Consider the following 52,389-nt stretch of genomic DNA (forward strand, 5'->3'; position numbering starts at 1 on the left):
CAAACTCTCTACATATACGGCTCTGGTCATAACAAAAGGAATTAAAGCTTCCTTTCAGACGACATTGATATGATCTATACTGTTATTATGCCTTTGGGCAAGAATTAAAGCAAAACAAAAATTGTTAAAAATCATTTTTTCGCCGTGTTTTGGATTTGGCGGTTTTTAGCGGTTTTGGGGATTCCAACTGCGGGTTTTCAATTTTTGAGTTGGCAACACTGACAATAACGCTGATTTGCAGGGTTGCCACTGGTGGCTACTTTTCGCCAAATTGGCTACTTTGGGGAGCGCCTGGCTAACGAAAATTAGACATGGCGATTTGGCGAATTTTTGGCTACTTCCTGTGGCCTGTTGCGGCTCTCAGTAGTATCGCACAGATATATGTTTCCGGGCCAAAGCGGGCTCGTTCTGCAAGCTTTGTTCATGTATCTGTAATGAGCACGCTGACTGAAAGAATATAAAGAAACACTGAGAGCGTTTACCTGGACCCTGCAGAAGCTGTCCTTGTGCAGGGATTAACTTTGCATTGGAGAAATATGCTTCAGTTTTTGTAGAAAAACTGCAAACGCGCATTCCTAACGCAACAGCTATAGATAATAAGCTACATGTCGTCAAACCACATTTGGAGATATGGGAGAGTTTGCGCCATAGAAACCGTCACCATGAAGTTTTAATGTGTCGTTTGAGAATTGGACTTTCACGTGTCACCCATCGACATCTTCTTTGTGGTGAGTCTGTGAGCATTGCGGTGAATATGCTAACTATACTGCATATATTCTATGGCACTGCAAATTCTTTGATCAAGAACGTCGAACAAGTTTCCCTTCACTTTCCTAATTTCTTCAATTTCATCCAGCCTTCTAGCTGGGAGATGAACCTTTAGTTCCTTTTGGTCAAACTTTAGATTTTCGTAAAAAAACTGGCTACCTGCACCAATTATAGATCTTCTGCATAGTGATTCTTTATTTTACTATACTCCGCGACAATTTTTCTTGGCAATGCAGTGGAAGGTACAGGCCCGCGTTCCCTCTCCCATTTTGAGTGTACGCAGGCTCTCCTCCTTTCCCCATTTCCGGGGAGAGGAGGAGAGCCCGCGCACACTCAAAATGGGAGAGGAGACGCGGGCCTCCTTCCACTGCATTGCCAAGAAAAGTTGTCGCGGAGTATATAGACTCTTTTATTTCTTTGGCGCAGCATGGCCTATGTTGCTTTTTGCGCCATTAAACACCTAATAATCAATCAATCAGCACTCCGCAGGCTTCAAGCAATCAGCCCGGAGGTTGTACTGGGGCCCAATGCTTGCCGGGAAATTTTTGAGTTTGTCTCCTCACTTTTTCAGCACCTCTAGGAATGAGCTGGAAGCGGAGATCCGACTACTGTGGTCTATTTTTACCACGAACGAGACGAGCTCTGCGTTAAGCTTTTTGTACTAGGCAATGGTTTTCAGGGATGCTGCCGCTACACGCCCTTTTTCAGAGTAATCGCGGGCGCCGTCAAGTTTCTGACGCTTCCAGCCTCAAATGCCGAAGCAGACAGAGTATTCTCCCCCGTCACTGACCAAAACGGAACTTCTCAATAAATGAAGCTTGACCGTCTGGAGTCCACCCCAAGAATAAAGTTTGACCTCCGACTGCAGCAGAAAACATCATCTCGATACATGGTCCCAAATGAAGTGCTCCAGAAAATGACAGCCAACTATTATTGGGCCAGACGCATCTAAACTCCGCGACAACTTTTCTTGGCAATGCAGTGGAAGGTACAGGCCCGCGTCCCCTCTCCCATTTTGAGTGTACGCAGGCTCTCCTCCTCTCGCCCGCGCACACTGAGAGGGGACGCGGGCCTGTACCTTCCACTGCATTGCCAAGAAAAGTTGTCGCGGAGTATAGTAGAACTTCGCCGCACTATTTGATATTAGTTTGAAGTGTTTGAACCGCTTCACCCTCACTCTTGTGAACTGCAGAGTACGGCCCGCACCTGTGTGTAGTAAACTCAAGACTGCACCCATCAGTCGACGAAGCCGACAATGAGCAGCCAATCATCGCAGACTACCGCCGCGACCTCCCTCGTCGTTTACCGGCCCGTCGTCTCTCCGACGACCTTCCAGGTCGAGATTTACGAAAAAAAGTCGGCGACTGATTGCCGCAAGTGTTCGCTATTTCTGTCGCGAACTTTTGTCGAACCAGACTTTTTGGTCGAACTTTCGGGGTTCGACTGGGTCGAACCGGGTCGACGAATTTTCGAAGTTTTCACCAGATTCGACCGGTTCGACTTTGTGTTCACTGATCTTGTGTTTGTGGACAGTGTGGCCAGACCTTAATACAAGCATGTCTAGGTTTGGAAAAATATTTTTTTGCAAGGGTTATTTTATATTGTGAACAGCTCCTTATCATCTCTTAGCCATTATCATCCAGTCCGAAGCCAACTGGCCAGCCTGTCGCGCATGCGCACACAAGTCGAACCTCAATAGAAGGTTCGTCGACCTTTCCACTAAAAGTTCGAAAAAGTCGAACCTGGTCGAACTCGAACCGCGGCCGGTTCGCGACACCCCTATTTTTTTTCTTGTTTTTAATACCTTGATATTGCATATTTGGTGTAGCGACTTGTTGGCGAAATCTCGAATAAAATGGCTACTGTTGGCTACTTTCTGCGCGTGATTTGGCCACTTTGACTCTAAACCCAGTGGCAACCCTGCTGATTTGTTTTTCTCCGTCAGCTGCGTAGAGAGATCGGAGCCGACCTTGTTTGGGACGTCGTAGACGAAAACATCCGCGGCCGTGGCAGCCTGGGCCAGGCCACCAGAGGTGTGACAACCTAGGCTTCGAAGACACCGAAACAAACTCGTGATTCCGGTTGAAGTCCGCCAGCGGATCGAGGTCGAGAGATGCGGCTGGCGCTGTCAAAGGGAGCGCAGTGGTTGCAGCATGGCGGCCATCGGGTCCGCGACTCGGCGTTCCCTTCCTACCTGACCACCGTGCTGGCGCGGAGCAGGGTCCTGTGGCGAGGCCTGTGGGCCCGCGCCAGCCCCAGGTCCCTGGTGTCGCGCCCGAGACCCTGGCTGTTCTCGAGTCCAGGGCGCGCTGGACCGCCGGCATGGAGCGCGTCGAGTGCTGCAGTTCTGGGCAGGCGCGCCGCTCGGAGGCTCTGGGGCGGCCCTACCCTGCCCCTGATGGGACTGACGGGGATCTGCCTGATCCGCAAGCCGGCCCTGGTGACGAGCGAGGAGGAGCTGGAGAGCGTCTGCGTCGCCATAAGGGTGGGTGGCGTGCGAGCGAGTGGAGGACTCCAGTCCCTGCCCTGACGGACGGGCATGTGTGGCAGGAATTGGTCAGCGAATTCCCCAAGGAGGACTCGTTCCGCGTGCCGGACAAGGGGACGCTGACCCTGGATGACTTGGAGCTGGGCGAACACCTCGACACGGGCAGCAATGCCGTCGTCTACAGCGCCCGCTGGAAGGAGCAGCCCCGCAAACGAGGTAGAGTACTACAGCACTTTTTTCATCGCTCGAACCTAGGGCAAGATATGCTGCTGCTTCGAGTGACACGACGTTAGATATGGAGGGAGAGGGACCTCATTCGAACTTTTTGGGTTGACAGCTGAAATTCTGCAAGGTGAGCTTTCTAGGATGAGCTCTTGGACAGCGGTGAATAATAACTCTCGCAATGTGGGCACGAGATACTTCAAGCAGATGTCCCGTGGAAGAAGGATCCAAAATACTTAGTCGCACTACGTGTCTTTTTCACTTTGTGCTGAAGCGTCATTTCTAGTGAGTTGCAATGTTTAGTTTTCACTGTTGGCCCTGCTCGCATCATCTGCGTCTCAGTTTATGAGGATTCAAGTCGTCGGTCAAGTGTATACAACCTTGTGCTAGTATGCTTCATACGCACACTCACTAACTGGCGTCAGCTGCTAGCCAACTTGAGGAAAGGTTCAGCATCGATTCTTTCATTCGTCCATCTGTGTCCGTACACTGGGTTTGCTTTAAAGGGATACTGCAACAAAATTCAAGTGCCTATTTTATTGTCTAAATGTCAACCTCATTCTGGCCACACCACGGAGACACCGATTGTTTGCTTGAGGAATAATCTGTATGTCATTACGTCACTTTAAACTTAAAAGCAGTGCCGCTTCACGGAAGTATGGCAACAAGCTGCGTCTGCGCGAGCCCTCTCGGACTGTATTTCCCTTCTCTCTCGGCCTATTAAACTCCTTTAATGAGCGGGTAGGGGAAACTAAAAACGACCAGGGTGTAGTGCGTTGAAGATGCCAGGTGGCGAAGCTCATAACCATGCCAGCCCCCAAGCAGCTTTGCCCGTGCTGGACCAATTGACGTCATGTCTATGACATCAATTGGTTCAGCTCTTGTGATGCATCGAGCTTTTCGATGGCTCATCTTTGAGCGCTCGCTGGAATCGGTATTTTGGAATGAAAAATGTAGCCATTTGTTCAAAATACAAGTGTGAGATTGTCATTAGCAGATTAAGTTTACCATGTTTAACTTATTTCGGGACGTGAGAGGTATTTTTAAAGTTTTGCTTCATTATCTCTTTGAAGGGGTACTCCGGCGTTTTCTTCGTAGTCCCCGATTTGCCTGAAAATTTCCTAAACACACCAAGAAGCATACTTAAAACAGCAACCCAAATATTGGGAAAAAATGAATTTTTTTCGTAAAGTTATTGAGTCCATAATTTCGGTCCTCACCGTGTTTTAGAGCGCAGCTCTTAGGGGCCCGTTTCCGGCTTGAGCGGTGTCGCCGTCGCCATCGGCATAACTGCAAGGTCACGTCCCCCCCCCTTCCAAGGCCAAGTGACCCCCCCCCCCCCCCCCCCCCCCCCCCCCGAGGTCACATGACACCCGTGACGTCACACGACCCCCCCCTGAGGTCACGTGACCTCAAGGAGTCACTTATCCCTCAGCACGCTTCCATCCTCCTCCTCAAGAGCTGCGCTCTATCTAATCCAACTTTAAAGGGAATGGTAAACGGCTTTTCTTTTTTCAGAGTTAAAGTTTCTACTAGCAACAATAAATAAGTGACGTCAGCAGAAGGCAGGGGTTCACTTTTTTCACTGTAGACTTTGTTCCCAACTGATTACAAGCAGTTTCATTGTGTCAAATAAATGCTTTAAAAACTCGCTCCAGCATGCGCAGCAGCACGAAAGAAATGCTCACAAATGCTCGTCCATTTTTAGGCTAACCTCTTGACCTGCAAGCCTGCCTTCCTCTGACATCACGGCACAGAAAGGCGGGGGTATATTTGTATGTTGGTTTGGGCAATATTTTCACTTGCTGATTTTACAATAAATATTCTAAATTTGATGATACTAAATAGCATACCAGAAAGGGTAAAGGCTGGTGATTCCAAAAATAAAGTTAGCGTAAAATACCAGGCAAGTGCCCACTCAAAACTTTGGAGACAATCGCAAAAAAAATGGGGATGGCTTGTCCGGTCATCAATTTTGTATATAGATCTACTGTGTGTATTTTCTGAGATCTTACAAATTTGGGAATGGGCACTTTGTGTGGAACAGGCAGATGTGCTGTATTTTACGGTAGTTGGGGTAGCTAAAAAAGTCGCCGGAGTATCCCTTTAATACTGGTCGGTTGCCAGTCTGACCGAGCAACAATGTGTACTAGGAACTTGGGTGTCAAGACCTGCTGCAATACCTGTAGTTCCACGACGACAGGAATTCGGGGAGCCCTCGGTACAGATCACATGCTTTCTTCTCATTGTGTCTCCACAACTGCACATGAGCCGTGACAGCTACCGCCATCATTGTGTCCGAGGCGAGCTCTGACGCAAAGTTTGATGCAAAAACTGGCATTATGACTGATAAAAACCGGCATTCCTCGGACACGGACTGTCCACTGTGGTTGTAGCTTGATGGAAGGGCATTGAAGATGAACACCTGCAGAAGATACAAGAATAAGTTTGTTGGTTACTGCGTCGTTGCCGTGCCACCTTGCCCACGGTTTCTGCTCATGTTTAGAAGAAGAAGAAAATAGATGGTGCTATGGAGAATTTGGCAGCCTTGAAATGGCGCCGGCTACTCATGTTTAAACTGAGATTTCATAAAATACATCCCACATGTCGCGAAGCACACGTCATAGTGCCATCTGTTGGTGCTTTTTAATGTGAGATCACTCGATAGTCCCGAAATTTCCAGAATTGAGTTGAGTTGCCCTCATATTTATTCCTTTGCTGTTCCGGAAGACACTCCTATCTGTGGATTGTGCATGCACAATGCATAGTATGCATTGTGCCGATGTTGAACTACTTTCACAGTATGGGTCCTTCCATGTTCAATGTTTTCCGTACCTTCCCCAGAGGAGCCTGAGCCTGCCTTTGACCTGGCCGTGAAGGTGATGTTCAACTACTCGGCTGAGTCGACCGCAGCGTCCGTCTGGCAGTCCCTCCACAAGGAGTGCCTCCCGGCCTGGCTTCACCCTGGTGGCCCCAGGTACCCTGAGGGATGTACGGTCAGGGCGTGGGGGACACAGGGGATGCTGGAGAAAAGCAGTGTTAGGAATATTCTCGGAACTTCTATTCATTCATGGAAACTTTGATTTGTTCACGAAAACTTTTATTGGAATGTGACGAGTACTCTACCATTTCCGATAACAAGTCGTCCCACCTCTCTAATGACTCGGAAAGTTTGTCTTAAATTGTCAGTTTGCACAAAAATTAAAGGGAGCATGCACTTCACCTTCAGATGCTGTTTGTTGTTCTCCGCCTTCAATTTTTCAAACAATACCAGACAGTGAGAAACTACTGAATGGACAGATGACATGTTTAGCGATTACTAGTTAAAGCAGCGAACATCTTTAGGCCGAGTTAATGTTTCCTTTAATTTCTGTGCAAGTTGGAGGTACTTTGTCTTTTATAAAGAAAAAATTGAATTATGCAGAATTTTAGTAGATGTCACCCTGTCTTTGTAACTGTTTTAAGGTAACTTGGTGCTGTTACAGTTACATCTCTAAGTTATGCTAAGGAATACCCAAATTCACATTGTTTTAGTCTCATCATCGCGTTATGTGTTGTCGCTGCCTCAATCTGTACTCTGAGGAAAAGGCTTGTTCAGAAAGAGACTATGCCAGCATGTCCCTTACACTGAAAACTGAACTGGTAGGTCAGCATATTTCGACATACCTGAATGCCGTGAGATAATATGGGAGGTACCATATTTTTTGACTATAGTCTGCACACCGTGCATGGTTTGCACTTAGTGCCCAGTCCAAACGTAAAAATGATCATACAGAGGATGCCTTGACAAGTGCCTGCTGTATCATAGCTCACAAAAAAGCTTGTATCATACATAAATCAATATTACTATACTCCGTCATTCATAAAATCCTTCACGTCTTGTCACAGTGAACGGTTTAGAAAAAAACTGTGGCTCCAATCCTCGCTGTGAAGGTGGCTGGACAGCGAAGCTGTAAACGACACCCACAGCGATTACCCATTGTGACGCCACTTGAAAATTCAGACACGTGGCTCTACAAAGAGTGAAACCAGATACAAGTGAAATGTACTTAACCACACCCTTTATTTCTTCACAGCGACATTCACGACTACTTTATGATCAGTGTTATAGACACAGAGATTTTCACTTCTCCCTGTAGAGATATTCTTTGCTAAGCCGGTCTCCCTTTTATATATGAAAACGTGGTGACGTCACTACGTGATTTCTCTGCTGTTGGGTACTTTTCCACTCTGAGTAGTTTACGCAACCGTAATCTTTACCGGGAAACACACGCGGAGAGAAGTAACGTGCTTCGCATTGTTCGCAGGCGTCGTTATCATCCATCATGCGGTTTGCACTTCATTCGAGTGCTTCGAATGACGTCAACCCGTTTCGAAGCAGCTGCAAACCTAATATTTACCGGAACGCAAGGGAGGGTGTTCCTATTGTTTACATGCGCATTATCATCCATTATGTGGTTTTGATGCTTGTTTTGTGGTTTGCTTTATTGAAACGGATACTGAGCTGTATGCTGCACGCCTGATTTCAAAGGAGATATGCTGTTTTGCCTTCAATTGTTCGCCAGGAGTTTTTTTTGCTTAGAACGCCAACGACGTGAAAAAATCCTTGGATGGTGGAGGAATACAGCTTTGCCGTAAAAAAAAACAAATCCTTGTATAGTCTGCACCGGGTAAAATTTCAACTTATATATATGTATACCGTATTTACTCGAGTAATAGCTGCACTGTCTATGAAAAAAACCTGAGGGTTTGCTTCTCCGCGGAGCACGCGGATTGCCAATCACTGCGATTGACACCATGATTTCAGCGGTTTACAGGACAGAGCTAACGTCTTCGCACGAAGATACCATCTGTGAAGACTGCATTTTTGTGGAGACTCGTGTTCTCAATCTAGTTATTTGCTATGTTATTTATGCGCAACGCGATGATTGGCTGTATATGTGCTTTGCAGGAAAGTAGACGCAAGGGCCTTGTTCATACAAAAACGTTCAGCCTTTCCACTCTCGTGAAGAAGGAAGACCAGCGGAGCTGTACTCAATACACTGTGTGCTTCTTCTTCGTCGTCGGCTGTTTTTCGCGCTGTTTCTTACTATGAATTCCCACCAACGCGCCCAACTATCTATTCTTCCATTATAGCTGGAAAGGTTGATGCCATCTACGAGCGACGGCAGAAATCATACTGGTTGTGTGCTTGCCGCCGTCGCTTATAGATGGCGGTAGCTGTCCAGGTAGGTTTGTGTCGACATACCGGACATGATCCTGGGGAACCTAGCCCTTAACAGCTCTGCTGTAAAACTGCGGCTATTACTCGAGTAAATACGGTAGTCTGCGGGCTATAGTCTGCACGATACGGTAATCGGAGGATCATTTAGTTGCTTTTTGAGTCGACTGTAAATGTATTCGAATGTATCGATTAAAGTGTAACTGTAGTTTTACTTTGTTTTGTAACTGCATTTTCACACGAGCTTCATTAATTGTCAGTTAATTACATCTTAAGAGTAACTTTTGCAGCTTCACATCTTTTTAGTGTTGTGTTATGGTACACAGAGTCCGTCCTTGTTTACAGTAACCTTTGGAACAAAAGCAGCGGGGCATGTTTTTCGAACGCCCGGTTTCCAGCTCGTGCTCCACGCCTTTCGCCCTGCTTTGGCCGCGCGCGTGCCCTAGATACGTCGAAACGTCGTCAAAGGTAGGAAGCTCGCGCAGGAGGTGGGGCGAGCGAAGCTACTCCCTGCTGTTCTCAAGTTGTCACCGACTGTGCAGAGCGCAAGTTCGTCTGCTTCTTGTGCAGGGATTGCACTGATGTCAGAATGCCAAGCTTCGATCAGCTCTAATGGAGGCATAGTGGGTAGACCTCAATGCTCGCTGCCTTGAGGTCTACTCACTATCCTTCCAATCAAAGCCAATCGGTGCTCGGCGTTCTGACATCACTGCAACCTTGCTCAGGGAGCAGACGAACTTGCACTCCGCATAGTCCTGACTTCTAATCACATTTTGGCGACACCATTTTCGACGTCGGAACTTAGTGCGAAGCCATCTTGTTCCCAAACCACGTCTTCTTCCCACCTACTGGTTGCTGCTTTGAACGGTTTCTGTATGTCTCCACTTCCAAGCTGCCACGTTCCGTGCGAGCCGTGCGCTTCTTACGTGCAGTTGCCTTGGCGACGGAGTGAAGCTGCCCCCTCACCCCAACGTGGTGCAGATGCCCGTGGCCTTCGTAGACAAGATGCGTGCTTTGCCCCGGGCGACCGACCTCTGTCCCAGTGCCCTCCCGCCAAGCTTGCACCCGTACGGTTGCGGCCGCAACGCCACCCTCTACCTGGTGATGCGCAGGTAGGGCAGGTGTTGCCGCAACCTTTGTCGATGCACAAAAGGCAGGACGCGGCGAAAAGGTACAAAGATATTTGCACCTTCTATTTTACCCACCTCAAAAAGCCACCCCCGAGGCTGTGAGTCAAAGGCTTGGCTTGAGTTTTTGAGTCCCGACTGAGGTGCCTGCAATTTGATGGGGGTACTTTAACATTTTCTTTACGGTACCTGATTTGCCTCAAAATTGACCAAACACACCAACGAACATTGTTAAACTAAAACCCAAATATTAGGCCAAAATAAATTTTAGAGCGCAGCTCTTAGGGGCCCGTTCCCGGCTTGAGCGGCGTCGGCGTCGGCGTAACCGCAGCTCTCGTAACCCTCGTGAGGGTTACGAGGGTTAATCTCATGAGGGTTACCCTCATGAGGGCCACGAGGGTTACTTACCCTCGTAACCCTCACGAGGGTTACGAGGGTTAGTTACCCTCAAAAGGGTTACCTTCACGAGGGTTACCCTTTACGAGGGTTACTTACCCTCGTAACCCTCGAGGGTTACGAGGGTAACTAACCCTCAAAAGGTAACCCTTTTGAGGGTTAGTTACCCTCAAAAGGGTTACCTTCACGAGGGTTACCCTCACGAGGGTCACGAGGGTTATGAGAGTTACCCTCACGAGGGTCACGAGAGTTACCCTCACGAGGGTCACGAGAGTTACCCTCACCAGGGTCACGAGAGTTACCCTCACGAGGGTCACGAGAGTTGCCCTCACAAGGGTTACTAGGGTTACCCTCACGAGGGTCACGATGGTTACCCTTACGAGGGTCACGATGGTTACCCAGGTCACGTGACCCCTGGGAGGGTCACGTGACCTGGGGATACCCCCCGAGGTCACGTGACCCCCCGTTGACGTCATAGCCACTGATGACGTCATCAGTGACGTCACTGATGACGTCACCGGCATCCGCATCGTCATCGTAATCATCACTGATGACGTCACCGGCATCCGCATCGTCATGGTAATCATCACTGATGACGTCATCAGTGATGTCACTGATGACGTCACCGGCATTTGCATCGTCATCATCACTGATGGCGTCATCAGTGACGTCACTGATAACGTCATCGGCATCGTCACGTGGCCCCAGGGCACGTGACCCCCCCCGACGTCACGTGACGCCCCAAGGTCACGTGACTTCCACAAGGTCACGTGACCCCCAAGGTCACGTGACTTCCCGCCCCCCGAGGTCACTTGACCCACCCCCCCGCCAGTACCCTTCCCTCCTCCTCAAGAGCTGCGCTCTAATTCGGCATTACAGGGAGTTGTAAACGGCTTTCACTTTTTTTCCTCCAAAGTTTTTTACTATTTTATTCCTCAACAATTGTTTTTTTCTTCAGACAAAAATTTTGTTTTGGCAACAATGAGAAGGTGACGCCAGCTTAGTGATGGAAGTGCTGTGCCATTTGCATGAAATTGTGCCATGAATGAAAGTCTCTTAAAAGGCCACTGAAAATAAATAGATTTTTTTTTTAAACAGTCTGGTTGAAGCGCTCTTTTCAAAAAACAAATTTTACGCAAAAAAACACCTTTTTTGTGTAAAGCATTGTAGTGACTAAAGTTATCACTCGTGGAGCAGGTACAAGTCTGGGGCTAGATAAGAGATGGAACAATCGCGTGGGGGCCTTACCGCAACTGCTAGCCTTGTGCCTGCTCCCTGAGTGGTAACTTTAGTGCACTACTACGCTTCTCACGTACTCAATGTTTTTCTGAAAATTACTGATTTAGTGGTTCTCGATGACACTGCAAGTTTCTAATTGGAACCATATGTCTATTTTCATTAATTAAAAAGTCGCCTGATGAATTTTAATTACTTAGTCTACTGATCGTTATGATTAGCCCCTTGTACTATGTCCCTCTGGCCGTAAAACTCACCTGCACAAACTGCATAAGTGTAAGTTTGACGGCTTTTTTTTAAACAAACTTGTTAAGTTTAAAAAAGGAAAACGGTATTTGAGTAAATATGCTAGCCAAAGTAGTTCACGTGGAGTGATCAATCGAAAGGGCAGCAAACTTTTGCTCAACCCTGGTTCGAACGCCACTAAAATGCAGTGTCACTTTTGAAGCACAAATGCAAGTTTGAATAATATGTGCTGGTGGTTGTTTTTGCAGCTTATGAAATTAGAACCCTGGGGGGGCGTACATATCTTTATTGAGACGTTTTAGCAGTATGCTGATATTTGCTGGCATTTTACAGGAATTATATATTTACCGACTAAAGTAACTACCTAGTGTAAAAGAGGGAGGGAGAGGCTTTATTTCAACTGAAGTGTCATGCTATGCTTTATTTTTCAACCATATATTTTAGATAGCCGTTGTAAATTAAACTTGCTCTCTGACCTAAGCTTTACTTTTAGAAAGGCTGTGTGTGTGTGTGTTTTTTTTGTCCTATTTATTCTTACCACAAAAGATAAGTATTATGCCTCGGTATCAAACAAAGACCCCCAATCATTATCAAATAGGAACTCATTTAGCGATGCAGTCACATCTTTATTTTGAAGTAACATGCTAACAGATGTTGACGTCCTCTCCAAAAGCCTCTGTGGTTGTTCCAAATCAATATTTTGCCTGCTACAAAAGGTCCAATGCTGCTTTCATCACTGCCGGCAGTGGGCATGGGTTTACTCTTTAGATACTAGAAGTTCTTCTCAACTGATTACAAGAAGTTTGATGGCGTCAAGTGAACGCTTTGGAAGCTTGCTCCAGTATCCCCATAGCAGCATGAACCAAATGCACGGCATATTCCGTTTTATAGAATGGCCGCTTGACTTGCAAACTAGCCTGCCAGTGACGTCACGGCTCTGAAAAGCGCGTGTATATTCGACAGTTAAGTTTTGGCGTCGCATTCATGTTCCGATTTTGCATTATCGGTTCCGGATTCCGCAATACTAAATAGCCTGCTGGAAAGAGTAAAGGCCAGGGACTCAGAAAACCTCATTAGTAGGGGTAGCTAAAAAAATCACCGGCGCTGACTTTTTGTGCGGGGAAACACTGCGACAGAAGTTAGCCAAAGCATGCTGTGCTTTGGTATTCGATGTTGAAGCGTTGTCAAAGAAAGGAAGCTCGCGCTGGAGGCGGGGCAATTGAAGCTCCTCTCTCGCGTTCTCCCCTTGTCCTTGACTATGGGCACACGTACAAGGCTCGTCAGAGTTCCCCTCTTACGGGGCCTTCCTTCCTGCCGTCCCTGACGACTGTTGCCCCGTGTATGCGTCCAGGTATGAGTGCAGCCTGGAGCAGTACCTGCGCCGGGAGGAGCCCCTGAGCAGCCACGTGCGCCTGAGCCTGCTGTGCCAGCTTCTGGAGGGCGTGGCGCACCTGTCCCAGCACGGGGTGGCCCACCGGGACCTCAAGGCCAACAACCTGCTTCTGGACCTGTCCGAGGGTCCCGAGAGCCCCCGGCTGGCCATTGCGGACTTTGGCTGCTGCCTGGCACAGGGGCCCCCGTACCACCTGTGTCTGCCCTTCCCCACCGCCGAGGTGTGCAGGGGTGGCAACGCCTTGCTCATGGCACCCGAGGTGAGAGGGCGTCTCTTTGACCTCTCCCTCCTCCGGTTTTTGAGGATCTTTGAATGACAGCCAAGGAAGCCATTTCTTCCTATATTCCATTTTGTGCCTAGCGTACGACGCCGCAAAAGCTTCTGGTGCGAGTGCGCGGCTTCGCCTAGTTTCTCGTTTGCATGAGGGCACTTGCAAATCATGTTATATGAAGACAGGCTCGTGCCATCAGCTTTGACGGCATTGAAGACTGAGTATGGAAACACATACTAGTCGAGCCCGCTTACAACGAACCCTTCTACAACACGAAACGCGTTCGCTAAAAGAGAAGTTCGTTATAAATGAACTTACCCTTAAAATTCAAGATAAATAAGTAAGCACGGCACGGATTGGAAAGCGCAACACCTGCGATCGATGTGCATGGCGTTTATTCAAGGAAGTCCGTAATCGCTGTTTGCTTCCCCAGTGCAGATCCAATTATAGCGCTCTCCAGGTTGCTCAGCTGATCGATGTGAACATCGCTCAGTCCCCGTGCGTACACCAGCTGCTTCAACGAAGCTATGTGCCCCAAAGCCGTCGCTGTCGAAACCGGAGGTGAGGGAGCAACCCCATCGCCGACGTCGTCTTCGTCGTCCTCGTCGTCCTCTTCGTCGTCGGACGCCGCGATGTCCTGCCGCACCTCCCGCACGATAGCTTCGTCGGAGGCGCTCTCCGAGACGATGACATCTTCGTCGGCGTCAACGAAGTCGTCCCACGTCTGCCCTTCCTCTGTCAGACTAGCAGCAACGGCTTGGGTTCACAGGGTCGAGTCGATGCTTTGCGCATCGTCTTGGCTTGCTTCCGCAGGAGATTGCTCCGCAGGAGAAAACGAAATCCCAGCTTTTCGAAAGCAGTTCTTGATGCTGCCAGACCTGACCTCCATCCAGGAGGCCTTCAGCATTTCCACCGCATTCATGAGAGAAATTGTCAGCTGAGGCCCTCGCGCACTTGGTCGGCCGATTGCGATGAGCAGCCTTTCGTTGACGCGGCGGCGGTAGCACACTTTGAAATTTCTGATGATCCCCATGTCGAGGGGTTGGAGCTTGGCAGTGGCGTTTGGAGGAAGGAACATCAAAGTCACAGCATTCAGCTCTGGGTTCACGTGATGAGCTGAGCAATTATCCAGGATCAACAGGATCTTCCGTTTTTGCTTGACCATGGCATTGTCAAGCTCCGTGAGCCATTCGGCAAAGAGTTGCCGAGTCATCCAAGCCTTGGCATTGTCTCGGTACCGTACGGGCAGGGGGTTGGTGAAACAGCGCGGTTTCTTCGCCGTTCCAATCACAAACGGCAAGCGCCTGTCGCTGCCGTCTACATTACAGCACAGGAGCACAGTTATCCGCACCTTGCTGTGCTTCCCACCGACGCATTTGTCGCCCTTTAACGCGTGCGTACGCACAGGCCTCATCTGGTAAAACAACGCAGTCTCGTCCGCGTTGTAGACATCTCGCTCACTGTAGCTGTAGATCTCGTCCAGGTTGTCTCTCTCTATGTCCACGGATGCCCCTTCCCCGACGATGGACTTGTAAACAATCCCGTGGCGCTCCTTGAAGCGATGGAGCCATCCGTTTCCAGGGCTGAACTCTGTGAAATTCAGGAGAAACGCGAAGTCCCTGGCTTTCCCAAGCAGCAGGGGTCCGCTGATGGGGACGTTCATAGTTCTTGCTTCGAGAAACCACTTGAAGAGAGCGTCTTCGACGTCTTTGTACGCGGCGTGCCGCAGCCGTTTTCGAGCACTGCAGTCACCATTCATGCTCATTGCTGCCATGATCTTCTCCTTTTCCTTGGCGATCGTCGAAATGGTGGACTTCAATAAGCCATATTTCTTGCACAGGTCGCCGTTTTTCGCCCCGGCGCTCAGCTCCTGAAGGATTGCAGATTTCGTGCCCATGTCGATCGCCTTGCGTTTCTTCGCAGTTGAAGCAATGTCCGACATAACGATCGATGACTCGGCGAGTGACCGTAGACTGAACGATTGCGCGGAGGTCGAGCCGAAATGCCGAAACTGCCGAAACCAAACGACAAGAGGCAACACGCTTCAGACGGAACGAAAGACAAAAGACCGCAAAATCCCAACACTCAAAATAAAAAAAAAGCGCAAAAAAAAAATAAAAAAAAAGGGCTTTGCACACGGCCCCAACGCTTCGAGCAGAACGCGTGCAAAACGTTGGGCTGGGAGGCCCGGGAGGCCTGATTGTCTTGCTTTCCCCTTTCGTTCCCTCTTCCCTCCCCATCCCCCTCCCCAAGAACCCGACGCTGTCCCGCTGTCGGGGTGTTGCGCTGCCGGTGCTCCTCTGCGTTTTGCGCCTCCTCTCCCCTGCCTTATCTCCGCCGGCAGCCAAGGTCGCGGCGCCGTTTCGTTCGTTCTGTCCGAGAATTGCGCTCAGAAAGGACCGTTAAAAGTGGGCCGTTTTGTGCAGGATTCTTGCGAAAATGTTTGGGGATGAGAAATTGTTCGTATTAACCGAACGTTCGTTTTAAGTGGGGCCGTTATAAGTGGGCTCGACTGTATACATTTTTTTTAACCTTAAGATCGACCACGGCGGACACTAAGTCATTCTAGTTTATTTGCAGCACCCCTTAGCCAAAGTGAAAATAAAACTGTTTCCGGTCCTTCTAACCGACAGTTGGTTGATACGTCAGCAACTTATTGTTTCATCTTGCTACTACATATAGTTAGTCTGCCATGTGACACTGAGCATAATACAAGCATCTGGGGTGTTCTGTGCTGTGTGCTCTGCGGGAAAGTAGATGCAGAAGCAGCTTTCGAGAGTTCGGTGACCATTCCCATCCCCTCAGCATTTCTGCGGGAGTACCGCATGAGCTTCGAGGGGCTCCGTCAATCGTCTGGTTTCAGAAGAGAATACCGCATGCATTTGTGATGTGGCAGAAAACAGGAGCGAAGATGACATATTGTCGTGGATGGAAAAGGGTCGACAAGGGTAATATTATGAATAGAGGTTTAATCGGTGAACTTCTGCCAGAAACCAAAGAAAGAAAGAGCGTCGATAAAACAGCAGCAAGCGGTGAGGTGTCGGCACAACTGCTGACTAGTGCGGGACTGTCTGAGTGTCTGACTCAGCAAGGCTACACTAGCCTCCTTTTTATTGCCTTTGGTATCTTGAACGTTTGACCTCGAATGTTTGAGGTTAACTCACCAAGGCCATGTTGGCCTCCTTTTTTGTTACACTCAGTACCTCGACCTAGAGTGTTCAAGTGTCTGACATTTCGGGCAAGAATAAAAATTATGGTAATCTTCTGGAAGTATGGAGAAGCTTTCTCTCCCTTAATGGGGCAATATTATCTCCTGCATGGTCTGTATCTTAACGCATTTATTCAGAGTGAGCAGGTTGAGTCTATCCAATAATGAGACCCGAGTTTTGCTCAGTTTAAGGGGTCGCTTTAGATAAACCAAGTTTCTTAAATCAGGGTTAAGCAAAGAAAGCCAATATTTATTGTCTTTTTTGTTGCGTGGTCGAGCCAAGACAGAGCAGTTCCACTTGAGAAAGTCGTCAGAAATGGCAGCAAGTATCGTTGCATCTTTCCAAATAAAGGGGAGTACAGTCGCGGACCGACTTTTCGGATGCCAATAATTTCGGACTTGTTTAATATTTCAAACCTAAAAGAGGAACCGTAATTTACCTGATAGAAATAGTGGATATTCATGACCTATGTTTCGGACAGCTTAAAGTCAGAAAGTTATATTTTTCAGACAAAAGCGTTGCAAGCAATCAGCGGGAAGCACCACTGAGAAGCCGCCATTTTAGATTCAATGTTGGCTGCTTGTGTATTGGCTTGGTTTGGCAGAGCTTACTGCTAAGGCCTATCGCTAGGTGACGCTGTGCTATGCTGTTATCATTATCATTGTTACCATTTCGCTTTGTTCATTTGCCATTCTGCTGTCATGGACTTGCGCCCCTCATCTCGTCTCGGTGAATCATGTCTTCGGACTGCGCTGGCTTGAATGTCATGGCCCCATCTGTTCTTCCACTGCTGCAAAGTGTCGCTAAAAAGTGCAGAAAGTACTCGACCGTAACACTAGAAAAGAAGGCAGCGATTCTCAAGCTCATAGAAAGTGGCTGTACGCAAATGGAGGTGTATACCTGAAGCAAGGCACTATTGATGGCTTTTAGAGCGCAGCTCTTAGGTGCTCGTTCCCGTGTTGTGCACATTGTTATCGTTGTCGTCGTAACCAGAGAAAGAGGGGAGGGTACGAAGGAGGAGGAGGGGAGGATATAGAGGAGATGAGATTGGTCTATATTTGTACATATATATATATTTCTCAAATTCTTTAGCGCGGTATATCACAAAATCAGAATACTTCAAGAGTTGTGCTCCAATTTCGCTTTACAAAAATTTGTAAATGTCTTTCATTTTTTTTTTTTTTTACTTCTCTATTATTTAGACATTTTTCCGGTTCCTGTGAAGTCCGAAAAATCAGTCGGCGACTGTATGCTAATAACAGCTGCAAAGATGCTTGCTTCAACAAATGCGATCCTCGTCAGTGCCTTAACTGTCCCTTCTATACTCTGCTTTACCATAACTGTTGTGCGAATATTCAAGTTTTTGAATAGTAATTTTGAAAGATACAATATTTGATAGTTGCTTCGAAATGAACTGCGATATTCATATTTTTTTAGGTGTTGATCGCGGCAGGTTAGCCGCAATGATTGCACTTCTTACCGAGCACCGGTGCACTGCGGGGAAGCAACACCCACGGAGTTCGCTTCTGCGGGTGTTGCTTCTCTGCAGTGCACTGGTGCTTGGGTAAAAGCACACTCAATGGGGCTAACCCACCACAGAGCCGTGCATACAGAGAGGTTCTTCAATGGGAGGCGCAGGCAGAGCCAGGGCGTGCACCTGACGCAGAAAGTGGGCTTGGCATGCTCTCTTGACCAACCAGAAGCCTAAAAGAACCCCCTAGAGGTGGTAGCAAGAAATTGTTTCAATCAAAGGTATATGCTCTTATACAGTTTTAATAAGAGCATAAGAGTGAAGTTTGGTAACCCTTCATGGTTGAAAATACGGTGGACGTGATGTTTCGATCATGATCATGCAGAAATATGTAAGAAACGAATGCGCCGCTCGAACTCTGTTTTGCTCGGACAGAGAGTGACTGCTGGGACGGCAGATTCCCGGCCCTCGGCGCATGGCGTACGGTTTATGTTGATCGTTCTGCTAGTCACACTTTTCCACCATAATTTTGGATGGCCGTGATTGAAACATCACGTGCACCATATTTTCAGTCACCGAGAGTTACTCCGACGCACTTATCAAGTTTGTTTCTCGCGACCACCACCAGAGTATTATTTACGGCTTCTGGTTGGCCCCATTAGAAGTTCTGAAGACGCCCTGGAACACGCCCAGCCTGCTTTCGGCCGTTGGTTGAAAGTGGGCTCGGCGTGTTCAAGGGCGTCTTCAGAAATTACAATGGGGCCAACCAGAAGCCGGAAATAATACCCTGGCGGTGGTCGCGAGAAACAAACTCGATAAGTGCGTCGAAGTCACTCTGTTGATGTCCAATGAATGACTAACGGATAATCCAACGAATGGCCAAATTCTCTACATATACGGCTCTGAACCACCATAATCAACACTTTGAAAGGTATAAATATTGCAACCGCAGACTTAGGTGGAAAGCTGATTTCCGTAGTGGGATGATGCACGTGTGCGTGGTATACTGCATTTACATGATTGTAAGTCGACCCCCCCCCCCCCCCCCCCGCATTGCACATCAACGAAAAAAATAAAAAAAAAATCTTTAGGGGTACATTTTACGGCGAACACGTGAGAATGGCAGAGAATCTCTTTCAAAAGCCCAGCCTCCAGCACGCGATCAATGCCTTCTGGCATGCTTTGGTTGCGCATGCATGCATGAGGCGCGTGAGATGCTTGGGCATTATCGAAACTAGGAAGCTCACGCTGGAGGCAGGACAGCTGAAACTGCTCCTTGTCATTCTCACGCTGTCTGCGACTAGAGACTACAATTCGTATGCACTGGTGATGTCATTCCCGTCTTTATCACTACTACGTTCTCGAGGCACGTAGTCGGCATCGTCCAACGAAATCTCGTGCTTTGCAAATGACAGCCTCAACCGGATCTTCCGCGCTTGCTCGGTGACCGTATTCCACACCACAAGTAGGGACCGATTGCTCACTTCTGTGGCATACATTGCAAGCCTGACCCCTCACTCCAGAAGGCACCTCACCTATTCAGACTTTGGTCCGCGGAAGCCTCGTTTGGCGTCGCAGTTAAGATCCTGCACCAGACTCCACTGGAGCACCACCCGCTCCAATGGGTCGAACTTGCATCCAGTAGTGCAGTTGTTGGTTGCTTCTGGATGTAGAATGGCCATAAATGAGCACTTACAACCTAAACTGTCCGGATCGCACATGCCGATACAAAAAAACATAGTTGGTACTCCAGCATGATCTTGACACTCAATCAAACGACGTGCGACCGTGAATCGTGCGAAAAACTGTGAAAAGAAGCCGCAGGGAGTGAGGCGTGAGGCTGTTCCAGCGGCCATTCCGGAGTGGCTCTTACAAGAAGTGCCGCAACTCCCGGGAGCCACGCGTGCCGTGCACTGTTTACCGTCATACGTTCGAGCTAATTTGCAAATTGCTATCAATAATACTTGTTTGTACAAAAAAAAGAAAAAAAGAAAAGAACTTGTAAACTGAGCGCACTGAATAGTTCAATGCAACAGGTACAGCCGGCTGAACTCGTAACAAATCGAGGCGTTCTTGATATCGCATTTGTTTTGTTTTTTTTGGTGGTGGAATGCTTTAATTCGATTATAAGTCGACCCCCCCCCCCCCCCCCCCAACTTCAGATTTTTAGAAATTGAAAAATAGGTCGACCTACGTTTGTGTAAATACGGTATTTAAAAAGAAACAGAAACTTCATGGCTGTGGATACAGTCGAACCCCGCTTCAACGAACGCCGCTTTAACGAAATTTCCAGTTCAATAAACATTTTTCGGTTCCTTGTCAACGGTCCATAGGAGTCAATGCACAAAAATTCTCCCTATAGCATAGAGAGTTTCTTGTGCCGTGCCGCTTTAACGAAAGTTCACTGAGCAATTCGATGTTCGAGAGATTTTCTATACGAAAAACTAATCTCCGAGCACTTTGGTGCATTTTGGCACATAAAATGCGTCTACTAAAGTTTAAGTCGCGTTTTAAACCACCAGAAACTGCCACTAATAACCAGAATCCCCGGAACTTCAGCGCAAGGGGCGCAACGTTGACCGCGCGTGCAAGCCGCCATTACTCGATGGCGACGGCGATTGAGGCTGGCCTTTCCGGCCTTCCTTCGCTGTTGCACCGATGTTGGTTGCACCCTAGCTCTTGGCTTGATAATCCTCTGCTGCACACTATCCAAAGCCGAAGCTCAGTCATCTTTTTTGTATTGTCAGTTGTCCTTTTGTCAATACAGTACGTGGGCTTTTTGGACATGGCACTGCCAAGCAAAATGCGGAAGTTTTTATCTTTAGAAGATACAGCTCGCATCCTGGCCAAAGTTGCAAGTGGACAGAAGAAAGCTGCCATCGCGGAAAAGTTTGGAATTTCTCCGAGTTCTTTGTCGACGATCCTAGAGTCGAAAGATGCAATCGAAAAGGCTTTTGCATCGGGGACATCGGCCAAACGAAAGAAACTGACACCGTCGGCGCAGGGAAAGCTCGACAAGGCTATGTACACATGGTTTGTACAGATTTTTGTACTTTACCAGTTCGGGTATGACTTCTTTTTTTTTCGTTAATTTCACAACAACAAAATTTTTGCTACAACAAATTTTTTCTTGTGCACCTTCAATTTCTTTGTAGCGGGATTCGACTGTATCTACATTGCAGTAAAATTTTAAAATTAAACTGGCATGCATGAGTAACATATGTTAAGCAGAGATGACCTGTCTTAATCCTAATGATTGAAGGAACGATATTTGTTTATAGCAAGAATTATAATAAATCTCCATGATAGGTATAGCTGGTCATCTCTATGGGCTCAAATTAATGTCAAGTGCATCGTTTATTTGCCATCCCAACGCAGGCATTGGACTTTCGGAGGCTACAGTCAATAACATTCGGCCAAAACCATTATCGCTTTGAATTTGCTTCAAACTCAAAATCCACTATTCGCACACACGTAATACTTGTCAAACGGTAGCGAAGTCTGCTCCTCCTGCAGAAAGCTGTCACACGCTTCGCTTCGCCTTTCCGATTGGCTCGAGAGGGCCTTAGCACTCACCGTTTGCCAAGTTTTTCCGAGACTGGTGGCTAGAAAGTTGGGTGTGTCGAGCGCGCCGGTTTGCCCATGCATCGCCGCGGCTGCTTTGGAAAATCTGCCGTTAGGGGCGCTACCTCCACCCTGTATGCCAGGCGCGCGCGGCAGTGTGGAGGCGGGGAACGGGTTTTAAACCAAAACCAGATGTGCGTGCTTGCTTTTATCCACCTTCTTTCGCTTTCGTAGGTTAGTTCCGATCACTTTTTGCCTTCCTTGTACTTAGTGCACACCAGAAGCCATGAACGCTCAGCCTTCTACCTCTGTGGCAAAGAAGAAACAGCGAGCGAAGCATTGCTTCGTACCAAGGTGCTCGACCGGCTACAGATCAGCGAAAGGCAAGCAGACGTTGTTCGCCGTTCCAAAGGATCCTGTCCTCTTTTCGTAGTGGGGCAAAAATATTCCAAGAGCCGACATATCTCTGCAGCCGCACTCTGCGGTATGCGAAGTCCACTTTGGTGAGCGGAACATCGAGAGACATTTCCCGAAGTCCGCGTCGAAGGAGATGTCGTCAGAATGAAACACACCATTCCGCTCCTCGCATCAGATGCCGTTCCGACGGTGTTCCCCAATTTACCGAAGTACCTGACCAAAAAGACGCCCCAGAAATGCAAAGATTGCTCCAGAGGGGAAAGCCAATTTGCGAAATGCACCCGTAGAAGTAACCCCACCCACGCAAAGTCAACTTCAGTGCCCGATTTTTCACCCGCACCAGCCGAACCAGTCTCCAACCTGCGCAGAGACTGCTGTGACGGAGTCGTCGTTCCGTCGTCCAGGTGGATCAAGCATCCATTCCCCGAGTGCACAGTATTTGCCGATGTGCATCTGGGTCCCAGCAAAAGTGCCTTGCTTACTGACAAGTTGATGTTGATCACAGAAGCATCACTAGCTACTGGGGAGGAAAAGCTCATCTGCACACTTCTCTTGAAAGGGAGCACGCACAAGGAGGTGCAGCTGACAACTGCAACTGAGCTCCAGCAGTTTCTCAACGACACGGACCGTTCAGAACTTTGCATTGGTGCTGGAGTTTCCGAGGAATTTCTTTCCTCTGCAAGTAGGTGACACCGCAACAGTGAGAATACGAGAAGGTGCAGCCATCAGCCGAAAGTGTGCACGGACGGTGGGCACACAGGGTAATTAATTTTACTTTACATCTGAATGCTAACATATCAACAAATTTATATAAAAAAAAAAAAAACAACTAAGAGGCACGATATATTTTCCTAAGCTTGGAAGGAGAAAAATTGGGGAATAGACAAGAAGACAAAGATTAACTTTTTCATTTGATTGTCTACTGCAATCGACAGAAATGTTTGGAGACAATTGCCCCCCCCCCCCCCCCCCCTTTTTTTTTGCGAATGCCACTGGACTAGCGGAGGGTCTAAACAAGACGATCGCAATACTATCCATTCTGCTCGACACTTTAGCCGACGACAGTTATGCAGGCGGCACATATCGTTAGTTAATATTGAGTACTACTTTGATGTTAAGCTATAGGACAAGCAAGCATTGAATGCTGGCAACTGAAATTATGAACATGTTTTTCACTTTTAGGCACTGCCTGCCTGCAATGCAGGTATGCCAGGAAGCTACTCCTTTCAAGGCGATGGAGGGCAATGCACCCCAAAGCAACTGCCCGCCTAAATGTCAGGAACATAAGGAAGCAACTAAAGTGAGGAGAAAAAAAGTTAAAATTCCTGGCAGACGGTGTGAAGGAACTCGAAGAACGAACCGCTACCATCGAACTCTCCGTGCTTGAAGAAAAGGTATTTTGTGGTGTGATAAGCTATGAATTGTAATAAGTTAGACTGATGTTTTGATATATTACAGATCAAGACACTGCCACCAAAACAGCAGTTGAGTTTGAAGCACTGCTTCGAGGCTACAAAAGAAAATCCTCTAAAGGGATGGGCTACAAACAGGAGTGGACGCTCGAGGGCATTCTCATGAGGTATTGTAATAGCAAAGCTAGCAAACTCAATTATTTCTAACCATGAAAATAGTGAGGTCAAAAGTTTAAAATGACAAACTTCACCCAAATTTGTTTGAAGAATAAAAAACAAGACGTCTTATGTTTCCATGCAAATAAAAAAGGGCAGAGGTAAGGAGAACAATACAAGATTTAACAATACAGCCAGATACAAAATTAACACTAAGACAAGGGCTGTTTCAATAACATGCATCTCAAACTTGATAATAAGAAATGTTGAAAGCTGGGCTGCCCAGTTTCAACTTGGGGTTTTGCCCTAACAAACACTCGCTCATCACTGATATAGCCACATTAAGATATGAACACAGTAGCATCATGTTAATGGAGTTTCTGACATTAAATATTGCCTCCTCATTTGCTTAGCTTGCATATTTTATAGTTTCACTTGCTGCTAAGCTTAACACGTCTTTTTTTTATATTTTAGTTTATGTATTTTTCTTGTTACAGGATGAAGAGCCCACGGATATATAGCCACCTTCGACAGAACAACATCCTCGCTCTCCCTGGGCAGACCGTACTAAAAAAGTATCTGAGGCGGTACAAAAGTGGGTTTAAGTTTAATCCAACAACATTTGCTGCACTGAAGGAAAAAGCTGACATGAGCGAACCTCAATGCCATGGGGGTTTGGTGCTGTACGAGATGAAGTTGTCCGAGAATGTCGTTGTCCAGGCATCCCGTAAAGCAGAACGCTCCGTCGACCTGGGTCAGTTCACGTCTGAGGAGCACAAAGGAGTACTTGCAGACCGTGGTATGGTTTTACTCTTCGAGCCTTTCTGTGGAAAATGGACACAAATATTAGGTACGTAACAAAAGGATATCGGCAGAAATCTATACATACTACTGATGTTTCTGAAGTCATAGTAATGTGAAAAAATATTCCCAGGCGTTTTTGCATCACGTGGAAATGTCAAGGCCGCTCTCCTCTCCAAGATTATTATAGACACCGTGGTTCTTGCCGAACTGGCTGAACGGTTCATTGGCTGCATCTGCTGTGATGCAGCTTCATGGAACAGAAGCATGTGGAGGCAATTTGGTATCAAGGTATTTCTAAACCTGCTCTGTGTCAAGGCTAGTGTGCATACGTTGAAATCACCTTTTTTTTGTAATGTACCCATAAAATTTCAGGCATCGCTCAAGAAAACGACCTGCAAGAGCCAACACCCATCTGGCCCAGGGAGGTATCTCCACTTCATCTCCGATTTGCCACACCTTATTAAGTGCCTACGCAACATGTTCTTGAAGACTGGATTTCGCACACCACAAGGCCACGTAAGAACTAGTCTTTCACTAGTGTAAAGTGTTTCAGAAAAGTGTAAAAGTTTCATCACTAAAACTTTCACACTTTTCAGAAATTACCAAATGTTTATTATAGTCGATTACTAATCAGAGAGTTATATTTTAGAAAGATGCCATCTTTTGGCGCTGAATTTCATTCTCTCAACAGGCTGGAAGGGAGCACATCGTTGAAGCCTGGAAGTGCGACTCCAGCTCTCTGAAGCTCAGGGCAATGCCACGCATTACCCACACTCACCTGTTCCCAAACGCATTTGAAAAGATGAAGGTCAACCTGGCCTTCCACCTCTTCAGCGAGGAGGTCGAAAAGGGTCTTCACCTCAACCAGGAGCAGATCCAACAGGCACGTGGGAACCACCAGGGGATCCTCCAGCTGCACAAGCACATGTCAACCTTAATCAGAGTGATGACTTCCCGCTGCCCCTACGATGCTTGGAGGTAATGGTACTATTGTTTTTATCAGCTAGCCATAACCCACACCCCTTATACAGTCCACCTGTGCCTATTTAGGCTGAAAAGATATTTTTTCTTCAACGTTTCATCTAGTGTATACTTCATAGGGGAAAATTTAGATAGAAAACAACTGCGTTCCCTTAGACGGTCTACACCTAATGCATAGCCCAGATATACAAAATGTGCGAACGAAAGCCAGGGGCTATTTGTTGCCTGTTCGTCGGGAGATCACACAGCGTCTCCTCAAGATTAAGCGTGATCCATATTTGCTGGCAGGGGCAGCTAACTTGTGCATTACCCATGACCAGACCGAGTACACCACACCGAAAGAAAGATGTCGTGTTACTGGCCATACACCATTCCATGTAAACGTTTCAGGGCACATTCATTGCTTGTATGTTCATTTCGCACGAGCCTTTTCTGACTGGCCGCAGTGGCGAGCACGCGCTGGCTGGACTGCGATGTTTCTAAACAGTAAAATCGTCTATAGTACCCAGCTGTAAACAGGGTGATCCAGAGAATAGGTGCATAGTCTGCACGAGAGATAGTTTACACAGGATAAAAAAATAAACTTTTCAGCATATATAGTCTGCAGACTGCAGCCCGAAAATTACCATACTTCAGTTTCCCAGAGCACCCTCAGAGCTTCTGAACTTTCTCGGTAGTCCCTACCCTCAGTAAAGCATTTTTTTTTCCTAATTGGAACACTATTTAGCATATCTAAACCACCCATTGATGCATACCTGGGTGCAAAATGTTCCCTGGTGTCTGTATTATTGTTACAAGGTCTCTAAGAGACTGTGCTGCCAGAATGCAGAAAGCGAGAGGGGTCTCCAGGCTGTCAATCAGGAGGGAGTAGGGTGCCTCAATGTCCTTCTGTTTAGGGGGATTCAACCCTTTGTACTACCCGATTCCGACAGCATGCACTCACGGGTAAAATACAAAGAAATCGACGAAAACAAAATGCAAAATTTCGCGGTAGTGCAGTCAGCGCCATGAACGCGTGCAGGGACATGCTCTTTCACACGCTTCTGGAAAGAAATAAAAATAAAAGTGTGGCACAAAATGACCAGATGTCTCCACCCTAAGCAAAGCACACATGAAGGCACCCTAGGAGGGAGGGGTGTTTCTTGGGATTTAAAAATTAAGAACCTGTACTAAAGCATTTTATTTTGCTTGTGACATGAGCCCAAGATGCTAATTTCTGTCCAGGCCCGGATCCGAACAGGCAAAGCATATTGACGACTTCCTTGCCTACCTGGACGAGTGGGAACGTGGAGCAAAAGACGGAGGCTTTGTGAGCCAAAGCACGGCTGAAGGCCTCCGGGTGACTCTCCAGAGCACCAAGAGCCTCCTTCGGTACCTGGTGATTCTTGGGTATCGCTACATGATGACAGGAAGACTCAGCCAAGACTGCATTGAAAGGTTCTTCGGAATAATCCGTCAGAGCCTAGGGCCAAACGACCATCCTACCCTAGCGCACTTCCTGATTTTATACAACTGCCTAAGTTTTTACAACCTGGCAAAGTCACCGGCTGGAGGGAGCATCTCTGAGGGAGTGCTGAATTCCTCGCTATCTGCAGAGGATGCCGGAAAGACGGCAAGGGACCAACTCGGCGCTTTGCTCGAAGCTGGCAAGCTGGACGAGGTGGAAGAAGTCCTCATAGAGGACGACCATGCCAGCTGTTTTGAGGAGACCAGCGACTCTCGGCTGGTTACGCAGCTCGCAAGTGCATCACCAAGAAAGGGGGATGTGGAGACTGCAAGGCCGCCTGTCTCAGAGAGTCCACACCGAGAGCTGCAGACCACGCTGCCTCATACGTGCGCTCGTTTGACAGGGGTGGACTCCTCTATGCAACAGACGGGCTCTTTGGGCTCATCAGCCACCTCAAAAACGTGTTCACAAGGTGCTTTAGCAAGCGCAAACTGCATGCAAATAACATTGTTAATATTTTTAGCTGTGTTGGGGGCAACGTTCCTGGTGTTGGGTGTGATGAGCACAAAATGGAGTTGACAAACAGCATCACACGTTTCTACCTTATCACACGCCTGCACTTCTGTGTGAAGCAAACAAACAAGCTGCGAAATGAGCGTAAGCAAAAACAGCAGCTCTCAAAGAGGGGCAGGTTGCTCTAAAATGTTTGCATCTAGGTGCATTATTTTTCTGACTACAGTTCACCACAGCCCATTTCAGCTATCTTTTTTGTCCCTGGAGCTGACCTTTGTTATGACCTTCGGGGTTACAGTCATTATTTTACGGGGTTTCAATTCATCACCTTAATTTGCATGTGGTACAAGTGCAAAAAGAACGGTAGAGACTGGAAAAGTAACAATGTTTGCAAGTGATTGAGAAATGCAATATGCAAGTGCAATGATTTTATACTTCAAACTTTATATGAAAAAGATAAGCGTTACTTTTGACCGAACATTGGTATGCTATGTATTAGTTTTGACTTGTAAATATGTTCACTCTTTTTCTATCAATTTCATACTTCGTCACTAAGTTTGCACTTGGAATAAAAATGTGCGCAGTACCGCGAACCTGTTCTTCGCTCTAAGCCATGGCAAATTTTCGCGTTGCTTTCAGCCGTCCAAGTCCGCGCTTTAACCGCAGAGAAATCGCACCACGATTGACCAATTCCTTTCATATATATTTTCATGTTGAAGTACACATGCGGTTCAGCGTTGATCCATTTGAGAGACGATACTGATGCACTTTACTCGGGACAGCGGCTTGAAACGCGAAATTTCGTCACGGCTCCCTATAACCTCTAAGACGTTTAGCATGTCTAGAAAATGTAGCACACGACAGCAACTAAAATATACTCCAAGCTTTTTACAATACCTTGTCATCGTCATCTCGGGGACTTCTTCCTCGGACAAATACGCCAACGCCGTGGTGAGGCAAGAAAGGCTTAAAATCCGCATTTTCCCGCTGTGACGTTCCGAAATGAGGTCGACTGTTGGGATCTAGGTACATTAAACTAATAATACGCCAGAATTATTAGTTCCGTAACGACAGACAACCGAAAACTTAGAGAAAAACAATCCCCACACAGCCTACGTCGACGCTCGTCGCAGCCATTTGCAGCAATCGGCTAGCATATAGGGCTACTGAAGCACCTCCTGGCGACAGATTTCCGTTTCGGTGCCGCGCGCCCGCCGCCGCTCGACACACCCAACTCTCTAGCCACCATACCGAGACAAAGTATAGAGTACTCTGTGAATTGGCATGGATTCCCGTAAACTTGGCTGTGGGTTCCTTGGTGTTTTTGAGGGTGTTTTTGAGCCACTGTTTGTAAACTGCCGAATTGAGGCTGGTTCACACACCTGCAACTGCTTATGACCTAATGCCTTACAACCTCTTGTGATCTCCTACGACAAGAGAACACACTGGCACAATCTATCGGGTAGCTGTAGAACACTTACGACTTACATATACCGTATTAACTCGCATAATGAACACACTTGCGTAATGAACGCACCTCCAATTTTCGGCTCCACGAGTCTTGAACTGCGTCCAACTCGGCCAGCCACCGAGCCCACCGAACCAATTTCTTTTGCCGCCAAGGGGCCGGGCCAAGAAAAGCCATATGTAGCAGTGCACGCGTGTGAATGACTGCAAGCGCATAGTTCTGGAAGCGATCAACTGCAAAACAGAGCGGCGCGCACACCTAACAAAGCTGTGGTCAAGGAATTTCGCAGCTCCGGACACGTTTTGCCCGTCGGATGTGCCGCCATCAACAAACGTGCCATCGTCCGTGGTCCGCTTTCGAATGGTGAAATCGTGCAAGCGGTTAGGTCTAAGAATGGCCACTTTGCTCTCTTTGCTGAGCTAACTTTGTATGGCGCTTTTCCTTCGTCCAGAGGCACGCCGAAAGTGCCCCGAAAAAGGTTTGCAATTTGTGGAGCACGTTTACTGCGGCACACCCTCAACCGGCCGTGGGTGTGCCTCCGTCAGCGGAGACGTGCCACAGTACCCTGTTGTGTCATATAGACCAGTGTCTGCTCTGTACCATGGGCGCCGCCATGTTTGTTCATGCTGATGCCATGGCACAGTGGGGGGCTGCTCTTTTTTGGAGCGCTCCATTTTTTAGAAACCTTCGCACATATCGAAGAACATCGAAAATGCATGGTCACGAAGCTCCAAGAACAACACCAATGCCTAGAGTGCTGTAAAAATAAAAAAGATCTTGTTTTATGCACAGCCCCTCTCTTCACAAGAGCCTGCATTTGGGAATATTATTTCCCATTTTTGTCACAGGAGGCCAGGATTTCAGACAGCTAAGGCAGCTAAAACAACATTTGTGCAAAGTGCGTAAATGCAAAAATTTTACCCTGCGTAATGATTGCACCCTCCAAATACTATGTGTCAATTTTTCGGGAAAATAGCGCATTCATTATGTGGGTAAATACAGCGTTTTATTCCTTTTTATTGGCTCAAAAAACTTTTAACGATGTTATGAATGACCATTTCTCATAGGTGGTACATACATTTGATCTCGTAAATACGACAAAGCCTTCGCTCCAGTAAAATCTGGTTCCAGAGCCACCTTGTACAAGGCGCCAGCCAGCCAAAACTTGGTTGCATGCGGACGCAAGCGTGTGAATCAGCCTTTGCGTGGCACCACGATTCCGGCTGCAAAGATTCCGCGGCACGGGCCTCCCGTCCATGGCGTCTCTGGGCCGCCCAGTGCGGGCGTGATTTTGAAGGCGCGTCATTCCCCCAGGTGGCGGGAGCGCAGCCGGGGCCGCTTTCCTGGATCGACTACGGACGGGCGGACGTGTGGGCAGTGGGGGCGCTCTGCTACCCACTGTGGGGGCTGCCCCTCCCCTTTGGGGGAGGGGTCCTGGATAGCCGCAGCTACCGGGAGCAGGACCTGCCACCCCTGCCCAAAGACGTGCCGCCGGCCGTCAGGGCGCTCGTCAGGGACATGCTGCATAGGGACCCCCAGCAGGTGAGGCCCACCTCATCGTGCGGAGGCTTACGGCTTCAAATCTAGACGATTTTCATTTTTGACAGCGCTGGGGTCAAATTTAGCAGTTTTTAAACTTGACGCCGATACTTTTAAAGACAAGATGTTGTTAGAACCTAACCGATTTGCCGCCAGACTGGGTGTGTTTGTACCATTTGAGCATGGGGCCCCTCTGCTGCTAAGCTGTTATCACTACTTTGTGTCGCAAAAATGTGGCATTTTCTTCGTGCGATGTGCGCTTCTCTGAGGGATTATAGTGTGAATACTTCTTTTACTGCCCTCCACCTTCGAAACTGAGCAGTCTATTCTAGGCCAGCTCATCTGCATCCAGTTGTATTTTTCAGCTGTTGCTGTTCTCAACCGGAACTGTCTGGTGTTCTCATAAGCATTAAAGCAGGTAGTGAATGCTCAGTTATACTTGTCCCAACTAGTCGGGCATTTCTGAAAAATATGGCAAAAATGTTCCAAAAAACGGGAGAATTCGCGATTAAAATGAGTCACGACATCTCAAGCAGAGTTAACGTCACGGACGAATGGGATGTCCCAGACGAAGGTAATTGTCTTCTCACTGGGAACGAGGCATTCTTTCAGAAAAACGGATATAATGCCCTTTATTCCCATACAGAAATAAAATATTTGCCCTTGCAGGTCACCCCCCTTGCCCCCTCCCCCCCTCTCTCCCCTTAAAGGCCGACGACCAGACTCGAGATTCTGCAAGGCAGAAGATCCTCCTCGCCATAAGAGAGGAGGAAAAGGCAATGGTGGGCAGGTAGAAAGAGGAAGGGGAGGAAACAAGGGAAAAGTGGAAAGCGCGAACTGGTCGTCGGCCTTTAAATTGGCCACTGTTGAGAACCCACGATACAGTGGAAAGGCAAACAGAGTTGCCCTTCAAGTTGGTCACCAGCTTCTGACACTCCCCTTTCATGTGCAGCGTCCCAGCGCAGCCTTTGCGGCTACGGTGTGCCAGCTCCTGCTGTGGGGTCCTCCCAGGCTGCTGCTGCCAGGTAACAGAAGAAGTGCCCGTCTGCTGGTGCGCTGGCTATGCAACTCTCTGGGCCGCCTGGTGCGTGGCAAGGCCAACCCACTGGTGGGAAGCCTGCTGGCCAGGGCCAGTCTGGCAACCCTCCGGGAAGCCCTCCAGTACCTGCACCAGGCTGCCGCAGAGTACGGCGGCAAAGCGCTCTGCTAACCAACGACTCGTTATACGCCGGACCGACGGACGGGGGCGAGCACTGACGTTGTAGGGTTGCCCTTTTCAGAGATGCTTCGGGGGATGGAGGTGAAGCCACCATGTTGACGTCATAACTCGAATATATAAATAGAGAGTTAGTGGAAAAAAAAAACGAGCCTGTTTCTATTTGACAATGTGCTTTAGACAACGTTACTAGAATAGAGCCATAGAGCCTGCTTTGAAAAAGGTGGCTCACCTCCATACTCGAAAACCGAACTAAAGGCGATCGCAACGCGGCCATTTCTCCCGCAGCGGCCACTCGGGGGAACTGCATGGCTGCACGCATAGGCGTAGACTACGGGGGCGCATCAGGCCATGATCCTTACCGAGACGCTGTTTACATGGCATGTAACGAGCTTCTAGTAGTTGACCTGATATTCTTCAGCCGCAGGCTTTATTTTCATGTATTAAAGAGAAAAGACCCATGGCCGAGTGGATTGTTGCTTCAGAAGCACAGGGGCCTGGGTTCTAACACCACAACTTCGTAGCTGGCACAAGCATTTTGTTTTTCAAATTTGTGCTCGCCGGTGCATTTGCTGTGGTACCGGCAATGAACACACAGCTACGCTTGTACGGTGATTGACATTGACACACAGCGATGGACACGTGGCGATACACATACGCTGTAAAATGTAGCCCCTAAAGTAGACTACTGATAATTGCCAATGTCAAAAAAATTGCGCGAAAAAACAACCCCCCCCCCCCCCCCCTCCCCCCGGGAAATACGAAAGTCTGCGCTGCTGGCTGCACATACTGGTTCGGGTCAAGTTGCGCAAAGGCCGGTGGCGTCATCTCACAGTGCCATTTTGCAGCAGCTATATAAATCAACTTTTATGTTTTGACTCGTCACTAAAGGGGGGCGCTGTTATCATATTTAGTTTGATCTCTGTGGACACAAGCGGTCCAGGTTCCAAGGGTGAGTTTCCCAACTGAACGTTTTAATAACATTGGCCTTAGAGTAGCGACCTTCACCGTACTCCTCTGAGGGCTTCGGCCGACCAGGAGCCCTAAACTCGTCAGACACAAAGTTGGAGCCGAAAGTTCGCGGAGCGCGCTGATTGGACGTCCGCGACAAAAACGCGAAGTCATCGTCGTGGTTGTCCAATCGGTGCGCTCCGTCAACTTCGGCCCGAACTTTGTGTTTGACGAGTTTAGGGCCCCTGAAGAGATTGAACTTCGCCATCCCCGAATTTAAGAGATAATGTAGAAAATAGGCAGATTTTACCACAACAGAAATATGAAAGCCTTCTGCAAACGTCACGGTGATTGGTCTTTGAAGACCATTACTTTCTTTCGAACACACTGTCCAGGCGAGCTGCCTTCAAGCTACCATTAGCACGTCTGAGTCGGAAAAGCTACAGATTTTACCAACTTCGAAAACCTTTTGCTGCCATTTCCAAGAATTCATTCAAGAGGCAAAAGGAGAGGGGCTAGCGTTATTTTGAACAATCTCAATGTTCTTAGCTGCCACTCCGATCTCCCCTGCGTTTGGACATAGAAAAAATGTTTGGCTTAGACAAAAGTGGTCAAGCCTACACCCTATTGCCACACTGTATGGCAAAGAGCGATTGAATTTGATTCCCAGGATTTATAAGTAGAGTTTGTCTCTGTATGGTGTCTGAACTGACCAAGTCTTGCTTGCCCTCAACCTTATCGGATACATCACATGCAGTGCAACGAAAATGGTAAGGCTTTTTATATTGCCCTTAACTTATATAGTACTTGTTTTTCTGGTTATATGTTAAAACTACCGAGTCGGGCTTAAATGGTACTCGGACATAATTTGTTTAAATATTCGAACTTATTTCGTAGGCCTTATTGTTCCACGCATTCTGGTGTACAAGCTTTTTGGCAAATGTTTTGTCACATCCCAGGCGAAAATTTTCAACTGGGACCAATTGGTCCCAGTTGCAACTGGTTTATGGAACAATTCCCAGTTGCAACTGGTCCCAGTTGGAGTCGTCCAACTGGTCCCAGTTGGAGTTGGTCCCAGCTGGAATTGGTCCCAGTTACAACTGGTCCCAGTTACGGCTGGTACCAACTCCAGCAACAATGAAACACTGCACAAAATGGAAGGTTGACAAGACTTTATTGTCAAAAACTTGAAGAATGAAACTAAACAATAGGTTCGGTGACATACACGCTCCGAGTTTTGCCACTTGCTTGCGACGGTTAGATCGCTTTTTCAGAGGTGGTATCCATGACATGAAGGAAGATCGGCCGCTGGCGTCTGTTAGTGAAGACGTCCTCAGCTTCTCTTCCCATCGCGTGAAGAAAGGTTCTCACCCGTGATCCCGCGTTGTGCCGGTGAAGTCCTGATAAGATGCGGTAGCGCTCCCACCTTGCAATCTCTGTCACAACACTCGAACATTTTCGAGGTAGACCTCCCGCCATTTTCACCATTGTGCTCCCCGCGGCGTTTTCTCTTCCGTCCGGTCTTTCCTGGCTGCCCTCCGATCGCTGAACTGCATCTTTCCATCCTCGCAGTTCACCGCCGCCACCATGGTGTGTGTACAGTTAGGTCCAAAGAAGCGCAGCTGTAGTTTTGACATTTTTATAACGACGCCAACTTCGGCGATGGCGACCCTCCGGGACCACAGCTATACTATTACTTGTAAATTGCCAATGTCCCGCCTATCCATCCATTTTTAAACTTGCTCCAACAAATTGACTGGTGAAATTTTCACCTATCAATAAATGTCTTCAACAACAACAACAACCCTCCTCTACCGCGTCCCACCGACTCCGGATGGATGGATGGATGGATGGATGGATGAATACGGCTGAGCCCTTTGGATCGGGCGGTAGCTTACGCCACCTAGCCATTCATTCGGATGGATGGATGGATGAATACGGCTGAGCCCTTTGGATCGGGCGGTAGCTTACGCCACCTAGCCATTTTGTTTTACCATTTAAGCTTAGAATATTTAAATGTGAAATCTATATTCACTTCGCAGTGCAAAGAAAGTGAGGCTATGAAACCCCCTTGCCATCAGTGAATAAGAAAATACCTAGTTTTCTCTCGATTTCTGCCACCATTCACTTAATCTTTGCTTGGTAATCTCTACAGTCTTGAAATCCACTCTCCCTTCGCTGTCTCTAAAACCCAATGGGCGCGTTAAGTTAGTGAGCTCCAGACTCCGGACATCTGCGCTCGAGCGCGCGGGTTCGGAGCGTAGCTTAACGGCGCACTTTGGTACCGAGGCGCCATCTGACGCCTGCTTTTTTAACGTTTCCGGTTCCGGCTTTCCGGCGCGCGCTTGAACATGGCTCCCGTCCCGTCGAAACATCGAAAAAGTGTTTGGTCGACGACGACTTCGATGAAATAAGTGCGCGGAGACGGCGGCAATAGCGAGAGCTTGTATTTATGCTGCACGCTGTTGGTGCGGCGATTAAAGGTACGCCGAACGCCTTCTGAATTACCAAAAGCCTTAAAGAATGACATGAAGAACTTCGACAAGCACTTGAAGGATGTATGCATACCTTTCTACACCAGCACCATGCTTTTTTTTATTTTCCACGATGACGGAACGACTACACGAGCTGCCAAGCGATCGCCGTCGCCACGCATCCAAGCAGGCGCGACTTGCGCGTCCGACGGAGTCCCTAAAGACTTCGGCGCAAGTACGAACGACGCCGAGAGCTCCGAGCACTGCATCGTAGCGCAGAACGAGCAGCTCCTACCCACGACCGGCCTACCTCGGTGCCGTTCCTGGCTAGGCCGGAGCCTCTCGGCCGCGGGGTTCGGTTGGTGCGGTCGCGGTCGGCGAAGTTTGGCGAGGCCACGGCGAGGCGAGCGCGGTGGCATCATCGGAGCGTTCGGAAGCGAACTCGCTCGCCACGGATTGCGCACACCCGACGCCTCTGGTCCAGAGTGGCCCGGCGGCCCGGTCCGGAGTGTCCGGAGCCCAAAACGCGAGGGTTTTGATGATTCTTCCGTCTCGTGCGAGACCACCGTACCACCGTGTGAAACCGGTGAAACCACGACTAGAGCACTATATAGCTCCTACGGAGCAGAGTAGCGCAATCCTTTGAACCCCGTGTTTCGCCGACAACATGGCCGACAGAGCAGCTAGGCGCGAGTCACGTGGTACTCAGGGTTCCAAGAGGCGGCCCGCCCTATGGGAGAATACATGGAGATCGACATAACACGGCTGATTAAAAAAATAACGGCGAGTTCACACTTTTCAAAACTAGCCTGTCGTGAAGTTAGTAAGGCGCTAAACACTTTATAAAATTTTTAATAATATCGGATGCGTGTGCAAATTTTGAGAAGGCAATTTTCAGGGCAATGGCGTTTGAAGCAGACGATTTTTGCTCGCAGCGGAGATGGGCTTTTCGGGTTGGCCGGAGCGGGTCACGTGAATGGTGTGACGTCGCCGTGTCGTCTGCTGCATGATGCCGCTCAGGCAATTTTTTTAAAAAAGTTACGTCCTTGCATGGCACAAAACTTATCGCAAATTATTCTAAAATGTTTCATTATTATGTCAAAAATGATTGCCATTCCGTACATCCCCACAAAACTGAAGAAACAACGATTTTCTCACGTTCTCCATGCATTTCTGACCGCAGTTGGAACCTCCGGGCGTTCGCCGCTAGTCGCCGAGAGACGGCGTTCTAGATTGCGCTACTCTGCTCCGAAGGAGCTATATAGTGCTCTAACCACGACCACCGTGCAAAATCACCGCGAGTAACCGCGAGACTGGCCGCGAGAGCGGAAACGCCGTCATCTCACCGGAAACCGACCTGTTCGCGCTCCCGCCAGTGTTGCCAGATGAAGAAAAAAAAAGTCAGCAGAATGATCCCCAAAAAGTCAGTAGATTTGCACAAAAATCAGTAGATTCTACGAAATATGTGTTTTGCCATGTTTTGCTATTTCCATTAATACACATTTCGAAGAAATAGTGTAGAGTAACATAGAACGTAGTAATAAACACAAATAAAAATGAAAAAAACAAAACAAGACCGGTTCTGGAGTAATTGTTTGTGAAGGACAAATTAAAAGGGGACCATAAATGTTTCGTTTTTTTATTAATCATTATTGACTATTTCGAGGATTATTCTTTGAAATCGAGACTGAGCTTCTTTTGGCATCAACAGATGAGGGCGACAGTGCGACATCCACCTGTCGCTATTATTGAAACGATTGAAACGAAACCAAAACAAGACGTTCCGTCAAGTGCGCGCGTACATGTCCAATGGAAGTCCGCTGCAAGCTGCCATCTTTCCTTACTGGGCTGTGGAAGGTTTTTGAAGCAACGCTGTTGGCGCGGAGCACTGTTGAGGCTACGCGTCGTCTGCTACGGGCTTGTTTCTTTTTCGCCTGACACAAAGTTTGCGTTCAAACGTGGAGAACTTCATTCGTTAGCTTTTTAAGCCACCGAGGAATAAGATTGTATAATTGTCTTGCCACAACCTGCCAAATAGAAGTAAATAAGTGAAATTTGAAAGTCTGTCCCATGCATTCCGCCGGGCGAATGAATGAAAAGGGCGGCCCTCTCCGCTCAACTCGGAGGAGCCGAGAGTTCAGGCGCATGCGCTCACGCCTCTCGCTCTGCGCCGCGGGCTGATTGGCTCACTCGGGAGAGGGACGTTACGGCGAGATCATAGACTGGCCAAACTCTCTCCATATATGGCTCTGGCCCGGATGTCACCGTCGAATCTGCCGAATCTGCCGAACCTACTCTGGGTAAATAGATAGATGAATATACGGCTACGTCACTCGAATAGGACGGGCTTCTGGGCCATGTAGCCAGTGCTTCGTTTTTAATTCTGGGACAATGTGAGTTTCCTTTGATGACCGACACTGGGAACTGAAGGGGCCAAATAATAAATTTTTAATATGTTTACTAAAAAAAAGTCAGTAGATTTTCTTGTTTTTCAGTGAATCAGTAGACCCGGAACGAAATCAGTAGATCTACTGATAAATCAGTAGACCTGGCAACACTGGCTCCCGCGCACCATCTCCGACGACGGAGCTCGCGGAGCGCGCTCCGCCACCGTGCACCGGAAGTGAGACGATGTCGTTTAGTTTAGCTCGAGTGCACTCCGACCGCTGGAGCGCGCTCGAGCGCGTTAACTTAACGCGCCCAATGACTTTATTAAATCTATGTTGGCGTCAGCATAGGCAGCGCCATCTGTCGACAACGCGTACCACTAATCCGCACCCGCGTGCCACGGCGGCCCGCTAGCTCTGATTGGCCAAAAGATAAATTTATTTATTAAAATAAAAACAAAAAAAAAATGCTGTAGGTATTTAAATAAATGTTTTAATATATTTTAGTAATGCACTAAATGTTCATTTAAGTGAACACATTTTGTCACTAATTATATTTTCCAATTAAAAATATTTAGTTAATTAAAATTTTTATATTATTTTTATAAATATATAAATGTACCCCACTAATTAAAAATTTCCCTATTTGTATGAGTCTAAAAATGTTAGTGTTTTTAGCTTTCTTCATTAGCAAAGGTCAATGCACCCCCAACTTGTCAAAATTGTTGCCCCGTGTGAACTGGGAAAGGCATTTGAAGTCCGACTGGGAATCGCTCCAACCAGTTACCTTCCTAACTGGTCCCAGTTCACTCCATTCCCAACTGGGAGTCAAATCAGTTGACTCTTAACTGGGAATGGTTCAAACCAGTTGACCCCTCAGCTGGTCCCAGTTGGATCGACTCCTATTGGTCCCAGTTGATTCCCAGTTGGGACCAGTTAGTCCCAGTTGGGACCAGTTAGTCCCAGTTGGGACCAGTTAGTCCCAGTTGAAACCAGTTGAGGTGCCAACTGGTCCCAGTTAGAAATTTTCGCCTGGGATAATACACCTTTTTCACAAGGGCACAACCATCTCTAATGTTGTCACTTCTGGTATGCGTTAAAACATTGTTTTGATCTCCACGCCACTGGAAGGTTCACGTAAAATGCGTGTTGTCACACATTCTTGTTTTACCTAACCTTATTTTTTTGCACATTCCAAGTTCAAATGTTTATTTTTTCGTCCCGGATTTATTAGGATCCGAAAGAGATGTCCAATTGAACATCACGCCGGTGATTAGAGGATCTGTCGCACATGAGTAGGGTTCCGTCTTTTTGGCAAGTACTGAAAAAAAAACGGAAAATGAACCTCAAAACTAATTTTATATAAAACAAACAAAAAAAAACGAATTGCAGTTGGACGTTTTTATGCAAGATCGAACAACCATGTCCGATAACCATTCTCAATCTAAAATGGACCGTAAAAATCGACGCCCGCACGTAGCAATGTAAACTTTTCGTCAAAAGTGTATTTCACAGGTCGGTTTTTTCTTGTAAAATTACGAAGCGTAGCTCTCTTTCTGTCATAGAGATCATACATACTAACTCTAGAGGAAAAGGTCCGCCATTTTCCCATACATTCTGGCTGCCGCAAGCGGCGGATCATGCAGGCAGACCTTCTGGGTCCCAAACACGGTTACATCATCAGAGCAGTTTCGTGAACTTCAACAATTCACGAACTTACCGGTGGAAAGATATTCGCGTTCCTTTCGAAGCTTTCTTTTTGAAAAGCGCGCAGATGTACGGCCTCGCGTTAACGCTAAACTAAACCATATACCCGGCTTCGCCAGTGGGGCGCGGCTGGGCGCGGTTGAGGAATACGAAACTGCGCAACCACCAGATTTCCGAGATTTCGACAGAAGGGAAGATAATGCAGCGTAATGACTTTATTGCTTTTTATAAGCGTTAGAATAGCTCATAATTTAGTTTACAACGTTAAATTATCACTGTTTATATTGCTAAGAGTTTTCACTCTTCGCGTTACCATGGCAACGTTGCTTTCTTTCTCTCGTGTTCTGTCGCTCTCTTTTGCGTTCGTTCACTCGGGACCCAGGATGTCGGCGCACGGGATTTGCCACTCCTCCTCACCCACCTTTACCCCCCTGCTTTCTGTGAAAAACAAGGCCAAGAAACTTGCCAGGGTCTACGGCGGGCAGCGACGCAGACGACGGGGTACAGTAGCGGAGTGTGTGTGGCGTTCGTATTAATAGATGCCGCTACTTCGTTATCGCGACGGCTTGCGACCACCGTGGTTTATTAAAATGAACCTAATTTTTTTTTTTTAATATACTCTGTTAAAAAATAAATGCAAACAAAAGCAAATTTTTTTTTTTTTTTTTTTTTTTTTTTAAATGCGGCGGCGCTTTTGCTGCCAACAGATTTCGTCTACGTGTCGTCTGGTTTCTTTCGCTGGTCGGCTGCACCATAGAGTTATAATGTACGCTAGAGGTTCAACTATGTGCAACCAGCCTACTTTTGCGGTGCCCCCCATGCATTCCTATGTGAAAACGCGCGTGCATTTTGTCTCTTCGACGGAAAGTAACAGAACACTGGTTATTTGGGTCGTACCGAATAGTATATACCTTGATTAACAATGTAAAGGTGTAATTACTTTAGTTTGCGCATTTTTCTTAATCAGTGAACGATGTTTAACTTCGCTACATTTCAGTCCCAAACGTGTGTTCCGCTGCAGGTGTGTAAAAACAAGCGACGATTCAAAGCAAAATTACAATCGAAAGGAATATAGAGTGCGTTCAAGGCTCGGCAGCATTCCGGTGACGCTTATCTAGGGTGGTTCAAGTCACCAGGCTCGATCTAAAATGGACCGTAAAAATCGACGCCTGCACGTAGCAATCTAATAGCGAGTTCGTTTCACACGCACTGGCACCGTTCGAGTTCTCTCCCAGAATGCATTGCACTCTCAGAGTGTTGCACGGAAAACTGGACTCAAACGAACTCGCCAAATGCACCGAGTGCAGAAGACTGATGTTGCCGCCATCTATGTTGTAGAAAACGTAACGAGTTCAAACCGAAACTAGCGCCTTTCTGTTCGGAGTGATGCGTGGGAATGCGAGAATGCAGTCGGCTACCAACGTTTATCTACAAACGTTGGTCGCTGCAACCTGTAGTTTATAGTTGCGATGACTTCAAGCAGCTCGGCTGCCGTAGAGATAGTTACAGACGGCGTAAATTTCCGCACCCAGTTTTATACAAAGCAGCTGGTTACGATCTTTCAATTCTTATAACCGTTTACACTGAAGAAAACTGATGATGCTGTCCGAGCAGAAGCTTGATCCGCTTGAGCATGGTATTATGCGTGAACCACTGAAAGGCTACGGCTTAAAACTAGCCTGTTGGAATATCCAGCAAAACTGGGACTTTCGATTTGGATCGTCATTATAGGTGGATCAGAAATTAGCCTTGGTGAGGGCGTCAAGAACGAGAGCTTTCTCGAACAAAATGCGACGGGGCAAGTTAGCTGACGTAGGTAAATGTTAAACATGATGATGTTGCCCAATCCTCGGGTAAAGTTACCATATTTAGCTTTCTCTGATGCTTATTGGGCAGACAGAGGTTTCTGCTGGGGGAGTTTTGCCGACAAATGTTAAATTTTCCACCCGCACACGGATGATGATAGACATCTCGGGGGCCGCTGTTACGTTTGTTCTGAGCATTTCTTTACACACTGGTATATTTCAGCGTTTGTACGGCAACATAGTGACTTAAAACCTGCAAATAAAGCACGGGTTGTCGATTGTTTCCTTCGTGAAATAGCAGACGCTCACAATTCAAGCTCGCGTTTGATTTCGTGGCCCGCAGGACGCGATTTCTATCAGAAAATCTACTTTTTGTTCCGTTCGGTTCCGCGACACATTGTAGCAGACGAACCCTCGTCGTCTGCTCCCGCCGCTCCCGCTCCTCGCCGGCCCCGCCGGAGCGAGGCATGACGGGATTGCATTTTGGCGCACTCCCGATTTTCTCGGTGCAGCGAGTGCATGCACGCGTGGGGTGTCAGCGCTGAAACGAACTCGGAGAGTGCAACCACTCGTGGAGTGCCGGCCGAAACGAACCCGTTCCACGCTGCGAGTGGGCACGCGTGGGCACGAGTGCCGTGAAACGAACTCGCTATAAACTTTTCGTCAAAGGTGTATTTTATAGGTCGGTTTTTTCTTGTAAAATTACAAAGCGTAGCTCTGTTTCTGTAAAAAGTAAGGCCAAGAAACTTGCCAGGGTCTACGGCGGGCAGCAACGCAGACGACAGTCCAGTAGCAGGGTGTGTTTGGCATTCGTATTGATAGATGGCGCTACCTCCTAATCGCGGCGGCTCGTGACCACCGGGGTTTATTAAAATTAATATCTTTTTGAAATGTACCTTCGGTTAAAAAATGAATGCAAACAATAAAAGCAAAACTTAAAGTAAAAAAAAAAAAAAAAAAAACGCGTCTGCATAACGGCGGCGCTTTTGCTGCCAACGGATTTCATCTGCGTGTCGTCTGCTATCTTTCGCTGGTCGGCTGTTGCTTCAGACGCTGCTCCCGACGCCATCTATCAGTACGAGCGGCAAAGACAGCCTGCTACTGGACTTGGTCGTCGGGGTCACCGCCCGCCGTATACCCTAGCAAGTTTCTTGGCCCTATTTTTTTACTAAAAGAGAACTACGCTCTGTAATTTTACAAGAAAAAACCGAGCTGTGAAATACACATTTGACGAAAAGTTTAGATGGCTCCGTGCAGGCGTCGATTTTTACGGTCCATTTTAGATCGAGCCTGGTGACTTGAACCACCCTATATATTGATAACATGCCAGACCTAAACTGACCCCGTCGTGCTTGAGCAGATGAAAACATTTAAAATGTAGAGAAAGTGTGTGGGGCTATGAAAGGTGTCTTTTCATATTGTTTTCTCTGCCGGGCAGCTTTTATATCGGGCACTTGTTCTCGGAGATTTCGAGCGTGCTGGTGATATTTTGAACGTAGAACGAACATCTTCGCTCAGAATGAACATTCGTTTGATCGTACATGCACGGGTAGTTACTGATCCAGTGTTGCTGCGTAGTTTTTGCCGTCTCTCTTAATTTCCAGATGTTCTTCGTTTGTTTGGCACGTATATCCCTCATGCTGAAAAGCGCCGACGTCGTGTTCGCGCTAACAGTGTCCGACAGTGCACATAAATACAGATATGAAGCCGTTTTAGTACCGTTTTTAATTCGATGAATTTTAAGGAAAAACGTCGTAACTGACCAATTATTTCGTCGGCCTGACTGAGAAATGTTCCTAGCTTGTTAGTACGTACGAATTATTTGGGATATTTGCTCTTATGATCGAGCGCAGGGAGAAAATGCACTCATTTTTCCCCATAGAAATGCATTACCGAAGTCAATTTTCGACTGGTTGCTGTCTGCTTCAATTTGCGTCAGCACACTAGCGCCATTTGAACCGCTAGCTGCATCATAGAGATCATACATACTAACTCTAGAGGAAAAGGTGCCATTTTCCCATGCATTCTAGCTGCCGCAAGCGGCGGAGCCTGCAGGCAGACCCTCGGGGTCCCACAAATGGTTACCAACCTGCCTACGATTTCACGAATATAATTATATCATCGGAGCAGTTTCATGAACTTCTACAATCCACGAACTTACCGGTGAAAAGATATTTGCGTTCCTTTCGAAGCTTTCTTTTTGCATAGCGCGCACATGTACGGCCTCCTGTCAAAACTAAACGAAACCAGATAACCGACTTCGCGGGTGGCCGCGCCCCAGGAATACGAAACCGAGTAACCACCAGATTTCCGAGATTTCAGCAGAAGGAAAGTTAATGCAGCGTAATTAGTATACTGCTTTTTATAAGCGTTAGAATAGCTCAAAATTTAGTTCACAACGATGAGAGTATTCAGTCTTCGCGATTACCATTGCGACTGACGGTCCTTCAGCTGGCAACGTTGGTTTCTTTCTCTCACGTTCTGTCAATCTCTTTCGCGATCTTTCACTCGGGACCAAGGATGTCGGCGCACGGGATTTGCCACTTCTCACCCACCTTTACCTCGTTGAGCACGAGCCAACGTTACTAAAACACTCAGTTGGGAAACTCCCATAGAGACAGCTTTGAAAAAGTGGCCCCAATCTGTCTCCGAGCACCGAGGTGATGACGAACACAACGCCACCATTTCTCCCGCAGCGGCCACTCGAGGAACTGCACGTGACTTCTATTTTGGCTAGAAGAACAGATACAGCGGAAAAGGTTACAGGGGTGCCACCTCGTTGAGCACGAGCCAACGTTACTAAAACACTTAGTTGGAAAACTCCCAGCTTTGAAAAAGTGGCCTCAATCTGTCTCCGAGCACCGAGCTAATGACGAGCATAACGCCACCATTTCTCCCGCAACGGCCACTCGAGGAACTGCACGTGACTTCTATTTTGGCTATAGACCTTTTCTGCAAGTGCGCCGCCATCTTGAATTGACATCACTTCCAGTATGGGCGAAAACATTGTTTTGCCGTCGCCACGCCAATAGAAGGCATTTAGGATATAAGCGTAACCGTCACCCATTCTCGTTTTGCCTCCCCTTTATTTTTTTACTATTTGCAGGTTGAAACGTTGGATTATTTTTTCGTCGCCCATACCGGATGCGCCTATTAGGTGGCTGGAGACGAGAGTACACAGAAAAAGTTTATAAGAACAGATACAGCGGAAAAGGTTACAGGGGTGCCACCTCGTTGAGCACGAGTCAACGTTACTAAAACACTCAGTTGGGAAACTCCCATAGAGACAGCTTTGAAAAAGTGGCCCCAATCTGTCTCCGAGCACCGAGCTAATGACGAACACAACGCCACCATTTCTCCCGCAGCGGCCACTCGAGGAACTGCACGTGACTTCTATTTTAGCTATAAGAACAGATACAGCGGAAAAGGTTACAGGGGCGCCACCCCCGTCTCCCCGGCGGACGCGCCGCGTCGAACTACCGAAGTTAAAATGCACCTAGGTCGGGACGCGCTACCTGAAAGCCCCGCTGAGGCATGGTTGTATAAAAACAATAGTAATTGTGCCGCAAAACCCTGCAAACTAAAGATTTTAAAAACATAACGCGCCCATCTTTTTGTACTAAACTCCAATAAATTTCATACAAAAAGAGTCTTTTCCGTTTGTTTTTACGCAAAAACAGGCTTTCAAAAAGCTCAAGGTGACCACAGTACAGACAAACGATAAAGAGTGGCGCTGTTATCGCATTTAGCTCGGTCTCGGTGGACGCCAGCGGCCCAGGTTTCGAAGGCGAGTTTCCCCAACGCTTCTCCTGAGCTGCATTGACGTAGAGGGACCTTACATAGATAGAGAGCCTCCCTATACATAGACGCCTGCATAGACGCTGCTCCCGACGCCATCTATCAATATGAATGTCAAACACACCCTGCTACTGGACTTGGTCGTCTGGGTTGCCGCCCGCCGTAGACCCTGGCAAGTTTCTTGGCCCTGTTTTTTACAGAAAGAGAACTACTCTGTAATTTTACAAGAAAAAAACGACTTGTGAAATACACCTTTGACGAAAAGTTTAGATTGCTGCGTGCAGGCGTCGATTTTTACGATCCATTTTAGATCGAGCCTGGTGAATTGAACCACCCTATGTTTTGCTGGCTCCATGCCCAGACGAATAAAAGCAATCCTTGTTTTCTAAAAAATGTTTTTGTCTTTCCGAAAAAAAAAAATTGTAAGCACCCTCTCAGTCACGTGCGCGTTTTGCAGATCGCGCGATGTTGACTACTCAGCGTTACAAGGAACATGCCCATTTATTTCAAGCATTTTGAAAAGACAGAATACGCATACTTACTTTCAGGTAATTACAAAGCAAATAAAGAAATGCTCGAAGCATTTTAAGCGCGTCTGTGTTAGCCAGTCGTTCATGACGAGAGCTTAAAACGGGAATTTTCCGCGAGGGGGGCCGCAACGTTGAAAATAACATGGTACAAAGAATGTACGGTATATTTACAAACTCTTTTTTGACAGAGCAATAAATAAAACCCCTAAACACGCCGATTATGTTAAAAGGCAGTTTTAGCATAGCGTTACCGCTGGCTACCGTTGGCTACCGTGAGCACGACGACGCTCCAGGCGCGCGGTGAAAACTGTGCTTCAAGACGCAGCGCGAGATTCCGGTTGCAATGCTACACTGTAACACTGCACAGTAGCCTGCGGTAATAAACTTCCGATCAAAAACCGCAAAGCAGTTTGATCATGTGTTGCAATACATTGAAACCGAGACGGTGAGCAGCGAGTTGCGAGCCTGTGACACGAAGGCATAGATACTGTGAATGCTGCACTTCCGGAGCTTGATTGTCCAAGTGCGCGTCTCACTTTTTAGAGCGCCAATGACCAGGCAAAGAGAAAACATGATATCTTCATTACCCTGATAAATATTTTTCAACAAACAGTGGCGTGGCCGGCGCCTACAACGCGCTCGCACACCACAAAGCTTTGCAAGCTGAGGTTTCTGCAACTTTTAAATGTCAGCATGCTCGTTCTCTTATCGCGCATCAACATCTCAAGTCACCTGTAATATGATCGTTCCCTAACCGGTTCGCTTTTCTAGACAAATCATTTTTAGTGCACTGGCCAGCGTCAGCGAGCAGGCGCACGTGAAATCCCGGAGAATCTATCCCCGTCTCTTCCGCCATATTGGAACTACCCCCCCCCCCCCCCCCGCCACCCATAAGGCGTTGGGGTCGAGAATAGCGTTTCCGTCTACGCGACGTAAAGGAAGCAACCGGAGCGACTTTGCAAACAGATCAGCCTACAACCTTGGCTGTAACATGATATAGGAGGTAGGGCGCGGCAGAACCTGAACTTGCGCCGCCTGTGGGCGCCAATAGATCCACCGCCGTAAAAAACCGCACAACGCGTAAAAAAAAAAAAAAAAAAAAAAAAAAAAATTGCGTTTGCGGGTTGTTTGTACCGTTATTTACAAGACAACGGTTTGGAGAATCTTTAAATCCAATTTGTGTGCTCATGTGACCTACGTAAGGGGTGGTGAGCAAGCCAATTTAAGAACAAGTATACCAACTACACGAGCTGCAGAGCCACAAGTACAAGTCAGCGAGGTGTGTTTTTTCCGCAAATTGACATGGCAAGCAGGGACGGCACTAGACTTTTCATAGGGGGGGGGGGGGGGGGGGGGGGGCAGGGGCAGGGCAGGGCAGTGGGGAGGCACACGGCATTTTTGGGGAGGCATGGGCTTTCGATTCAACGAAAAGAACAAATATTCAGGGACGATGATTTGGTAGTGCCCTATATAGTCACTCCCGGCAGTATCGACTGCGGGCACCAAGTCACTCGGGGAGTTTTAATAGATTTCAGCTCAGTTTATTTCATTTTTTTACAACATATCTACAACACTGGTTAATGGAGCATTTCACATGCAAAATATTCAGGCATGTTTACATTCCGCAATACTAAATAAGCACGATCACGCTTGTCGTGACTCATCATCTGCTCTTTGGGCAGTCCCTGCACCGCAGAAAATCGAGGCAAGTCAGCGCACTGGGGAGGCGCACGGCATTTTCGGGGAGGCATGGGGCTTTCGATTCAACGAAAATAACAAATATTCAGGGATGATAAATTGGTAGCGCCTTAGCCACTCCCGGCAGTATCGACTGCGGGCAACAAGTCACTTGGGGAATTTTTAATAGATATCAGCTCAGTTTATCTCATTTTTTTTACAACATATCTACAACACTGGTTAATGGAGCATTTCACATGCAAAATATTCAGGCTTGTTTACATTCCGCAATACTAAATAAGCACGATCACGCTTGTCGTGACTCATCATCTGCTCTTTGGGCAGTCCCCTGCACCGCAGAAACGATTGTCCCTCTGATGAATACGCCTGGCTGAGGTACACGCCGACCGATTTATCCACGCCACTTTTCTCTATCTGCTTGAAGGAAGCCGATGATGTTTGGGACATCTTGCGTGCCGCGCTGTTGGAGTGGCGTCGTAGTCCTCCTTTCTTCTGAAGAGCTTTCTTCCAGTTTCGATAGCCCTCTGTCAAAATTCAGCACTTCCACTGTTCTGTCCGTTATTAGTGGAAAACATCTTACAGCAAAAACAAAAATCAGAATTCGAAGACACACTGCACTCAAACCACGGAAAGCTGGTGCGCCAGCCGGACTTGAAAGTACTTGAATTATCGCCATAGTTGGTCGCAGGAAGCGACCGGCACGGGCTGTACTGGCAAAAGCTGTTCGGGCTACATCCGGTGGTGTTTCTGTCTTCAATTCAGAAGGCCAGGCTTTGTGTTCTTCGTTCTGAAAGTTGACAATCGGTCAGCCGTCATCGCTATAATGCATGAAGACTCACATCGATGTTCCTCAGCGCTTGCACACGTCATCCAGTCTGTATCAAGCAAACGCTTGGCAAGTTCAAAATCGGAGACGTTTTCTGAAGCGTTCCGCTTCGTTGTTGTTTGTTGGAAGAAGTAACTAATCGGATGCTTGGATGCCATAGCGCACCCGGGGGAATTCGAGTATTCCTCAATGTTCTTGGCACCAAGTGGTTGGCCCCCGCGGTGGAGCTCGGATGGCGTCAGGCACCGGTACGGGGCTGCAGAAGGAACCTCGGGAGCAACGGCGTCTCGAAAGAAAAACACTGAATTGTGCTCGATTAGTATCGGAGAGCACGAGTCACAAAATTTCTCCTTTCAAGTACCGCGTTCTTCAGTTCCCCAGGGCGGGGTGTAGATTTAGGAAGATCACAAACGAACGGACTGACATGACTCCCAGCTGGCGACATCTATTTAAAGCCCCCCCCCCCCCCCCCCCCCCCCCCTATTTGCCCCCAAATTCAAAAACACTCTCTGTTTTCCTCTTATCTCCTGGGGTAGTCTCCCGAGCACTCACACAGACAGAGTCGCGGTCACCAAAGCTGCTTCAAGGACCCGGAGACGTGAAATATGCAGCTAGGATGACCTCGACGCATCGAAGCGCCCCCTGGGGACTCGCCAGTCGGCCCGAGCGTTTCAGGACTTTGGGAGATTTCCTCGGTGAGAAATCGAACAGTGCCCTTGAGTTCCTTTGCCTGGCAGGTACGAAGTGACGGCGCAGTGCAGATAACATTCCAAGTCTCTCCGTGTAATCACTTGGGCGACGCTACTTTTAGGAAGTGCTTTATAATTGGCGACAGACGGCCAGTAGACGAGGCTTCTTAGCCTCTGCAAGCCATACAGATATTCATGTATCGTTCTTTACAGGGCACGTAAAGAAAATAAAGCAGACGGCACGAAAAAGTTGGAAACGTCCGAGATGGGGCCTCTTTAGGCTGGCTATCCTTCAAGCCCATGCCTTTTCCTTGGGACGAGGAAATTGCAAAAATGACGAGCCACGTAGTGTGCACGGGTCCGCGCACGAAAATTGAGGGAGGGGGGATGTAAAGGGTGGCATATTTTTGGGGTGGCAGGACTAATTTTAGGGGAGGCGCCCGCCACCCCTCGCCTCCCTTTAGTGTTGTCCCTGATGGCAAGAGTGCCTGTGATTGAATCGGAGTTCGTGTCAAGCACCTTGCAACGTTGTACAATCTCTGTCGGGCCAGTATAGTTCGGTGATGAAGTCGGCGTCAGAGATGGTTGCCCCACTGAACACTAAACTGCCGAACGTGAAACTAATCCACCTCCCGAAAGCTGACGTCAAAGCAATCAGGGACATGAAAGCAATAATAATAATTGGGTTGTGTGTGTGTTTATACAGCCTAGAACTTGGTCTGCCTCACAGGGGCGACGAGTCTTCTAGCTGTAGATGAGAAATTTAGCCAGTGCGGTACAACCGCTAGCCTGGGGTCTTTAACGTGCACCACGCAGTTGTGATACACGACCGCACGCCGGTACGATGCTCATCCAGATCGAAACGGGCAGGGGTGGGGCTCGAACCCAGGATCCCTGGGTTCTGCAGCGCGAGCTTTCGCTCCACGTGCTCCGAGCTGGTGTGCGCTAGACCACTCGGCCACCGATCTCCCGACATGAAAGCAAAGGACTAAGACTCTGTTTCCGTTGTGCGTGGAATTCAGTCCTGTCATCTGTGGCAGTGTACGCGGTCCGACACTTCGCAACCACAGCTGTTTTAGCAAGAACAGTAGACGCAGGAAAAATATATTTTTAAAAGTAAAGTCTCCTATGACTGCGAAAAGCAGATCGAGGTCGCGAGCTTGCAGTGCCACTGACAAGAAACGAACAGTGATCGCTACAGGCAAGACGGGAAAAACATATTGCTCCTCGGCGTCCCAGGAGAGCGCCGTGACCGACTCAGGTCAGCGTCCGGCAGAAAGAATGCAGGCAACAAGCTCCGAATGTGCGCACAAGATGGCGATAAATTAAACTAGTTTTAATTGTACCACTTTAAACATGTGTTCTTAAAGTGTAGGCGAATACAGTCGCACTTAAATTAAGCTCACAGGCAGACATACCCAGTCTTCCATTGGAGAAATTTAATGTTAATTTTGACCTTGACGCTAAACAGATGGCAGCGGCAGCTGCCATCTGTTTAGCGTCTGTCTAGCGTTTAGCGTCATCGTAGCTGCATCGCACTTTTTCCAAATGAACTTGACTGCACGTCTTTAGTCGAGCATCCCATCGACACTGGGGACATTCGACCTATTCACCAGTGTCACAGCGTAGATTTCCCCCCCCCCCCCCCGAACGGAGTGTTATTCAAAGGGAAGGTAATGACATGCAGCGGCGTAGTTTTTGAGTCAAGGAACATACCAGATCCCCCCCCCCCCCCCCCCCCCCCCCCCAGGGCCGAGTGCCGGTGCCTTTGGTATCCCTTGGGCGCCGCCGGCCAGTGTTTGCCCTGCCCAGTGGCGGATGTTTCAGGGGGGGGGGGGGGGGCAAACACCCCCCCTGCCCCCCCCCCCTCTGTTGGTACGCCCATGATAACATGATTCAACAAGGGGTGATCGTTCTTTCATCAAGCCCATGGCTCTCTCCAGTGGTGCCCGTCTGAAAAAAAAGATGGTGCTATCCGGTTTTGTGATGACTATAGAAAAATCAACAGCCTTACGAAACAGGATGTGTACCCCCTGCCTCGCTTGGATGATGCCCTGGATCGACTACAGGGTTCAGAGAATTTTACCACCTTGGATCTCCTGTCAGGATACTGGCAGGTAGCGCTGCTGGACCCCAAGGATGCAGAAAAATTTGCGTTTGTGACACCGGATGTACTCTACCAGTTTTCGAGAATGCCTTTTGGGCTCTGTAATGCACCTGCAACATTTCGGAGACTAATGGACAGGGTGCTAGGCATCCTGAAGTTGACCATGGCACTTGTATACCTAGATGACGTAATTGTTTATAAAAGCACATTGATGAACACCTCGAAAGACTTCCATCAGTATGGAATGCCCTCTCCTCTGCCAATCTGCGCCTGAAACCAGAAAAAGTCTTACTTTGGGTTTAAAGAAGTAACCTACCTTGGACACTTTCCATCGAAAAGAGGGATTACGACATGATCCTGTCGAGCTTCAAGCCTTCGCAGAGTATCCTGTTCCAACATCCTTAAAGGAGGTAAAAAGTTTCCATGGATTCACATCATACTTCCGTCGATTCATATCTGACTATATACGCCGTGCGGCTCCAATGACCTGTCTGCTACGCAAGAATATACCCTGGCGATGGACAGTAGAGGAACAGGCTTCCTTTGAAGACCTGAAGAGTGCCTTGTTGAGTGCCCTAATTCTCGCCCACTTTGACCCTGCTAAGGCGATCTATCTTCACACAGATGCCAGTGGAGAGGGACTCGGTGCTGTTTTGTTGGAACAAGATGACGACGACACGCAATGTGTTGTTTCATACGCAAGTCGCCGTCTCACGGACGCAGAACAGTGGTATTCTTCTTCAGAAGTTGAATGCCTTGCTCTAGACTGGTCAGTGCAACACTTCCGGCCATATCTCTACGGACGACACTTCACAGTTGTGACTGATTACTCATCCCTGACATGGATCCAAAGCAAGAAAGATCTGACAGCCAAACTGGCTCGTTGATCGATTTTACTTCAAGAACATAACTTTACAAATGTTATTGGAGTGGCAAAGAACACCACGATGCAAACTTTCTGTCTCGTCACCCGATGAAGAACATACCGGATACTCCTGACCGCGTGCTTGCTTTTGTGCGCCTACATTTAATTTGAGCTCAGTCCAGGAACAAGATTGTGAAATCCAGGACATCATGTCTCGACTTCAAATGACTGACGTACCGTCCACGACTAATCTACTATGTAGAGCGTACCAGATTCGTGCCGAGTTACTTTGCCATCGCAGTTCCAGCACTAAACATTGGGTGCCAGTTGTCCCGTCCTCACTACGCGAAGCGGTACTGCATCTTTGCCACGACGACCCTACGGCGGGGCATCTAGGAAGTGACAGAACTCTCCAGAAGATATTAGAAAAATACTGGTGGTCCGGACTTCTAAAGGACATGGCAAGCTACGCCTCTTGCTCACAATATCAGCAACGCAAGTCACCAAATACAACCAAGCCTTGTGAACTTCACTCCATACCGCCACCAGAGGCTCCATTTGAGGTGTGGGGAATCGACCACCTCGGGCATTGTCCACGTATATCGGACGGTAACTGCTTCATTCTTGTGGCGGTAGATCCTCTTACCAAACGGATAGAGTTATGCCCCGTGGCCAGTACCTCAATTGAAGAAGTGGTGTGATTCCTTAGAAGCCAGCTTCTCCTGCGACACGGAGTACCACGAATGAACATCACTGATCGAGGCACAGCTTTTACCTCCGCTATGTTTTCACAAGAGCTAGAATCTCAAGGCAAAACTCATGCTAAAGCAGCTCCCTAACGACCGCAGACAAACGGGTTGATTGAGCGAGGTAACAAAACCATTGCTGGTATATATTCTTTATTCGTACTTAAATGTCAAGCGCACTGATGGGTACACTTTTGTTTCTCATGCCGCGTTCGCGATGAATACCGCGAAGCAGTTAAGC

General features: G+C 47.9%; 1 protein-coding gene across 1 annotated transcript; it reads left to right on the forward strand.

Moving 5' to 3' along the window:
- Positions 1–2,506: 2,506 nt before the first annotated feature.
- On the forward strand, positions 2,507–32,028 carry LOC8026937 (serine/threonine-protein kinase Pink1, mitochondrial). The gene is made up of 7 exons (XM_040209748.2): positions 2,507–3,253; positions 3,319–3,472; positions 6,323–6,455; positions 9,632–9,811; positions 13,056–13,356; positions 30,125–30,352; positions 31,302–32,028. Exons 1-7 carry the CDS (start codon positions 2,882–2,884, stop codon positions 31,557–31,559), a joined length of 1,626 nt encoding a protein of 541 aa, XP_040065682.1. The 5' UTR covers positions 2,507–2,881; the 3' UTR covers positions 31,560–32,028.
- The last annotated feature ends 20,361 nt before the right edge of the window (positions 32,029–52,389 follow it).

This window comes from Ixodes scapularis, unplaced genomic scaffold, assembly GCF_016920785.2.
Source record: "Ixodes scapularis isolate PalLabHiFi unplaced genomic scaffold, ASM1692078v2 ptg006502l_1__unscaffolded, whole genome shotgun sequence".
Taxonomy (NCBI): Eukaryota; Metazoa; Arthropoda; class Arachnida; order Ixodida; family Ixodidae; genus Ixodes; species Ixodes scapularis.

Bases quoted from the DNA above. Each gene is read 5' to 3' on its own strand.
- LOC8026937 (XM_040209748.2), top strand. From the start codon at position 2,882: ATGCGGCTGGCGCTGTCAAAGGGAGCGCAGTGGTTGCAGCATGGCGGC. The intron at 3,473-6,322 runs GTAGAGTACTAC...TACCTTCCCCAG, and splicing joins GGAGCAGCCCCGCAAACGAG to AGGAGCCTGAGCCTGCCTTT. The intron at 13,357-30,124 runs GTGAGAGGGCGT...TCATTCCCCCAG, and splicing joins CCTTGCTCATGGCACCCGAG to GTGGCGGGAGCGCAGCCGGG.